We start from the raw sequence: 72089 nt of genomic DNA on the forward strand, positions 1-72089 counted from the left end.
GATTTAAACTAAGTTCCAATGAAACTGTACACTTGCCTTCTTTTTTTCTTAGAATAAAATCCTAACAAGAGACCTTTCTTAGTCAAAGAATGTGAGCTTTTAAAATGCCACTGTGTAAAACAGTATGGAATTTCTTCAGAAAACAAAATGGAACAGCCTTTTGACCCAGCAATTCCACTGTTGAAATTATACCCTAAGAATACTAAAACACCAATCCAAAAGAACCTATGCATCCCAATGTTCATAGCAGCACAATTTACAATAGCCAAGTGCTGGAAGCAACCTAGGTGCCCATCAGTAAATGAGTGGATCAAAAAGCTGTGGTACATTTACACAATGGAATACTACACAGCAGAAAGAAAGAAGGAACTCCTATCCATCACGACAAAATGGATGGAACTGGAGAGCATGATGCTAAGTGAAATAAGCCAGGTGGTGAAAGACAAATACCGTATGATCTCACCTTTAACAGGAACCTAATCACAAAACAAACAAACAAGCAAAACAGAACCAGAAACATTGAAATAGAGAACAAACTCACAGTAACCAGAGGGAAGGGGGAAGGGGATAATGGGGGGAAGAAAGGGAAGGGTCAACTCAAGGAACATGTATAAAGGAACCATGGACAAAGCCAAAGAGAAGTAGGATTGAGGGTGGGAGGTGGGTGGTGGATAGGGCGGGGAAAAGTGGTAGCAGGAAAATGGAGACAACTGTACTAAAATAACAGTAAAAAAATAAATAACAAATTTTAAGAAAAGTGAAAACTTCTGGTTTTCAGACATATAAAATCTCAGGAGTCATCACTCCTGTCCTTTCAACAAGAAAAGGCAGGGCAAATTGCAAATCAACATTTTTTCCTTGACCCGTAAGAGGACTGAGGTCACAGGACAAACTGCCACCCAGATATCAGCAAGGACAGGCAAACCCAGAAAGTAGCAGCAAAGATGATCATCTTTTTTTCTCTTTATAAAAAATTTTAATTGTTGCAGACAATTTTCTATCTTTTACTCCCATCCCAACCCACATAGAGATGATCATCTTATCTGTACAGAAGTGCTGGAGACATAAAGTTTACAAGAATACTTAATAATTTGAACAAACGGCTGGAGGCTGAGCAAAAATAATAATACATTGCAACCAAGTGGGATTCATTTCAGGGATTCAGGGCTATTTCAGTACTTATAAATCAACTGATATAATTCCTCATGTTACCCAAATAAGAAAATACTCAAATAAAAAAATCATATTAATAGATGCAAAAAGAGCACATCACAAAATAGAATACCCATGCATGACATGAAATTCTCAAAAACTAGAACTAATCAGAAACTTCCTTAACTTAGTAAAGATTATAAACAATTTTCCCTGGCTGGTGCGGCTCAGTGGTTTGAATGCCAGCTTGCAAATTGAAAGATGTCAGGTTTGATTCCAAGTCGGGGCACATGCCTGTGTTGTGGGCCAGGTCCCTAGTAGGGGACACTCGAGAAGGAACAACACATTGATGTTTCTCTCCCTCTCTTCCTCCCTCTGTTCCCCTTTCTCTAAAAAAATAAATAAAATCTTTTTTTAAAGGCTATAAACCATGAAGTCATATTTAACATCATATACAATAGTGAGAGATTAAGGGCTTTCTCCTTAACATCAGGAAGAAGGCAAAGGTATCCTCTCTCAGCAGCATAGTACAGGATGTTTTAACCTGTGTGACTAAGCATAAAAAGGAAATAAAAGTCATTCAAATTGGAAAAGAAAAAAAAATTAAACTCTGTATTCACTGTTCACATGATTGTCTATGCAGAAAATGCCAAAGATACAAAATGAAAAACTGTTAGAACTGTGAGTTGAGCTTAGCAAGGTTGCAGGATAGATGAGCAATGTATGAAAGTGAATTGCTTTCCTATATACCAGCAATAAACAACTGGAGTTTGAAATTAAAACTACAATTGCATTAAAATAAAGTACCCTGGCTGGCGTAGCTCAGTGGATTGAGTGCGGGCTGCGAACCAAAGTGTCGCAGGTTCGATTCCCAGTCAGGGTACATGCCTAGATTGCAGGCCATGACCCCCAGCAACCGCACATCACATTGATGTTTCTCTCTCACTCTATCTCCCTCCCTTCCCTCTCTAAAAAATAAATAAAAAAAAACAAAATCTTAAAAAAAATTTTTTTCAAAAAAAAAATACTTAGGTCTAAATCTGTGCAGGATCTGCATACATGCATACAACTGAAAAACACTGATGAATGAAATCAAAGGGGATATAAATGAGAAACTATTCTCTTTTGATGGATTGGAAGACTCAATATTGTAAAGATTTAATTTTCCCCAGTATGATCTCCACATTCAACATAATCCCAATCAAAATCCCAGCCGAACTTTTGTAGATGGAGTTGAATGTACTCTAAAATTTGTATGGAAAGACAAGGGACAGAATAGCCAACGCAACTCCTAAAAACATGAACTAAGAAGATTCACATTATCTCATTTCAATACTTATCACCATCAAAGTTACCCTAATCAAGACAGTGTTACATTAGTGAAAGGATAGACATGTTGATCAGTGGGAAAAGAATAAAGAGCCTAGAAATATACTCAACCCAATAAAATTGACTGAATTTTAACAATGGTGCAAATAGTCTTCAATAAAAAATGCTAATCTATTCAACACATGATGCTAGAAAAATTGGAAATCTATATGCAAAAATTTGAACATAGACCCAGATCCTATACTTTACAGAAAATTTAGCTGAAAATGAATCATGGACCTAAATACAAATATAAAACTATAAAACGTGTAGAAGAAATCATAGTAAAAAATCCTCCACACTGCCTTGAGTTTGGTAATGAGTTTTTAGTTACAACACCCAAAGCACAATCCATGAAATAAAAAAAAAAAGATAAATTGACTTTATTCAAAATAAAAACTTTTGCTCTGTGAAAGAGGGAGAGAATATTCTCAAATCCAAAAACCTTTAAAGAACTCTTAGGACTTAACAAATAAAAAGCAAACAATGTGATTAAAAATGAGGAAAAGAGATAAACAGACACCTTATTAAAGATGATACATAGTTGTCAAGTATTTAACAGTTCTCATTAGGAACATGCAAATTAAAACAACAGTGAGATACCACTATACTCTTAATTATAATGCTATTAATATTTTTAAAAAGGTGGCAAATAACAAGCAATAAAAATTACTGGAGAGAATGTGGGTCAATGACAACACTTTCATTGCTGTTTTTTTAAAATCACTTATTAATATTGTTATTCTATTACAGTTGTCTGAATTTCTCCAATGTTGCCCTCCTATGCCCATCCCACCCCCTGCCCACACAGTCAATTTCCACATTGTAGTCCATGTACATGGGTTATTCATATATGTTCCTTGATTAGCCCCTTCCTCTTCTTTCCACCCTTTTCCCCTTCCTTCCTCCCCTCTGGTCACTTTCAGTCTGCTCCATGTTTCCATGTCTGTGGTTCTGTTTTGTTGATTAGTTTATTTTTTTCATTAGCTTTCTCTTATGGTTGAGATCATATGGCATTTGTCTTTCACTGCCTGGCTTATTTCACTTAGCATAATATTCTCTGGTTCCATCCATGCGGTCGTGAAAGGTAGGAGTCCCTTCTTTCTCTCTGCCTCATAGTATTCCATTGTGTAAATGTATCACAGTTTGTTTTTTTTTAACCACTCATTTACTGTTGGGCATTTAGGCTGTTTCCAGCTCTTGGCTATTGTAAATTGTGCTGCTATGAACATTGGGGTGCATAAGTTCTTTTGAATTGGTGATTTGGGATTCTTAGGGTATATTCCCAGCAGCAGAATCACTGGGTCATAAGGCAGTTCCATTTTTAGTTTTCTGAGGAAACTCCATACTGCTTTCCACAGTGGCTGCACCAGTCTGCATTCCCACCAACAGTGAACTAGGGTTCCCTTTTCTTCACATCCTTACCAGCACTTGTTGTTTGTTGGTTTATTAATGATAACCATTCTGACAGCTGTGAAGTTATATCTCATTGTGGTTTTAATTTGCATTTCTCTGATGGCTAGTAATATTGAGCATCTTTGAGTATATGTGTATGGGCCATCTGTATGTCCTCCTTGGAGAAGTGTCTATTCAGGTCCTTTGCCCATTTTAAAATTGGATTGTTTGTTTTCCTGGTGTTGAGTCATATGAGTTCTTTATATATTTTGCAGGTCAAACCGTTGTCCAATGTGTAATTGGCAAATACATTGTCCCATATGGTCAGTTCCCTTTTCATTTTGATGAAGTTTTCTTTGGCCATGTAGAAGCTTTTTAATTTGATGGAGTCCCATTTGTTTATTCTTTCCTTTATTTCCCTTGACCTAGGAGATGTATTGGCAAAAATATTGCTACATGAGATATCTGAAATGTTGTTGCCTATGTTTTCCTCTAGAACTTTAATGGCATAACGATTTATATTTAAGTATTTTATCCATGTCTAGTTTATTCTCGTATATGGTTCATTGCTGTTGAAAATACAAAATGGTCCAATCATTTTGGAAGCTATTTTGGCAGTTTCTTACAATGCTAAACATAGTCATAACCAAACAATCTAGCAATTCTGTCCCTAGGAATTTTTCCAAACGATTTGAAAACTTATGTTCACACAAAACCTTAACACAAATGTTTATGACAGCTTTATTCATAATTGCCAAAAACTGGAAGCAGCTGAGATGTCCTTCAATCGATGAGTGCATAAGCAAACTGTGGTACATTTACACAATGGAATACTATTCAGTGATAAAAATGAATGAATCACCCAACAACATGAATTCCTTGATGCATCCTTCTAAGTAAAAGAAATCATTCTCAAATCTTACATACTGTATAACTCCATTTATATGACACCCTGGAAAAATAAAAATTGTAGACACAGTAAGCAAGTAAATACCTGCCAGGCATTTAGGAGCATTGACTAGGTGAAACATAATGATTTTTTAGGGTGGTGAAACTACTTTATATGATATTGTAGTGGTGGATACATTACACAATCATTTGTGGAAACTCAGAAGTTTACAGCACAAAGAGAAAACCTTGATATATTCAAATCAAATCCAAATAATTAAGAGATAGGAATAATCTCAAGATAGGATGTTGATTGTGACAAAATATTCCAACGGTATGCAAACATCAAAGAGCCTCACTGAAAAAGATGGGGTAGGGGGTAAGATACTGACCTACGTAACTCTGGAAGTGAATAGACAGAAAGACTCCTGATAATAAAGACTGTACATGAATACTGTACTTTGTTGATACTTGTTTCCCACAGAATATGAGTTAACAATTCTAAAATCATTATACTTGAGTTGAACAATTAAGTAAATGATGGCAGAGAGTGGGAGCCATCCACTCATGGTTGGAGTGGGAAGTTAAAGACAAGTAAGGGAGAAAGGCTAGAATGATCCTTATGGTCATGGATCAGTGTTGGAGACATTACTATAAACTCATGTTTAGTTTAATATATTTATAAATTAATATATACAGAAATAGTATAGATATGAATATATGTGGGTTAGCATACAAATGTCTATTTCCTCATTCTGCCACCTTAAAGGGTCTAGAAATAACAACACTGCAGTAGCAATGAGCACAACTAAGAACCCACATTTGATTGCTGATACCATTCTCCAACAGAAGAAACCTAGGCTCCTTTAAGAGATGAAAGATTAGAAAGCTGAAGCAAGGAATATACAAGATGAGCCTGAAAAATGTTTTAGTCCCTGAAAATAAAAAAGTACTCAAACACATATGCAGATAAAGAGACTGATAGATATTGAGAGAGAGAGAGATACCAAAAGAGAGGAGAGAAGATGTGAAAGGGTAATAGCGGACAAATTAAAGTGTTCCCAATTAACAAAGCTAGAACCATTTGGGCAACAAAATAAGTAAAATGGAATTGCATTATAATCCAGAATATAAAATAAATATCCATGAATGGATACTAATTTAAATAAATAGTTGAATAAGTAAATAAATAAGAAACCACAAAAGTTCCATTCAGAATTATTCCAAATAATTAATGTCGATAGTCCACCTCAAAGAAATATAGTCTCCATTACTGAAGTGTGGACTACATAAAGTACAGTATGAAACAGAGGAAAAACAGTAACTTGACAGTGGGAAAGCCTGACAGATGCTACTTCAGTGATAACTCGTGTTGATGGCATGTATATTTGATATGATGTGATAAGAACTGCCTTTTACCTCTGTGAGGTTCTTCCCCAAAATACATAGTGCCAGTCTGAGCATGAGACTTTCTACAAAATATCCAACCAGTGCTCCTTGAAACTCTCAAAGTCATTAAAAACAAGACTGACAGCTGTCTAAGGGGAGGGGGTACTAGATGAAAGAAGGTGAAGGGATTAGCCAGAGTTCCCATAAGACTGCCAGATGATTTCTGAAAAGAAACTTTGAAGGCTGAGACTGGCAAGAAGTATTCAAAGTCATGAAAAGCAGGGACCTACATCCAACATTGCTCTACCCAGCAAAGCTATCATGTAGAATTGAGGACAGATCAAGTGCTTCCCAGATAAGATCAAGTTAAAGGAGTTCATCATCACCAAGCCGTTATTATATGAAATGTTAAAGGGACTTATCTAAGAAAAGGAATATCAAAACTGTGAAAAATAAAATGGCAATAAATTCACAACTATCAACAATTGAATTTAGAAAACAAACTAAGCAAACAAGCAGAACAGGAACAGAGTCATAGATATGGAGATTGTTTGGAGGGTTATCAGCTGGGAGGGAAAAGGGGAAGATAGGGAAAAGCTACTGGGATTAATAAATATGAATTTGTAGGGGCAAAATAGAAAAGGGGATGTTAAGAACAGTGTAGGAAATGGAGAAGCCAAAGAACTTATATGCATGATACATGGACGTGAACTAAGTGTGTGTGTGGGGATTATTAGAGGGAATGGGGATACTGGGTGGAAGGGGGCAAAAGTGGAAAATTAGGACAACTGTAATAGCATAATCAATAAAATATACTTTAAAATGAAAGAAATAGAATACCTTTAGGATCATCTTTCATGATTCATCTCAATCACTATCCTCTGCCTCTCTGTCCCTCCAATTGTAATATTTTCCCACCTCCTTGTTTTTCTTTAATAACTACAGTATTTTGCCATGTATAATGTGCACCCATATTTTTGGCCCAAACTTTCAGGAAAGAAATATTTCATTTTAATTTTTAAGTCCAATTATTTATTTATTTATATTTAGAAACAAAAACTGATAATCATATTCCAGGGTATTATTTTGCACATGGATATCATTATTGCTTTGTAGAGTTAAACTTTTAATGCATAAGCATGAATAAAATAATTAAAACCATTTACATAGATATGGAATTAGTACTATCCATGTATAATATGCATCCTTATTTTCCCCCAAAATATTTGGGCAAAGAGTACACCTTATATATGGCAAAATATGGGTAAGTATGTGTTCCTAAACAAAAGTATTTAGTTTTGCTTTTTTTTGTACTTGACATAAATGAAATCATTTTATGTAATGATTTTGGATAGCTTCTTTTGTGTTCAACAGTAAGTTTGTGAAATTCATGTTGTATGTGTCTGTAATTTTTTCATTTTTACTGCTCTATACTTTTATATTCTATGTAAATAACCACTTATTTAACAACAACAACAACAACAACAAAACCCTCCACCAAGATGAGTCTGAAAAAATCATCACAACCCATAGGAGCCTCATGAAATGTGATGAATAAATGTATGGTGATATCCTGAATAGGATCTTGGAATAGAAAGAGTATTAGGTACAAACTAAGGAAATGTGAAGAAAATATGGATTTTAGACAATAATAATGTATCAGTATGTGTTCATTTGTTGTGATAAACTATAATAATGTTAGCAATAAGGAAAAATGAGTGTGAGGTATACATAACTGTCTGTAATATTTTTGAATTTTCACTTAAATCTAAATTTTAAGTTTATTAATTATTTTTAATAAAGAAAGTGGGCTAGAGTATAAGATTTCTACTAGTAAATATAACTTAGTGATTACAAGTTTTAGTGGTAGGTCAAGAAGAAGCAAACAAACCAAAGACAGAGAGTAGAACTCAGGAATTACACTAATGGAAAGAGTACAAGCGTAAGGTGGCATTTCACTAAATCTGAAAAAAATGTGGAATACTTAAAAAATAATATTGGAACATTTTTCTAAATTCAAGGTATGTTTAACAAAAGATAGACATTTGAAGTGACTGAGGGGTGAGATATGTGGTGAGGAATAGAGAGAAAAGACAGGACGGGGATATGGGGAAATATCAGAGTTAGTATAATAGTAGTTACAAGCTTTATTCTGAGACAGGTTTACTGAATTTTGAGTGCTAACTCCACCAGTCAGTAAATATGTGACTTTTGGTACCGAAGTTTTTAAATATTGAAGAGCGTAGTTAATCTGTAAAATGAATATAATAGCTTCCTTTCTAATAAGGTCTACTAATTGAGACAATTCATGAAAAAACCTTAAAGACTACTTAGTACAAGGAAAATGCTAAATAAATTTTGTTATTAAAAATGCAGTGCAGTTGTTTTTTTTACAATAATTACAGTGTTTATTTCCCATTGATTTTCCAACACTATAATTATCAATCTTTTTCTTATTTCATAGGTGAAAAATGTCACCTTGTTGCTATGATTTATATTTCTTTGATTATTAGTTTGGAAAGAATATTTTATTATGTCATGGGCCATCTATATTTCTTCTTTGTTGAATTTCTCATCAAAATCCCAAAAAGCATTTTTTTCTGATTGATTTATATTATTTCTTTATATATTAAGGGTAGTCAAACTTTCATATTACATATGTTCCAAATATTTCCCCCAAAGCTAACCTTTTGACTTTTAAATTTATTTGAGGGCAGATAATTTTAGAGGTATTTTAGTAGTCATATTTATAAGAGGATTTTATCTAAAGCAAAACAACCTTCAAATCAGAGTTAGAATATACTCTAGTTCTTATAGCCTTATGACCCATTCATCTCTACCAAACCCAAACATAACACCAGAATTTCATTCTATAACTTTCTTGAGATATGATCATCCATGCTCTGCTTGAATACTTCTGATTATGAGAGTTCTTTACATTATGGCACTGAGTGCATCACTTTGGACAGTTTTAGGTATAAAGTTATTTCTGATATTGAACTCAAATCAGTTTACAATCTCTTTAAGTTAAAGGGAAAACAGTTATTTTTTCTCCATATGACAGCCCTTCAAAATATATTAAGGCAGACCTCATTCTTCTCCTCAGCTTTCTTTTTTTCCAATCTAAATAGTTGTTAGTATAGAATAAACTTTTGACAGTTAAGGCTGTGATTGTGAGGAGTAATTTATTTTTCATTGGAATAAAAATCAGTAGATGCTTCCTGAACCTATGAATCTTTCATTTATTCACAAGATTTTTCAGGTAGGGAAGCAATGGGGGGAAATTAAATTTGCCCCATTGTTTCAAATTTGCCTCACTTTTTCCTTTTATTGAATAGTTATTGTGATATATATATATATATATATATATATATATATATATTATTCAATGTGTCATCTTTTAGGGCAGTTTCAATAAGAAGCACATCACACTGAAAGGGCGCATAAAATAAAACATTTAATAATGTGCAGGAAATCTCCATATCCTCAAGTTTAGCAGCTAGTCATCCCAGTGTGCTGGCTTTTGATGTGCCTTCTATTTATGTATACAGATTTTGAGAGTAAAGTAAAAGTGATTCAATAAAATTTAACCTAACAAATGTTTATGTATGTGCACAAAAATCTTACAGATAGCCTAATAAACCAGAGAATAATAACAAATAACATTTAATTTTAACAGAAACAGAATATTTTCTAGCATCCTAACAATGTTATTTTTTCTTATTATTTTGACTTTATTTTTAACATTTGAATGTTTAAATATATGAGCTATATTTTGTACACTAACAGTCTTATTTTTTAAAGTAATAATGACTAGAGTTTTGTAGCAATGAAAATTATCCTTTTTAACCATTTAAATAATGCATTAAAAAAGAATGCATTTTTAAAATTTATTTATATTGTATTTTTTTCCCATTACCACTTACCCCCTTATATCCTCTTCCACCTCCCTGGCCCCCCAATCACCACACTGTTGTCCATGTCCATGAGCCTTTTTTCCTTTTTGCTCGATCCCTCCACCCCTTCACTACCTGTCCCAGAGCTGCCATCCTACTCTCTATGAGTCTGTCTCTGTTTTGCTTGTTAGTGTAGTTTGTTCATTAGATCCCACATATGAGTGAAATCATATGGTATTTGTCTTTCTCTGACTAGGTTATTTCACTTAGCCTAATGTTCTCCAGGTCCATCCATACTGTTGCAAAGGGTAACATTTTCTTCTTTTTTTATGGCTGAGTAGTATCGCATTGTGTAAATGTCCCATAGTTGTTTTATCCACTCATCTACTGATGGACACTTGGGGTGCTTCCAAATCTTGGAGGTTGTAAATATTGCTACAGTGAACATTGGGGTTCTTACACTCTTTCAAATGACTGGTTTGGGTTTCTTTGGATAAACTCTCAGAAGTGGAATTGCTGTGTTATAAAGCAGTTCCATTTTTAATTTTTTGAAGTATTTCCATACTGCTTTCCACAGTAGCTGCACCAGTCTGTGTTCCCACCAACAGTGCACTAGGGTTCCCTTTTCTCCACATCTTCACCAGCACTTGTTTGTTGCACTTGTTTGTTGCACTTGTTTGATTTATTGATAATAGCCATTCTGATTATCGTAAGGTGATACCTCATTGTGGTTTTATTTGCATTTCTCTGATGATTAATGATGTTGAGAATCTTTTCATATATCTATTGGCCATCTGTATGTCCTATTTAGAAAAGTATCTATTCAGGTCCTTTGCCCCTTTTTTAAATTGCATTGATTGTTTTTTGTGTGTTAAGTTTTATAAGCTCTTTATAAATTTTAGATATTAACCCTTTATCAGATGTATTACAAATATGTTCTTCCATTCAGTGGGTCTTTTCCTTTGTGGATGGTTTCATTTGCTGTGCTAAAACTTTTTAGTTTGATGCAGTCCTATTTGTTTATTTTTAATTTTGTTTCCCTTGCATGAGGAGATATATCTTATAAAATATCACTATGAAAAATGTCCAAGGCTTTACTGCCTATGTTTTCATCTAGGATTTTTATGGTTTTTGGTCTAACACTCAGACTTTAATGCATTTTAAATGTATTCTTGTGTGTGGCATAATAAGATCAGTTAGTTTCACTTTTCTGCACATATCTGTCCAATTTTCCCAACATAATTATTGAGTAAACTATCTTTAGCCCATTGTATGTGCTTGCTTCCTTTGTCAAATGTTAATTGACTATAAAGGCGTGAGTTTATTTCTCAGCTTTCTACTCTGTTCCATTGATCTATGTGTCTGTTTTTATGCCAGTACCAGGCTGTTTTGATTACAGTGGCCTTACAATAGTATAGTTTGATATTAGCTAGTATACTTCCTCCAACTTGGTTCTTCTTTCTCAGGCTTGCAGTTTCTATGTGGGACCTTTTGTGACTCCATATAAAATTTTTAAATACTTGGTCTAGTTCTGAGAAACACATCATTGGTATTTTGACAGGAATTGCATTAAGTCTATAGATTGCTTTAGGTAGTATGGACATTTTAATGATGTTAATTCTTCCAATCCATGAACATGGTATTTTCCCCCACTTATTTGTATCTTCTTCAATTTTTTTCTTTAGCGTCTTGTAATTTTCCCAGTATAGGTCTTTAACATCCTTGGTTAGATGTATTCCTAGGTATTTTTTTCTTTTTGGCACACTTGTGAATGGGATTGTTTTCTTAATTTCCCTTCCTCATAGTTCATTATTGACATATAAAAGTGCAAATGATTTCTTCATATTAATTTTGTGTCTTATTACTTCATTTATCAGTTCTAGTAGCTTCTTGGTGGAATATTTAGGGTTCTATATGAACAATATCATGTGATCTGCAAATAAAGACAATTTTACTTCTTCCTTTCCAATTTGTATGCCTTTCATTTCTTGTCTGATTGCTGTGGCTAAGACTTTCAGTACTGTATTGAATAAGAGAAGTGAAAGTAGGCAGCCCTGTCTTGTTCTAGATCTTAAGGAGAATATTTGTATTTTTCGCTCATTTGGTGTGATACTGACAATGGGTTTGTCATGTATGGCCTTAATTATGTTTAGGTATGTTCCCTGTATTCCCACTTTGATGAGAGTTTTTGTCATCAATGGGTGCTGGATTTTATCAAATGCCTTTTCTGCATCTCTTGATATTATTATGTGGTTTTTATCTTTCATTTGGTGTATGTGGTGTATTACATTTATTGTTTTGCAAATGTTGTACCAACCTTGCATTCCAAGAATAAATCCCATTGATCATGGTGTATGATCTTTTTGATGCATTTCTGTATGAAGTTTGCTAATATTTTGTTGAGGATTTTAACAACTACATTCATCCAGGGGTATTGCCCTATAATTTTCTTTTCTTTTTTGCAATGTTTTTATATGGTTTTGGAACTAAAATAATATTGGCCTTGTAAAATGAGCTTGGGAGTCTTCCCTTTTCTTGAATTTTTTGGAATAATTTCAGAAGGATAGGCATTAGATTTGGAATGTTTGGTAAAATTCACCTGTGAAGCCATCCAGTCCAGGGCTTTTATTTGTTGGGATTTTTTTTTACTACTGCTGCACTTTCACTAGGTATAATCTGTCTATTCAGATTCTCTGATTAATCCTGATTTAGCTTTGGAAAATTGTATGTTTCTAGGAATTGATCCATTTTGTCCAGGTTGTCCAGTTCGTTGGCATATAGTTGTTCATAATATTTTCTTACAATCCTTTCTATTTCTTTGGTGTCAGTTGTTATTTCTCCTGTTTCATTTCTGATTTCATTTATTTGGCACCTCTCTTTTTTTTTCTTGGTGAGTCCTGTTTATCTTTTTTAAATTTTTTTTAAAAAAGTATCGTCATTCAATTATAGTCTTTCAAAGAATGAGCTCTTGAATTCGTTGATGTTTTGTATAATTTTTTTAGACTCTATTTATTTATTTCTCCACTGACCTTTGTTATTTCCTTCCTTCTACTTACTTTAGGCTTTGTTTGTTGTTCTTTTTCAGTTTCTTTAGTTGTAAAGTTAGATTGTTTATTTGACCTTCTTTTTGTTTTTTGAGATGGGCCTGTAAATGGTATGAATTTAGGATGGCTCTTAGGATGGCTTTCCTTGTGCCCCAAAGATTTGGGGTTGTTGTGTTCTCATTTTCATTTGTTTCAAGGTATCTTTTTTTTAGAGGCTTTATTTATTTTTAAAGAGGGGAAGGGAGGGAGAGAGAGAGGGAAACATCAATGTATGGTTGCCTCTCAAGCGCCCCCCACTGGGGACCTGGTCCTCAATCCAGGCGTGTGCCCTAACTGGGAATCAAATCAGCGGCCCTTTGGTTTGAAAGCTGGTGCTCAATCCACTGAGCTACGCCAGCCAGGGCCATTTCAAAGTATCTTTTTCACTTCTCCCATGACTCATTGTTGACCTATTCATTGTTTAATAACATGTTATTTAGCTTCCATGTCTTTGTGTATTTTTCAGTGTTCTTCTTGTGCTTGATTTCTAGTTTCAAAGCATTGTGGTTAGAGGAGATTCCTGATAAAATTTCAATCTTCTTTAATTTATTGAGACTTGTTTTTTGTCCTAACATATGGTCTATCCTAAAAAATGTTCCATGTGCAGTTGAAAAGGATATATATTCTGCTGCCTTGGGATGAAATGCTCTGAAAATATCAATTAAATCCATTTGATGTAGTCATTTAAGGCCACTGTCTTATTGTTGATTTTGTGGCTGGAAGATCTATCCTTTGAAGTCAATGGGGTGTTAAAATCGCTTACTATGACTGTACTTCTGTCGATCTCTACTTTTAAGTCCATCAAGATTTGCATTACATATTTAGGTGCTCCTATGTTGGGTGCATAAATCTTTACCTGGGTTATATCATCTTGTTGGATTGTTAATTTTATCATTATGTAATGTCCTTCTTTGCTTTTTTAAATTGTCTTAGTTTTAAAGTCTATTCTGTTATATATATGTATTGCTACCCCAGCTCCCCCCTTCATTTGCATGAAATATCTTTTTCCATCCTTTACTTTAATCTGTGTGTATCATTTTTTTTTTCTGAAGTATGTTTCTTGGAGACCTCCTGTATGGGTCTTGCTTTCTTACGCAGTCAGCAACCCTATATATTTTGATTGGAATATTTAAACCATTTACATTTAAAGCGATTATTGATAGATACATATTTATTTTCATTTATTTTTTAACTATTTTCCTCTGATTTTTTTCTTTTTCTTCTTAAAGCAAGCCCTTTAACATTAGTTGCAATACTTTTTTGATGGTTGCAAACTCCTTTAGGTTTCTTTTTTGGAAAGCTCTTTATTTCTCCTTCAATTTTAAATGATAGCTGTGCTGCATAATGTAGCCTTAGTTGTAGGTCCGTGCTTTTCATCACCCCAATTATTTCATGCCAATCCCTTCTGGCCTAAAATATTTCTGTTGAGAAATAAGCTGACAGTGTTGTGGAAGCCCGTTGTAGGCCCCTAACTGCCTTTTTCTCGTGGCTTTTAAGGTTCTCTTCTTGTCCTTAAGCTTTGCCATTTTAATTATGTTCTGTCTTGGTGTGGGCCTCTTTGGGTCCATTTTGCTAGGGACTCTGTGCATCCTGGACTTGTGCATCTTTTTCTTTCACCAGGTTAGGGAAAGTTTTGGTCATTATTTCTTCAAATATGTTCTCAATCCCTTACTCACTCTATTCTCCTTCTGTTATTCCCAGGATGCGGGTGGTGTTATACTTCATATTGTACCAAATGTTCCTTAATCTCTCCTCATTTTTTAAAAATTCATCTTTCTTTTTGTTGCTTTGCTTGGGTGTTTTTTTTTTTCTACCTTGCCTTCCAAATTGTTGATTTGATCCTCTGCTTCATCTAAACTACAGTTTATTCTTTCCAGTGTTTTATTTACTTCAGATAATGCATTAATTTATTTCTGACAGGTCATTTTTATGGTTTCTATGTTTTTTTTTTCATGCTGTTGAGCATCCTTATAATCATTACTCTTAAACTCTATATCTTGTAAATTGCTTGAGTCCATTTCACTTACTTCCTCATCTGAAAAATTCTGTCTTTTTTTATTTAGGGCCTGTTTCTTTGTCTTTCCATTTTTTTGTGTGCTTGTTTCTTTGTATTAGGTATGTATGCAAAGATTCTAGTGTAGTCCTTTGTCAGACACTGCTTGTGACAGGCCCTAGGCAATGTGTTTGGAGCTATCAGTGATCCACAGCACGTGGCTTCCTCTGCTGAGCCTGAGTGTTTGAAGAAAGAACAAAGCTGTGCATGAAGGCCAGCTTTTATCAGCGCCAGGCCTGGTGAAGGGTCAGTTAAAGTCTCAGAGCCTCCAGAGATCTGCCTTTGACCACAGGCTTTCTGTTAGGCTTAATCACTGAAATAGCCTCTAGCTGTTCTCCTCAGCTGCAAGGATTAAACATCACAGGGTGGGGCAGAGTAATTCCTACAGGTCGGGCTCTTGCTTCCACTCAGGCTGATGTCACTTGTAGAGGGGTGCTCTGAGAAAGATGGCTAAAGCAGTATGGATAATGACTAAGCACGGGGATCCTGGGACCTGACCCTTCAGCTCTCTCCCCAAAGCCACCAAACCCAGACTCCCCTCATGTGGTTCTAGTCTTCCCTTCCTCTGCTGGAGCCCAGGGTAAGTGGCTGCAATTGACATTTTGTGTTGGCCCACTAAGAAGCTCTCTGCACCTCTAGCCATCTCTCCCTGGTGGATAGAAATCCCACTACTTTTCACAGCTGGATGATATTTGCGTTCCTTCCCTGGTTCTGATGCTGTAAGTTGGCAAGCCCACCTTGTGGTTTAGACCACATAGTTTTCAGGAGGAACCATCCCTGCAGCAGAAATATCCCTCTGGAATTTCAGCTGCTGCCCATGGGAACCCAGCAAGCCCTCTTGTGCCTCCACACTTCCTACCAGTCTCATTGTGGTGAAATGAATTTTTCTGTAAGTCCTTGGTAATAAGACTTCTCTCCAGCTAGTATTCAGTTGGTTACTCAGCATGATTTTTCTATAACTTGGTTGTAATTCCAGTTTGGTCCTGGGAGGAAGTTAGTGTAGCTTTCATCTACTCTGCCACCATCTTGGATCAACCCAAGGAATACATTTTTAAAAATTAATTCATACTACTCAGAAGTAATCATTGTTGACATTAGATAGACATCACTTTAAACATCTCACATGGTGCATATACTGATAAAAGAATGGATGAGAGGATGGCTACAGAAACATTTTATCAGTCAATTTTTTTGTATAACATGGGTAATGACATAACATATTTTTGTATAGCATAATGACAAAATATCAGTGGTATTCAAAAATAAGTATTTATTTCTCATTCACACTTCTGCAAGTTGGTTGGGGAAGTTTTTCTACAGCCTGCAGGTTCATCAGTTGACTTTGCTCCATATTCTCTTTATGCTACAAGGTTATGTTTCTATAATAATGATGGCAAAGTACAAAAGAACCTAGCCAAACTAGGCCAACACATTTCAAACTTCTTCTTTTAGCTTGTCAACTAACATCAGTGACCAAGGCACATCATATGGCTAAATCCAAAATCAAGAATCAGAGAAGGATACTTTATTTACCCTGAGACCAAGGCAAAGGTATATCTATATAACTATTTACAGGGAAATGAATACTTGGGGCCATTAATTCCATCTATCACATGTAGATGGATGGAGGAATGGAGAGACAGTCTGACCATCTGATAGAATTATATAAACATATAATCCAACTATTCAATTCTATTTTTCGTCTTTGTGTTTTTTTCCTTTTTAAATTAAATTTATTGGGGTTACATGAGTTAATAAAATTATATAGGTTTCAAGAGTACACCATTCAATGATGCATCGTCTATGTATTGCACTGTGTGCCCACGACCAAAATTCAAATATCCATCTGTCACCATATATTTGACTGCCTTTATCTTTTACTACTCTAACCCCTTCTTATAATAACAACCATACTGTTGTCTGTGTCTGTTTTTGTTTGTTTGTCTTATCTATGCATTTACTTTCAGATTTATATCCCATATAGGAGTGAAATCATATGTGCCTGACTTGTTCAGTCTGGCTTATATTGCTTAACATGATATCCTCAACATTTATCCATGATAAGCCAGGCAGTAAAAGACAAATACCATATAATATCACATCTAAGTGGAACCTAATCAACAAAACAAACAAGCAAGAAAAATATAACCAGAGACATGGAAATAACAAACTGACAATAGCCAGAGGGGAAGTGGGAAGGGATAATGGTGCTGGGGGAGGAAAGGTCAACAAGGAACGTGTGTATAAAGGACCCCTGGACAAAGCCAAAGGGGGTAAAACTGAGGGTAGAACGTGGGCATGGGTGGGGTAGAGGAAAGTAGAGGGGGAAAATGGAGAAAATTGTACTTGAACAACAATAAAAAAGGAGAGAAAATTTATCCATGATATTTCAAATGGCAGCATTTCATGTTTTCTTATGGCAGAGCAGTATGAATTTAACCCCAAAGGCAAGGGAAATAAAAGCAAAAATCCATAAACAGACTATATGTAACTAAAAAGCTTCTGCACAACAAAAGAAACTGTTAACAAAGCAATAAGGCAACTAACTGAATGAGGAAAGGTATTTGCAAACAATAGCACAGACAAGGGGATAATATCCAAATTTTATAAAGAACTTAGACAATTCAACACCAAACAAACAATCCAATGTAAAAAATGGACAGAGGACCTGAACAGATACTACTCTGAGGAAGACATACAAATGACTATTAGATATATGAAAAGATGTTCAACTTCATTAGCTATTAGAGAAATGCAAATCAAAACTACAATGAGACATTGAAATTAAGAACAAACTGACAGTAACCAAAGGGGAGTTGGGAGGGGATAATGGGGGGGAAAGTGGGAAGGGTTTTCAGGCATATCCATAAAGGACACATGGACAAGCCAAAGGAGGGTAGGGTCAAGGGTAGAAAGGGGGGATGGCTGTGAGGGTAGTGGTGGGGGAAAATGTAGACAACTGTACTTTAGCAACAATAAAAAAATTAAAAATTCAAAAAAAACAAAAGAAAAAGAAAAAACAAAACAAAATTAAAAAGGATATCTGTAGCATTTTCACAGTCTTGGTACAAGCAAGCCATGAATAAATATTTCTTTACCAACAAAAAAACCTACAATGAGATACCACCTTACACCTGTTAGAATGGCTATTATCAAGAAACAGGTAATAACAAATGTTGGAGAACTTGTGGAAGAAAGGAACCCTCATTCACTGATGGTGGGAATGTAAACTGGTACAACCACTGTGAAAAACAGTATGGTGGTTCCTTAAAAAATTAAGAATAGAGTTACCACATGACCAAACATCCTGTTGTCTGGTTACCTATACTAAAAACTCAAAAATATTTATTCACAAAGATATATGTACTGCTATGTTCATTGCAGCATTATTCATGGTGGCCAAGACATGGAAGCAACAAAAGTGTCCTTCTATAGATTGGATAGAGAAGATATGGAACATATGCAGTATGCAGTACTACTCAGCTATAGGAAAGTCATACTACTGCCATTTGCAACAACATGGATGGACCTTGAGAATATTATGCTAGGTGAAATAAGTCAGTTAGAAAAAGCTAAGAACCATATGGTTTTACTCATATGTGGTATGTAAAACTGAAACTCATAGAACCAGACAACATTATGGTGGTTACCAGAGGGAAGGGATTGGAGAGTGGTTGATATTAAAAGGGGAGCAAACATAAGGTGAGAGAAAATGATTTTACTATAGTTGGTGAGCACACAATGCAATATACAGATCATGCATCACAGTAATATACACTTGAAACGTATATGATGATTTAACCTATGTCACCCTGATGTATTTAATAAAAAAGGAAAATATAGGCAGTAAAATCTCAGACATATCTTGTAGGAATATTTTTGCCAATATTTCTCCTTAGTGAAGTTAAAGGAAAAAATAAACTAATTGGGCTACATCAAACTGAGAAGCTTCTTCACAGCAAAAGAAACCATCAACATAATGAAAAAGGAACCCCACTGTATAGGAGAACACATTTGCCAATGACACATCTGACAAGAGGTTGATTTCCAAAATATATAAAGAATTTACAAAACTCAACACCGGTAAGACAAACAATCCAATTAAAAAAATGGGCAAAGGACCTAAGTAGACACTTTTCCAAAGAGGACATACAGAGGGCTAATAGACATATGAAAAGATGCTCCATGTCACTAGCTATCAGAGAGATGCAAATTAAAACCACAATGAGATATTGCCTCACACCTACCAGAATGGCCACCATCAATAAATCAACAAACAACAAGTGTTAGAAAGGATGTGGGGAAAAGGGAACCCTAGTGCACTGTTGGTGGGAATGCAGACTGGTGCAGCCACTGTGGGAAACAGTATGGAACTTCCTCAGAAAACTAAAAATGGAACTGCTTTATGACACAGTGATTCCACTTTTGGGAATTTATCCTAATAATTCTGACACACAAATTTGAAAGAATATATGCACCCCTATGTTTATTGCAGCATCATTTACAATAGCCAAGATTTTGAAATAGCCCAAGTGCCCATCAGTAGATGAGTTGAGGAAAAAAGCTGCAGTACATTTACACAATGGAATACTATTTGGTTGTAAAAAAAAAAAATAAAGAAAAAGAAAATCTTACCTTTTGTGGCAGTATAGAGGGACTTGGAGATTTTTATACTAAGTGAAATAAGTCAGTCAGAGAAAGACAAGTATCATATATGATCTCTGTTATATGTGAAATCCAATGCACAAAATAAACTAATGAGCAAATTAGAAACAGAGGCATGGACACATGCAACAGACTGACAGCTGTCAGAGGGGAGGTGGATTCGGGGACTGGATGAAAGAAGGGGAAGGGGTTAGTCAAAGAACATAGATGCATAACTCATAGACATAGCAGTGTGGTGATGTCCATCGGGAAGGGGGTCCAAGGCTGGGTGCAGATGGGCAAATGGGGGGAGAAATAACTCACTTGTTATGTGCACACTGTAAGAATATCTAGATCAGATAAATAGACTGGTCAATTTATTATGTCATATTGTTTCATTTAATATTGTTATAAGTTAATTTTATTTTAAAGCTATAGTTAAATATCTTATATTATTACTTTTTGTATACTTTCGCTTCTGTGTGTGCTTAATTACGCATACTGTATATATATAAGTATAGATTAATAAACAATTTACTACAAATTGTGACATAAATAATGTAACAAAGAAAAAGCCTTGGAGAAATTTAAAGAAGTTATCATTAATTGTCAGAGATAATGCTGATTAAGAAAAAATAAATGGGAAAAATTAGGATGCTGTTTTTCTGAAGATAATACTTGCACAGTTCCCTATGGTGTCTGTTCTCAGTTGCTGCAATGAATAATAAACTGAAATTTTCAATTATAGGTGTGTTCTGGTGGTCTTTTGTTAATAGGCATTTTGTGTGTATAATTTCACTATAATAAGCCATTGTTGTGTGAATTTGTTTCATTCAACATACTGAATTAATTCCTTGATAATTTCTTCTTAATCTTTCTCTCTTTCTGTTTCTGGAATACCTATTAATTAAGTGTTGGACATCCTAGGGTAATTGTCAAATTTTATTATCTTTTTCCCTATATTTGTCATGTCTTTGATTTATTTTCTATGTTTAGGGACATTCTGTCAACTTCACCTTTTTAACCTTTCCCTTATACTTTGCTGTTTGGACAAAGTTATGAGATCCAGAGTATGGATAGAACACATGAAGAATATGGAATTACCTTGGAAAGACCAAGTGGGACACCTTGGAATTGCAGAGAAAATATTTGAACACCAAACCTAGTCAAGTCTATTGATCTAATTACCACTATAGAAGGAATTAAAGGTAAAGATAAACAAACATTAAAGGCACCTAAGGATCAACCAGCCAAATCTGGAGTGTGGGAAATTCTACATGGCAAGTGACTCAGCTTATTCAGCCGGGAAATTATATGGAAAAAAGTGAGAGTGATCTAAAGATTTAAAGATATTTAAGAGACATATCAACTAAACCCATCAGGCAGTTCTGATTTAAATCCTTATTCAAACAAAACAACTGTGGAAAGAAAACACTCAAGACAATGTGGGAAAATGGGACATAGACTAGTTGTTTGAAGACAGTAAGGTATTACTTTTAAGTTTTGTTGGATGTGATAATGGTATTAAATATGTACTATTATCCATATATTTTTGTATGTTTGAAAATTTCCATAATAAAAATATTTTTAAGATTGTAAGGAAAATGGTGCTGAAGTCAAAACCATGGCAATGGCATTTTCATTTTATGGTTTGCCACTAACTTCTTAGCCAAAGAAGACTTCCAGAGAGGGAGTGCGGTAAAGAAGGGAGAGGAAAAGAGCAATTGCCGTATCATAGCACTGAAAGCCTATATAAAGCCTGTGAATTAAGAGGTTGTGATGTGAGTCCCATCTATCTCCAAAACATAGAAAATCAAAGCTTGACATACTTAAAGAAAACTAAAATAACAGAACTGGTGAAGGGTGCTCCTAAATTAGAACTCTCAAGTTGCAGGTACCCTTGGTTCTCCCCCCCTTTCCTCATCTTATTATTCACCAAAAACACTGTTACCATGTAATATGAAGAATCATTGAAAAAGAACCTGCATTAAACATGCACCTAGATATTACAAAATAAAAGGGGTAAAAGAACATAAGTATACATCAAAAGGAAAACATACAGTTCCAGATATATATCCCAGGGAAATATGTAAGACATCAAAGATAAATAGCTTTCTAGTTCCTCAAATAAACCATAGACAATGTCAATTCTTCTTAAGAGGGACGGATAAAATGTTCAAGAAGGGGAAAGCATGGTTAAAAAGGGAGGGGGAGTTAAAATGGAGATTGACAGACTTCAGAAAACCTATCAGATTGCTTTTGTGGAAATCTGCCCAAGGACTATGGAGTCCAGTTTAAATGTCCAGATATGTCCTTCAGTCTAGTCTTAATTTTATGGGACCTAGAAGTTAGGCTTCCTGGTTAGTGATTTGGGATTGCAACCATTTACTTCTTTTATCAAAGCTACAGTTTATTTTCCTCATTTTCCATTCTTATTGTTGATATTGGTGGGTGTTAAAGTAAAAGATACAATAAAATTCCCTTTATCCTGCCATCTCATACAAATAAAAGAGAATGATTGTTTTAAATAATCTTGTCCTTTAAAAGGTAAGATACTACCTATTCTTTCTTTTATAGTTGAGGCAACTGAGACCCATAGAAGTTAGTGACTTGCTTATATCACTTCGTTATATGAATCATTAAACTTGTGGTCTTTTATTAAAACACAGTGCCATTTTTAATTAGAAAGTCATATAATATACAACATTCCTAGGGAAACTGGACCCAGTATCAGGAAACAAGTGAACTATTGGCATTTGTACATATGACTGAAATCTAATAAAAAGAGAACAATCATCACCAACCAAAAAGATTGGCATCCAAAGTGTGCCATTTATTATTGTGAGAAATTGTAGCCCAGTGAATGAGGTAGAGCATCATGGAAAAACTATAAAATATAATCTAAACTCCAATTCCACATTCTGAAAAGTGAACCTCTTGCTATCCTGATTGATAATGTGAGTAATGCTTTTTCAAGTAAAAAAATAAAACATTTATTGAGTACACTAAAACTGGGACAAAAAAATCTCCAATTCCCCTAGAAACTCTGGCCTTCACAGTTTATTTTTTTCTATTTTCTACTGTTCTGTTGATTTTTTTTTATTTAAAGAAATATTGCTAATGAATGCTACATTGTCTTTTTATTATTTTATTTTTAATTGTGTTTATTGGGGAGATACTGGTTAATAAAACCAAACAAGTTTCAAGTGTAAACTAAAAAAACCCATAATCTGCACACTGCATCATGTGCTCAATACCTGAAGTAAAGTCTCCTTCTGTCCCCATTTATTCCCCCTTTACCCTCTTTCACTTACCCCAGCCCCTTTTCACCTAGCAATCAACATACTGTTGTCATGTCTCTGTGTAATATGTGTGTGTGTGTGTGTGTATTCACATACACTAGAGTAAAGACACTCTCTTCAATAAATACTGTTGACAAAATTGGACAGGTACATGTAAAAAAATGAAACTAGACCACCAATTTACACTATAGAAAATAATAAACTCAAAATGAATAAAAGAAAATGTAAGTTACAAAACCATAAAAGTCCTAGAAGAAAACATAGGCAGAAAAATCTCAGATATCTCCCATGAGAATACTTGGCTGATAAATTTCCTCAGGCAAGGAAAACAAGGGGAAAAAATAAACAAATGGGACTGCATCAAACTAAAAAGTTTGTGCACAGCAAAAGAAACCACCAACAAAATGAAAAGGGAACCCACTGTAAGAGAGAACATATTTGCCAATGATACATCTGATAAGGGTTTAATTTCCAAAATGTATAAAGAACTTATACAACTCAACACCAAGAACACAAACAATCCAATCAAAAAAATGGACAAGGACCTGAACAGACACTTCTCCAAGGAGGACAGACAGAGGGCTCAAAGACATATGAAGGATGCTCAGCATCACTAGCCAGCAGAGAGATGCAAATTAAAATGACAATGACATACCACCTCACAAAGGTCAGAATGGCCACCATAAGCAAATCAACAAACAAGAGCTGGCAAGGTTGTGGAGAAAAGGGAACACTAGTGCACTGTGGGTGGGAATGCAGACTGGTGCAGCCACTGTGGAAAGCAGTGTCGAGTTACCTCAAAAAATTAAAGTGGAGCTGCCTTACGACCCAGTGATACTATTTCTGGGACTATATCCCAAGAATCCTGAAATACTAATTTGAAAGAAAATGTGCGATTTATTCACATTTTGTGCAATTGTTCACCACTATGTTCATAGCATTGTGATTTACAATAGCCAAGTTCTGGAAACAACCCAAGCACCCATAGATGAGTGGATGGAAGAGCTGTGGTACATTTACACAATGGAATAGTATTCAGCCATAAAAAGAAAATCCTATATTTTGAGACTTTATTAATTAACCTGGAGATTATTAAGTTAAATGAAACAAGCCAGTCAGTGAAAGATGAATTCTATATTATCTCATCTCACTTATATGTGGAATCTAATGAAAAAATAATATAACAAACATGTTTATTTACTGGTATTAGATCTGATACCAACATCAAATTTATTAATCACTTTATAGCTTCTTTTGTCCTCTATCCAAAGCATAAATTTTTTTTTCTGGTAGTGAGGGACACCAAATCAGAATCAGGAAGTTGCTTGTTGAGATAGAGTTACTGAGAGAAAAAGAAATCATAAAATGGTTTTCAGGGATATTTCATTTCATTAAAAGTAATAAACTCTTTATTGTATCCTAGAGTACAGTTTTTAGTACTCTAAAACATAGCCAGGACATTATGTCTGGCTAACATAGTAACTATTCAGGAGGACAAGACTGAAAGACACATTGAGCATTATTTCCCCAGGTTTACATTTCTTGGAATGCTAATCTCACCATTCACTTATTTTACTGACTTTGGTTTTTCTCAGATAAATGTCAAGCCTCTTTGTAGTTACTAACTCCTACTTTGTAGTAATCCTGTTTTGGAAGGATGTCCTTATTGGCTTCAAGGAAGGCCTCTAGAAACCTATTTGCTGTATTAGATCATTTGAAACCATTCCGATTTCTTCAATCCAGAGGTGGAAAAGAGAAAACTCCAGAAGGGTCTCAGCACTTAGTAAAATTCCCTACCAGAAAGCAATCACTTATAAACTGACTTGGAAGAAGCAGGAGTACAGGAAAAAAGGGTGTTCTTTCCTTGACCTAGTATTCATCTCATTTTACCACAAAGGTCCATAAAAAGGGGGTACATATAATTGTTATTCTATCGCTTTATCTGTAATACATGGAGGTTAAAGAAACATCAACTTTTTAAAAAATTTATTTTAATTGTTGTTCAAGTAGTTTTCTGTCTTTTACTCCCATCCCAGCCCACCCCCCTGTCCTCCCCCTCCCATTTCCACCCCCCTAGTTTTTGTCTATGTGTCCTTTATATTTGTTCCTGTAAACCCTTCCCATTCTCCCCTGAAATTCCCATGAAATTTCCCTGAAATTCCCTCCCCTCTCCCCTCTGGTTACCATCAGCCTGTTTTCTATTTCAGTGTCTTAGGTTATATTTTGCTTGTTTGTTTGTTTTGTTGTTTAGGTTCCTGTTAAAGGTGAGATCATATTTAAAGAGTTTTTCCCCCCTTAAAAATCATAGGTAGAACCCCCTAGTTTTATGTGCTTGTTCTCTCTCCCTCTATCACTCAGAAAGTGGGGGCACACATGCCAATACTCTTGTCCTTAGATATGATGATATTCCTTTCCCTACATGATATCCATTCCACCCCTAAATCCTATTGCTACTCCTGGTAGCTCAGGAATACCAGAGAGGGAGAAAATAGTCCCTAACTACTGATTCAGGTCTAGCTCAAGCTCTGGATCAACCTTGTTCTCAATGAGGAAGAACTTGTGGAGCCTAAATCAGTAGCACATAAGTTTAATACCAAGTTAGTCTTTCTGCTCCAACTTTCTGTTGTGATAGAAAATGCTGTGGGAATTGGGTTCTTGCTCTAAACTCCTCCTTCCATTAATTTTGCCTTGTTCTTCCCTTGAATCCAGTTCTGCTTTGATATACTGTGGTCAGACACTCCCTACTGGCCCAAAATGATACTGACTGCTTGCATATACAGGTTTCTTTTAAAATAATCACTAATTCCTGAGACTTCTTCAGGTTTTCCTCTTGTTTATGTCTGCACTGCCCTTCTATCAAATGATGTAACTACATGGACTTTTGGTATTATTTCAAGGATGGTTATTTTATAAGACAGTGTCTAAAGATATTTTAGAACAGTTATTTGGCCAGCTCACATTGCTGAGTCCTACTCTCAACTGGGTATTAGGATGTATTAAGGAATCATTGTTAATTTTGTTAGCTGTAATAATAGTATGAGAACAATATGTTAAGAAAGAAAGCAAAGTCTTGCCCTGCCTGGTGTAGTGCAGTGGATGGAGCACTGGCCTGTGAACCAAGGGGTCACCGGTTTGATCCCCAGCGCGGGGCTGGGTCTCCAGTGGGGGGCATGTGGGAGATAGCCACACATTGATGTTTCTCTCCCTCTATTCCCCTCTGTCTAAAAATAAATTAATAAAAATCTTTAAAAAAAGAAAAAGTCTTTATCAGTAAAAGCTGCATACATACATGTTTTGATATAAATGACATATCTTAGATTTGTTTTAGAATACTCATGGGAAAAAAGGTAAATGTGGAAAGGAGTGAAGTGAATATATGAAATAAAATTGGTAAAATGTTAAAAATTGTTGTAAATGGGTAATGGATACATTGGAATTAACTATACTATTATCTCTAGTTTTCTATATATTTGAAACTTTCCATTAGAAATTTTATAAATATGATTCTCTCACCAAAACATTAAACACATGTATATATATAAGTGTGTGTACATATATACATATATATATATTTATAATTTTAAATTGTGGTATGGTTGAGAGAACATGGACTTTGGTATTAGCTACAATACATCTGGTTTCTAATCCAGGCTTTACAACTGATAAATTGTGTGACCTGAGAGTAAACTGTTTAATCTCTTTAAACTTTGGTCTAGTCCATTGTAAAATGATAATGCTAATACCTACCTTGTTAGATTGTTGTGTAGATAAAATAGTATCGAGTACATGTATGTATGTATGTATATATGCATGTATGTATGTATGTATGTATCTATTTATCTATCATCACTAGAAGTCCTACAGAGTTCCCTGGTCATTCAAAAATATATGCACACTTATAAGAAGCACTTATATAAATATGACATGACTAAATCAGCTTTTCTTATGTTCTGTCTCACAAAAATGTCTTCACATTTGAGTTGTTGGATTATGCATTATTTCAGCTTTTTTTGGTTATTCCTATGAAAAAACATCTAGCATTTTGAAAATGGGAATTGAGACCTGGAAAGGTAAAGGTACTTTCTTAAATTCACACAGATAATAAATGGCAGTATTATGAATATTATGTATTCTTAGATATACTATTTATGTCTTCTAGTTTTTTTCTACCTCATCAATTTTCTATGTTTAATTTTTGAGTTACCTTAGTTGTCTTATTCATGCACTAGGTAGGAAAAGGAGCAGAAACATCAAAATACCATCTTTGGCTTTTAAAACTCCAGTGATGAACTGAAAAATCACTTTTTTCTATTTTATTGAATTTATTGGGGTGATGCTGGGTGACAAAAGTATATAGGTTTCAGGTGCACAATTCCATAAAACATTGCCTGTATACCTTATTCTGTATTCACTACCTCAAGTCAAGTCTCTGTCCATCACCATTTACCCCCACCTATACCCTCCTTCACTTCTCCCCAAACCTCTCCTGCTGCCCATAAAAATCTTAAAGATGAAGTGCATTGAAAATAATAGAAAACTACACACAACTTCTCTTGACCAATGAAAATGTCATAATATGAAAAACCTCAGACTTCTTTGTATGGCAAAATGCCAGCCCACTCAGAAGTTAATATTTTGATAAATAGCATTTACAATCCTAATGAAAGCTTAACAAATTCAACAGACTCTTAACCTTCATACAATCACTCTTAATGAATATGTTTTATTTTAAAAGAATGGTTGTTTTGACTTTAAGCTTTGTTCTCAAAAATGCTTTTAATCTATTCCTTCTCTTTGCAAGTAAATGGTTTTTTGATTTTGTAAACATCCCACTGAACTTGGGCTCAGCAAAACAGATTTACCCTGGGGACTGCTTTGCTTGAAATTAACTAAATCACACACTCACACACATGTGCATATATACAGATTATTCTTAAGGTATTAACAGTTCAATACATTTGTCAAACATAAACCTCAACTGTTTATTTCCTAAATTGAAATTAGAGAACACTGACTGGCTTGAGTAGATGTAGACAAAACCTCATCCATCTGGTCACTAAGAATTTCCCCAGCTGGAAACAAGGGTACCATGATGGTTTTCTGTCCACTTATTCTTACCTGCCCATTTGCCTATGGAAAGCAACAGCAGATTGCCAGAAATAGTTGGGACTAAGCATTAAAACTGAAGGAAGGTCATTATGGTAATATGACTAGGTCATTATTACAAGAGGTCATGCAATTATTTTCTGCCCTATTGAAGGAAGAACAAATAGTTGTGTCTTTGAAAATAATAGTGTAGGAAAGAGGCAATATTGTGAATGGCCCACAATAAGAGCAATGATTGAACCCTGATTATTTCTATCAGAAGGGTTCTTAAAATAATACAAATAGAAATAGGACATAGTAGACTATAAGCTCTTCTTGTTTATTTGTTTCTTTATAATGAATTATGCATATGAAAAGGGTAGAATGATATATAGGATCTCATATATAATTTAATTATGAGAAAGCAAAGCCAGTATTTATCTTTGTGAATATGATAATTACTATGCAAATGAAGGACTGCTCTGCAGAAATACCTTTGTGTGTACATGTGTGTGCACATAACCATAAACAGCTAAAGCTAAAAAAGGCATTTGAGAACATTTAACTCAACCTTATTATTTTACATATGAAGAAACTAGAGTACAGTGAGTTGTAATTACTTGACTAAGGAATAGCGAAGCCATGATTAGAATTCAGCTTTCTTCAAACTTGAAACTACTGTCTAAAATTGAGAAATAGTGATGAGGGCTTTTAGTCAGAATACCTAAATCTGCAATCTTAGCTCTCGCCTTCCTTAACTGTTTGACCTTACCCAAGCTACAAATCTCATTGTGCCTTGGTTGACTTTTTACAAAATGGGCGTAACACTGGCTCCTCATTATTAGTGAACAGGTGATTAAAAGGGTCCCTGGTGCATAATAAGCACTCAATAGATGTTAGTTATCATCATTACTAATGAAAGTCTTTTCTACTTACTATGACACCCATGTACACTTTAGAAAAACACAAGATAACTTTTCTGAATCATTGTGGAATCTTTAGAAGGGAATCTGTGTGCAATAAACAAGAATTATAGATGAATGGTGTTGATGTGATCTTCATTAACTAATATGTTCATGCATATCCTCCTTTATATAGTCTTTATTGTATTTTTCCATTACCATTTAGTCCTCTTTTACCCTTTTCCCTCACTGCAGTTACCACACTGTTTTCTGTGTCCATCAGTCCTTTTTCCTTTTTGCTCTATCCCTCCTCTTGCTAACCTTTTCCCCATCTGTCATCCTGCTCTCTATTATCTGTCCACATTTTTCTTGTTAGTTCAGTTTGTTCATTAGATGCCACACATGAGTGAAATCATGTGGTATTTGTCTTTCCCTGACTGGCTTATTTCACTTAGCATAATGTTCTCTAGGTCCATCCATACAGTTGCAGAGGGTAAAATTTTCTTCTTTTTATGGCCCAGTAGTATTCCATTGTATAAATGTCCCATAGTTGTTTTACTCATTCACCTATTGATGGACACTTGTGCTTCCATATTTTGGTGATTGTAAGTAATGCTGCAGTGAACACAGGGGTGCTTATGTGCTTTTGAATTAGTGTTTTGGGTTCCTTCAGATATATTCCTAGAAGTGGGGTTGCTGGTTTGAAAGGTAGATCCATTTTTTTTTATTTTTTGAGGTATCTCCATAATGCTTTCCACAGTGGTTGCACCAATCTGCATTCCTACTAATAGTTCCTTACTCGATGTTCTTGCTTGCAGTTATTGATCCATAATTGGAATGTTGTAAGCTGCCATAAAATCTATAGCTACATGTTCCAGTACTTATAGCTTCCCTCCTCAGAACATCAAAACAGCAGTGGCAACTTCATCAAGAACATTAAGTTGGTCTTTAGTGAGTGCATCCATTAAGTAGTAGCCCGCTGTGTTCCAGGAAGGTGCTGATGGTAGGGTGGGGTATGGGGAATGGAAAAGAAAATTGACATTCAGAATGGGGAACAAATAAAACCTATCACTCTGGCTAGTAGTTGCCTTGGAAACAAGCCAATAATGACCAGTGAACAAAGTATACAAAATACTTTCCTTTAAATGAGTTTAAAGCTCCGTCTAGCAGGTCGGAACATGAGTCTGGGTCAACTTACCCCTTAGTTAAGTGCATATGAAAGTAGCGCTGAAGAGGGACAAGGTACTGTTCTCAGCTGGTTTTAGAGTGCTACTTTCCTATGTTTTTAATGCTCACCCAAGGATATGTCTTTTAATTGATTTTATTGAGAGAGTAAGAGGAGGAAGAGAGAGAGAGTCTAGCCAGGCAATTTTTATTTTTTTGATCAATACAAGGCTAAAGAGTAAAACATTAGCTAAACTTTTCAAGTTGTTGGTGTACTTAAGGCTTACATCTAGATATCTTGATTTTTTTACCCAATGCTCTTTCTACAAATAACTAATATTTACTCAGTTCTTACTTTATGATCTTCAGTTTCTTCATAGCATAAAACAAAGATAATACTTAACTTAGAGGGTTGTAATGAAGATTAAAGAAGAAAATACATATATTGCACTTGGAGTAGTGGCTGGTACTTCACAGGTGCTCAAAAAAGGTTAATTGCTATTCTCATGCTCTAATCTAGAGAAGGTGCTTCTTAAAATCTGGTGTTTAGAATAGCATCCAATGTATGTTTCTGCTCCAGATCTCATTATTATTGTTTCTGGGTCAGGATATGAGCTTGCCTCTAGTACTACAATATAAGCCTCTATGTTTTGTACAGGAGTTTTCACAGAAGCTTATTAAGTAGCTACGTCAAGTTTATCCAGCAATTAAGTGGTGAAATTGGGGTTCAAACTAAGAGTCTTTGCACACAGAGCTTGGTACAATACAAAGTAGGCACTCCATTGATCTCACTAACTGAATCGATGATTGTCATGTTATTTAGTCCTTCATTCACTGTATCATTCATTAAATATTTATGTATCTTCCTTGTTCAGGGTATTATATTTTTATTAACAGTCTAAGTTCACTGGCATTTAGGAGAACACATATTATTGACTTATATTGAACTAACTGCCTTATCAGATTTAATTCACTTGATTGCATTGTTATTTACCCTATATTTCTGCATCTGATTCATATAGATCTCATGAGAGATTCTGTCAAAGATCCGGCTAAACTCCAGATACAGTCTTCTATTATATTTTATTTTAAAATTAGCTCAACATTTACTGTAGTACAATGTTTAAGTATTTGAATTTGGAGTCAGACCTGGGTTTGAATCCAGGCTACTTTCTAGATGTGTGGGCTTTGACATGTTATTTTTAAAGGTTTTTTATTGAAGTTATTGGAGTGACATTGGTTTATAAAATTATATAGGTTTTAGGGGTACAATTCTATAATACATCATCTGTATATTGTATTGTGTTTCTACTACCCCAAGTTCCCTTCTACCACAATTTACCATCCTTTACCACCTCCTAACTCCCCATACCTGACTTTCCCTCTGGCAATCACCATACTGTTGTCTGTCTGAGTTTTTTTTTCTTTGCTTCATCCCTTCACCTTTTTCATCCAGCCTCCCTAGCCCCTCCACTCTGACAGCTGTCAGCCTTTTCTCTGTATCCTTGCCTCTGTTCATATTTTGTTCTTCCATTTATTTTGTTCATTAGATTTCACATATGAGTAAGATCATATGGTATTGGTCTTTGACAGGCTTATTTCACATAGTATAATTATCGCCAGGTCCATTCATGCTGTTGCAAAAGGTAAGATTTTCTTTTTTATGTCCAGGTAGTATTCCACTGTTTAAATGTCCTGCAGCTAATTTATCCATTCATCTACCCATGGGCATTTAGGCTGTTTCTACATCTTGGCTTTTGTAAATAATGCTGCTATGAACATAAGGGTGCTTATGTCCTTTTGAATTGGTGTTTTGGGTTTCTTAAGATATATTCCAAGAAGTGGAATTGCTAGGTCATAAGGCAGTTCCATTTTTAATTTTTTGAGGAAATTTCATACTGCTTTCCACAGTGGCTGCTTCAATGTGCATTCCCACCAACGGTGCAAAAGGGTTCCTTTTTCTCCATATCCTAACAACACTTTTTTGTTGATTTATTGATGATAGCCATTCTGGCAGGTGTGAGGTGATATTACATTGTGGCTTTAATTTGCATCTCTGTGATAATTAGTTACATTGAGCATCTTTGGATATGTCTATTGTCATCTGTATGACATATTACTTTTTATTTGGTTTAATGTCTCTAGCCTTGCATCTTCATCTGTAAAATGGAAATAATTATATCATATAAGATAATGCTGTAGCAATATAAAATAATAGGAGATAATAATGAAATTGATAACACAACTCTAAAACAATTTTAAGGACGAAATGTACTAGAAGTACATTTACTGTGTTGGCACATTAGTAAGTTATATTATCACTATATTCCTTAAATGGATATAGTCAATACATCATATGGTGCATGTAAATTGCCCGGCATATTGCTGGACCTCCTCCACATACTCTCTCCTAACTTCCTTCCCTGCACCTACTTTCCTATTTATCCTTACAGCCCATGTGCTCAAGTGCAGATCTGGGGCAGATCAGCTTAGAAAGCTTGACAATAGCTTATTCTCCACATTTCCTTTTACCTTCTGTCCAGTTCTCAGTTGGTGTCTGTTCTATGACCCCACAAAGCCTCCCAAAAGATATTAGTTTTCCAATGGTGTTTTCACAGATCTCTGCTGAACTAGAGGCCAATTAAAATGTTTATTCTTTGTAGATCTGGGCTCCATCACATGTTGTGAGTTAGTGATGAAAGACAAAACGTCTGAGCTGGTCAGTTGTCTGTGTGGTTTCTCCTCTGTATGAAACAAACATGCCTCAGGACTTGGTATAAATGAGCCTATATAACAGTCTCTCACTGGTCCCTTAAATTTGGGTTTTTACAACACACTTCTTAGCTGCTCACAGTTGTGTTTTGGTGTCCACTGACTTTATAGAGGAGACACAAAACCCATCACAGAATTAGCAGCTTGCTTCATTTCTGTTTGTTTTGGTATTAGATTACTCTAGGTAAGTCACTTCTAATTTCTAGGTCTCAGTTTCTCCAGTTATGAAATGTAGGAGTTCCTGGTATAATTTGTAATTTAATGTTTATGATTCTATGTGGTTTGGGTTTTTTTCCTGTTCAGTTTATCTGACAGTGATAATATGTCACATTTACAGAAGTATTTTATCTTTTTTTATGACAGGGCTTCTACAAAGATAATCTGACATTATCCTCACAATTATCCTGTAATATCCATAGGGCCAAGAAACTTGAACATAGCATATAGAGGTTAAATGACTTGCCTATGGTCATACAGCATATTAGTGTCAAAATCAGGAGAAGACCCCAGTTCTTCTGACTCCTTATGCTGTGTAACTACACAGAAAGATGAATTACTCTAATATGGCTGTGTGCTGAAAGAAACCCCATTTAAAAAATTGTATCACCTGTAACTTTATTATTTTTAAGGTGATTTGTCTTCATTATTTTTAAGAGGATAGAGCTGTCACTTTCTTCAGTTATTTATTCCTGTGTACAAAACCTCCTATACAAAACACACACCAATAAACATTGTCCGGTAACCATTATAACAGACAACAAGTTTTCAAGACCTGAGTAACTTTCTCAGGGACTGTTATTTCATAATACACATGTTGTGAAGTTATTTCCCCCCTCACAAAATTTATGCAAGTTGGCTAAGAAGTAGATGAAGATCTTTAAATGGATGTGTCTCCTAGACATGTGTATCCAGAATTATCTACAATAACCCTACTTAACTGGACTTAGAAATTTGGCAACCTCACCTTTTTAGAGTAACACTGAGAGCCAATAAAGAAATAAAAATATTATCTGGGCAATTAAAATGATTGTTAAAACCAATGCATGCTATTCAAAGGAGAACCCCTTTGAATCTTTATCTCTACACTTCTGAAGAGGCTAGTTATCTGGTTTCTAAATCCTCTGCGTATTAAAGTGAGAAGAGGAGCTACAAAAGGCAGGCACACTGACAGCCAAACTGACAGCTGACAGTCTGACAAAAGATGAGGAAGAGACAGAAAAGCAATAAAGCCCAGAAAATGAACTCACAAAGAACATCAATCTAGATTTATTTAACAAGAGAGGAATCAGACCTTTAGTGCATCATTGCATAATAACAATATATTATTCGGTTTCCAAATTATGTCCTCAATTCATTAAAACACTAGCCAAAAAGAAAAGGTTAAAAAAGTACATAGATTTTTTTCAACTACTCCCCATCCCTCTCTCCTCTGGCAAAAAAATATACTATTGTATGCCCATTATACTTTAATGATTTTTTTCTCTACTTAAAGAAACAGAAAAAAATTCTAAGGAGCAGCAATGTTTTCAAGTGCCAAACTTTAATTTGTTTGAAACACGGAAATAAATGAATACACCTATTAATTAGGTTTTGTTTTCATTTTTATTTCTTTTTACTTTTTATTTCTTTTTACTTTAGTATATATCAGCTTCAATCAAAATGAAGATAAAGATGAGATTGTTTTATTCTGAGGGAGAGTGGTTAAGAAATAAACACTAGCTATCCTGAATACTGTGCTGATTGGAATGACTCATTACAGAAGGTTCTTCATAGTTGGTTTACTGAAGTTTTATAACAAATTAGTCAGCATGAATGATTTTTTCCCTAACTTGGCCATCACAGACAGAAAACTGTCTACACTGGAATATGCTAAGTTGACCCTCAATTAGTTCCTTTCTGGGCATGGTAAAGTCACAGAGCACTTTGGGCAAAGAGATACTAAATCTTGAAGTGGCTGCAAATCCCTTTGAGCAAAAAGAGAATGCTTATAATCACCATAAAGATGCCAAAGACAGTAGACCTATATTCCTAGAATCAATGTTCCCTGCCTTAACTGTATGTGTACCTTGTAGATATAGAAAGGGGGGTTTGTCTTTATAATATGTAGTCTCTTTCCAAAAATTTATGCCCTAATATATTACAAAAACTATTGAAAACCCTATGAAAATGGAGTTGGGAATTGGATGCTTTAATCCACCTTCTTGTTATTTTGAGTGGTTACTCTTATCTACCTGTGGAAAATAATATGAGGATGAGTACAAGAAGGCTATATACTTAGTATTTTTTAAAAATGGTATACTTAATAATTAGCTTTGGGAGCTAAATGAAAACTTCCATGCTGAGCCAATATACAATGAAGAATTTGGGAGGAAGAAGGACATTTATTCAACACTGACAACATTATGATTCTTTATTGTGTTTTATTCTGTTTCCAAATTCTGAAAATAATATTCTAAAATTCAAATTAGGGTCATATATCCTAAGATTCATGTATCTTTTCTGAATTATAAGGTTTAGCTCTGCAACTTTATTGCTGATGTGAAGTAAATGATTATATTTACGTGTTTTTTTAAATTTGAATAGCAGCCTATTTCTAACAAAGATAAGACAATCAGTTGAGCCGTTTTCTCCTATGCTAAAGAGACATTCTTGAATTGACTGAGATGAGAAGGCTTCAGACAATTTTGAGCCTAAAGACCCATAAGCCTGATTTGTTCCAAGGGACCTTTAGTTTTATACTTCTGGGAGTCTAACACATAGATCTTGGTATTGAAGCTCATTGTAAGGGCATATAAACTAGATTAGTTTCTGACTCAATATATTGCTGCTCTAAGTTCATTGAGGATGTTATGCAGCAAACAAAGTATAATAGGTAACCCACATGGCTAATTGTGATTATTATTGGTTTGGTGCAAAAATAATTCACACATACACACACAACCCAGACCATAACTTATTTGGGGTCTACATTGTAAACTGGTGGCACATTCTTTCTCTGCAATGCTCTGAGAGGGAAACATTTCTCCCCTCCCCTCTCTTCCCCTCTCTCTCCTTTTTTCTCTTCTATTTTTCTCTCCTTTTCTGTCCCCTCCTCTCTAATTCTGTAGTAGCAATGGGAAAGTATTATAATCAAAACTGTTAGGCAAGGAAGATACCTCAGCATATCTTGGACAGAAGGTAATGTTTTCTACACATTTGGCATACATGTTCTGCTTCTAATGTAATTTTTTTTTCATCTGGTTTTGAGGTGGGGATGGTGAATCCTGTTGGATTTAGTCACTTGTGAGTTCACTCTGAATGTATTCATATGCTCTGTCATACAGTAGTTTCTCTTAAGCCTGATTAAATGAAGCTGACTGAGCTTCACAATAAGCACGCTGCCGGAATCTGCTTAGCAAGAAGTGCAGTTGAAATAGAATGCTTCACTAGAGAAACACAGGCGAGTCTATATACTTCTTTATGTGCTGCCTGATATATTGGTTTTATATTTGCTTGGCTTTCAATTTCTCGGTTTAGATGCTTTTTTTTCTTTAAAATTACAAGATATTGTGTAGGCAGAAATCATGCACGTATGCAGCACTTGTGGAGAGTTTTCAGGCAGGTTCACGGGAATGCCGATGAGGTCTAGAATAAAAGATTATGCTAATGTCACTGGACCCAGTTAATAGTCCAGCTTCTTCCTTGTTTAGTGTGTATTTGTTTTGAAAATGCTTATGCTGTAGTACGATCACTAGTATAGTAGAAGGTATACTCAGTGTAGAAACTGTGATAGAAAATGACAGAGACTGCCTTTCCTGTGAGTACAAAGTCTCTAGAGAAACTCCTTAGGAATACTTAGGAACCTTTATCTGGCTATATATCTATAGTTAATCATATGTAGGTAGAAAGATAGAAAATCTTTCTTTTTATAAATAAGTGTGCTAGATGCAGAGTTTTTAAGATGGGTAAAAATGATTACAGTCTGCTACTGTACATGAATGAAGCCAGTGTTTAAACATTAGAGTAAAAAAGAGGCATTGGAGAAGGATTTATTTTCTTATGCACGATTTTACACTATTCTAATGTAGTTAAGTGCATATTTATTAGTTACACTGTTGAGAGTCAAATTATTTGCTTTTTGGAACAATACACAAATAGTCTGTTTACCTACCTGTTACACTGGTAATATTTTCAAAGACATTTGTACTCTGTGGAAGAAAATAATTCCTATTTTACTGAAGGATTGTACCTTGTCAGAATTCATGACACCTGACAAAATTAGTCATTTTATGTTAATTTTGTTCTTTGATTAAATATAAGTGCAGACATAGATAGGTTTTACTTATTAACACTTTCCTTTACAAAGCCCAGATATCCCTAATATCAATGGCCAGTTTGTTAAGAGTTTGTTTCCAGAGTACAGTGATTGCCAATTCAGACTAGTGGAAATGTTATTTATCCTAAGTGTTTTATTCGTGCCGATTTCTGGTGTGACTAGATAACTGATAGATACTTGTGTATGTGCACAGAGAGAAAAACAAGCCCTCTGTAAAAAGATGAGATGTGTCAAGTACCAAAAAAGTTGTCAATACAAGTTATTTTCACAACTGTAAAGGTAGATGAGCAAAAAGAGAATTTATGATGACAATATAGAGTAAGACAAAGCTTAGAATGATAAAAACCTCACTGACAAATTACATAACACTTGTTGCTACTTTCAAACCTGCACTGACACCTTTGTAGCAAATTTCATTAAATTTTGGTTAATGTATTTGCTTGTTAATAACAACTTAGAATATATAGGCATTTCTTTTGTGAGTATTTAGTTTGCCATCTCCACATAATAAGTTGTATTTCTTAGTAGCTAATTAGACTTTTCATCTTATTTTTCTTAAGATTTCATTAATTCAAATAATGGGAAAAGCAGTCTAGTTTTCCAATGTTCTAACATGTCCTCTACAAGTCACTTATTAAATAAGACAATTTGAGATCATCTTACTGTAGAACCTTGTAGGTTTGTAGATATGAATGAAAGCATATATAAAGTGACAATATTTTGTTACTCAATTTATATGCCTATTTTTGAGATTTATAACTATCTTGGAGTTACTGGCTCTACATGTAGCCTAGGATATATTTTCAAACTCAGAAAAAAATGTCAGAGAACTGTGCTTTATTTTTTTATTTGTTCATGTATTCACTAGAGATTTATTGAGCATTTAGACAATATACCAGACACTTCAATACAGAGGTTCATAAAATACATATTCCCAGCCTTCACTCCCATCCCACCAATTGAGCACATACAGGAACACAATTCTAGGACACAGTCATTTGAAACGTCTCTTTAGGCAATGCTGATTCAATTTGGAAACCCTAGGCTAAATAGCCCTCCACACGGAGAACTTTGCTTTAAAGTGTTTATATTTCATGCCAGTAAGCCTTTAGTGTGAATTTTCATTGGGTAAAAATGCCGTTTAAAGGCTTAAACAGTACCATGCTGCTTTAGTTTTTCACTTACAAGAAGGACAATTAGTTAAGAAGTAACTTTTCTGTCATTTTTCTGATTATTGCCACTTTACTACCTGCATTTGGCAGATGGCTATTTCATTACTAATCAAGATAAACTTTAGAGTATTACTGGTATTCAAGTCATATCTACTGTTTCTATAGAGTTGCCTCAGACTCATTCACTGGCTGGAACCTACCTTTCAAATATATTGCAATGCCAAAGATTGATCAGAAATCATCTTTCACTTCCTGGTGTATTCTGGCAGTTCTTTTGTGTTAATTATATTTATTTAAGATCTACAATGTGACTGTGAAAAGTGTGCCATTTCCAGAATATCAAAGATATATAACAAGAAATGCAATTATAGATTTAAAGCTGATAAACTATGGCATTTAGTCAGTTATTTGATTATTATAATTAGGTTGTCCTGGCACTGATGGTACTGAGGTTTCTGTTCTTTATTTTCTATGAATAAAATTATAATTTTGATATAGACATATTTAATAATATTTGATAAGAGCCTCAAATACATGTATCTTTGTGTAATGATTATGGAAATATGAGCTAAAGTGGTGAGTGCTTCATCCTTTATTAGAAAAGACTGATCAAAAAGGTGTTAGCAGACTGCACCATGTTCTACTGCTCATTCACAGCAACAACTCAATAAATCACCAAGTATTTATTAAAATTTTTTATGTGTCAGGTACATGTATGAAAGGTAGAATAAAGTTGCATGTGTTATATTCTGTTCAATTTTTAATTAATTGGTTAGGTAAAGGCTGCAGCTAAATGCTGAGCCTATTTAGAAGCTGGTGCACTTAAGCATTGGCTATGTGTGGTCAAGCAATTTTTACACACTGATTATAATGTACCCATTATAAAAGGGAATGCATTTAATAATCAGTTACAGGGTTTAAAAAATGTTAACAAAAATCAACTTGGGGTTTTGAATTGATTTTACAGTTTGTGAATTATACAAATCATTCTCCTGTCTTTTGTTCGTTTTTCCACTCCCTGAAATCTGTACAGGCAACACTTTATACATTTCATTTTGCTATTTATTAGTCTCTGTGGGAAAAGATTTAATGGAAGAAGAAGTTGAAATAAGAGATTCAAGATGATCTGTGAATTGATTTCAATTATCTATGCTCTTTATACATTGGTATCATAGTTAAGTAGGAGTTGACTGTAATATCAAACTATAACTAAGCATACCAGTCACATAAAAGAAGGCATCAATATTTTTATTCTAATTTAAAAGTGACTAGACTTTTCCTCACTGCAGAAGCAAAAAGGAAAAGCAGTAGCGTGGAGAATTTTGCTACCATATAAAGCCCCGACTGAGTTTTACAACTAACAAAAAAATTCAAAATGCAGAGGGCTATTGAAGAATAATTTACATCTGGGAATGTAAGTAGAACACAAATAAAACAGACATTACCATTTAAGAGAGAGTTTCTAGTACATCCAGTAAAGAGGTTATTTGCCTACCCTGATAAACTGTAAAGCAGTTTTGGTTATGTGTAAGATAATGTGGAACTGCCACAAGAAGGTGGGTTTGGATCCCCCTCCCTTTCATTATCCTATATGGAGATATCAAAAGTTAAAAAATCTAATCTCAGATCCTTAAATATTGTCATTACTGAAAAATAAACTTTGCAGAAGGTAAGAAAATGTGAAAATGAGAAACATGAAAGTAAATAGCAGGAATATAGCAGTCATATGATGGGAAACACCATCAATAGGGATAATATATTAGCAGTTCTTGATTATTACATGAAAAAGGTTTACAGTGGTACAGATATTTATAAATTGTGTATAATTAACCAAATTTGTTATATGTTACATAATACATTATAAGACTTTTTGGAGTGGGGAATGTTGATTTTAACTTTCTAATTACATGTTATATTAGGCTTACACAGGTAAGGGAAAGATGATAGAGGACAGGGGAAAGCAAGACTGGGACAAAAAACTGCTATGGGTAATCCATACTTGGTTAGTAGAGACTTTAGCTGTTTATTTTGATGCTATGATTGATATTCTGGCAAATCATCACTGAAAAAGCTCTTTTTCTTTCATATTTGTAGCTTCTGCAGATGTCCACAGAGGGTGTAATTTTAATATAATGAAATAACATAAATGACCTAGCTTTCTAAGTGTATAAGGTTTTTATGCATATATCAATATGCATTACGGTTACAGAATTCAGGGTTAATTTGCCAGATTTCATGTTAGCCATGGAAATTCTATAGTCCTTACGTTGGGAGAAGTGTGGGGGGAGTATGTGTGTGGGAGTGATAGAGGCAGAGCGATGAAATCAGATACAATTTCTCTCATTCCATGAAGGTAGTTAACTATGTGACTTATACTCCAAATACATTTTGGACACCATGGATGAACCTAATTATTGTGACTCCATTTTGAGTAAAACATCTGCTTTATTAGAGTCAGAGATTGTGTCTGGTTAATGCAAGTAAGGATTTCACTGTCTTTGTGTCACCTCTCTTTATGTTTGGCTTTTCTGAAAACTCACTTGCTAACTCTGTCTGGAGCCTTCATTCTATTTCTATCATTCTATTTATTTGTTGTTTTGATTATTTTATGTTTAGATACTTTTACTGTTCAATCTCTGCAACTCCAACAGGAACAGTTGCACCAGTAATTAATGAAAAACTTTCCTAACTAATTAATACACACATAATAAAACAATAATGGCCCGGTTGCTCTCTGCTACAGGAGGAAGACCATTTTGTGACAAATAAAAACATTGAATTCCAAGACTGTAAACTTACTTGGTGACTATATGTTAACTGAAGTGCAGATTTTTTGAATCCACATTCTTGATTTAGATGTAAGTACAACTATTGAGTATCTCAGAGAAATAGTTAAAAGAGAAAAAAGAGAGAAGGAAAATTTACAGATGTTCCTAAAGGATGCACAAGGAGTCTTCTAAAATTGTTTATTAAATATTTTAATAATGTAACAGTTTAGAGTTAATGTTTCATTTTTTTAATGACAAATATGAAGGGAGAAGGTTTATTTTTACTGATGATGTGGAAATGTTGCTTGGTGTGTAACAACAAAATGAAGAATTAACAGAATAATTACATTCTTTAAAAATGACATCCAAATTAAATGCCTCTGTTAATGTTTCATTGCTATATGATGTTAGTAATGGATTTTCAAAGGTCTCTGGTAATATGATTTTATCCCTTTATATTAATAATTACTTTCTGTTATTATGAAGTTTCTGTTTACTCTTGGATGGTTCATAATTGTGAAAAGGAATTCTAAATGCCCTTTATAATTTTGAGGGCAGACATAGAAAATATTTAAAGTGTCCAGCTGCTGTTTAAACAAACAAAAAAAAAACCCTTCCTTGTTATTTTTTAAAATTATAGTTGACATGCAAATTTATATTAGTTTTACGTGTACAGAATATTCATTCAAAATTTGTAAACTTTATAAAGCGACGACCCCCTTAATAGGTCTAGTAGTCGCCTGTCAATGTACATAGTTATTAAGATATTATTGACTAATTTCCCTGTGCTGTACTTATCCTCATGACTTCTTTTAAGTACTGTGGATACAAACAACCTGACCTTTCTTGTTCCCCAGTTGGTTCTAAGACCTGAGCTAATTAGAGAATTTTGCATAATACCATTATTTTTGACATTGTTTAACTAGAAAATATCAGAAGACATATTTTTAAAATGGCAAGAACATACAATGGAGTAAAGATAGTCTCCTCAATAAACAGTGTTGGGAAAAATGGACAGATGCGTGCAAAAAATGAAACTAGACCACCAACTTACACCACACACAAGAATAAAGTCAACAGGGATAAGTTTTAAATGTAAATCACAAAACCATACAAATCCTAGAAGAAAAACATAGGCAGTCAAATTTCAGATGTTTCTCATAGCAATATATTGCTGGATTATATCTCCTCAGGAAAGGAAAACAAAAACATTTAAACAAATGGGAGTACAACAAACTGAAAAGCTTTTGACAGCAAAAGAAACCATCAACAAAACGAAAAGACAATGTAATGAATGAGACAGCGTATTCACCAGTGATACATCTAATAAGGAGCTAATTTCCAAAATATATAAAGAATTTATACATCTCAACACCACAACAACAAACAACTCAATTCAACAATTAAATTTAAAAAATAAATAAACAAAAATTACTAAATTACAAAAAAATAAACATGTAAATACTCTCAAAAAAGAAAAAGAAATGGGCAGACCTGGCTAGTCTGGCTCAGTTGGTTGGAGCATTGTCCTATAAGTGAAAGGTTGAGGGTTGGATTCTGGTCAGGGCACATGCCTAGGTTGTAGGTTCGGTCTCCAGCCCAGGTCCGTATGAACCCCACTCTAGGCACCTATGGGAGGAGACCAATAAATATTTCTCTCTCATATCGATGTTTGTCTCTCACCTTCTTTTCTCCAAAAACAGTGAAAAAATATTCTTGGGTAAGGATAAAAAAAGAAAAAGAGATGGGAAAAGGCCCTGAATAGAACCATCTTCAAAAAGGACATACAGATAGTTCACAGACATGTGAAAAGATGCTCAAGGTCTCTAAACAGCAGAGACATGCAAATTAAAACCACAATGAGATACCACCTCATGCCTTTTGTAATGGCTACTATTAATAAATCAACTAACAGCAAGCACTGGCAAGGAAGTGGAGAAAGTGCCCTTTTGCACTGTTGGTGAAAATGCAGACTGGTGTGGCCACTGTGGAAAAAAGTATGGAGATAACTAAAAAAAAAAAAAAAAAAAAAAAAGGACCTGCCTTTTTACCCAGTGATCTCACTTCTGGGAATATATCAAAAGAAAACTTAAACACTAATTGAAAAGAATATATGCATGTTCATTCCCTATGTTCATTGCAGCATTATTTACAATTGCCAATATCTAGAAACAGCCCACTCACCCATCAGTATCTACTGATGGATAAAAAAGCTGTGATTCATTTACACAATGCAATGCTACCAGGCTGTAATTAAACACACACACACACACACACACACACACAAAACAAAAATCTTACCTTTTGTGACAGCGTGCGTGAACCTGGAGATTATTATGCTAAATGAAAGAACCCACTCAGAAGAAAAATGCCATGTGATCTCACTTATATGTGGGATCTAATGTACAAAATAGAAACAGAAGCACGAACACATGGAACAGACAGACAGTGGTCAGAGGAGAGGGGACTTGGGGGAAGTGGATGAATAAAGGTGAAGGGATTGAGGGAAAAAATGTATATAAACTCTGTCCAAAAGGTATCCAGCCATGAAATATGAAAAATAGACACATTTATTGAAGAAGACACTAGACACAAGAAACATTGTATACATAGGACAATGATGCCTTAGTCCCCTTCAAAGTAGGCACCTTGGAACCTCACACAGTTCTCCCAATTGTTATCAGCTGCCCCGTCATATTTTCCTGAATCTCATCGATGGTCTGAAATCTCTTCCCCTTCAAAGGTGATTCTAGTTTTGGGAAAAGCCAGAAGTCGCAGGGTACCAATTTGGGCTGTAGCGGGGCTGAGTCACCTGGGAGATTTGATGTTTTGCCAAAAAGTCTGCATGAGACATGATGCATGAGTGGTTGGTTGCATTGTTATGATGAAGCTGCCAATTACCAGTTGCCCATAGCTGTGGCCTTCTGAATCATCTGAATAGTTTTTGTGGAGGAATGTTCAAGCTTTACCCATCCCCCAAAAGTGAAGTCTCTTTATTTCCCCTTTTATCTCCCTTTTGACCACCTTCCTCTTTCTCTCTGGCTATCACTACACTGTTGTCTATGGTTTGTCCGGAAAAAGTTCAGCCATTGTTAATATAAGAACAGTTTGTGCATCATCGATGTAACCTGGCAGCCAAGGAGAGTGGACTGGAATGTGCATGTGTGAATAATGACGACTTCACTCTACTAGTCAGTGGGGGTGGGAGACGCTCTTCAGTGAGCGTGTGTACTGTGTGGCTGTCACATTCAAAAGGAGCAAGTGGAGCAACAAATCTACAACAAGTTTGCATTCAGCTAGTATCTTGTATCTTCTTCAATAAATTTCTCTATTTTTCATATTACATGGCTTGATACCTTTTGGACAGATCTTGTCTATCTTTACAAACACATTTTTTCAAAAATTTTGAGTATAATTTCATAAGTCGGCTTGCTGGGTCATATAGTAACTCTATTCTTATTTTTTTGAGAAGCTTCCATATTTTTTTTCTATAGTGGCTGTATCAGTTTACATTCCCACCAGCAGTTCCTTAGGGTTCCCTTTTCTCCACAAGCTCTCCAAAACTCATTCTCACCTGTTTTGTTGATAATAACCATTCTAATAGGTGTGAGGTGGTATCTCATTGTAGGGTTTTGTGGGTTTTTTTTGTTTTTTTGTTTTTTTTGCTAAGATCCTCAACAAAATCTTAGCAAATTGGATCCAGCAATACATTAAAAATATACACCCTGACCAAGTGGAATTTATTCCAGAGATGCAAGTTTGGTACAATAGTTGCAAATCAATAAATGCGATATATCACATAAAGAAAATGAAGGATAAAACTCACAGATCATTTCAATAGACACAGAAAAAGCATTTGGTATAATCCAGCACCTGTTTATGATAAAAGCTCTCAGCAAAATGATAATAGAGGGATCATACCTCAACATAATAAAGGCCATGTATGGAAAACCTACAGCCAACATCATACTCACGAGGCAAAAGTAAAATTGTTTCCCTTAAGATCAGGAACAAGACAGAGATGTTCTCTTTCACCACTTTTATTCAACACAGCACTGAAATTTCTAGCCATAGTGATCAGTGAAAAAGGTGTTATAAATGGCATGCAAATTGAAGTGAGGAAGTAAAACTTTCACTATTTGCAAATGATATAATACTTTATATATAGAACCCTGAAGACTCCACCAAAAAACTACTAGATTTAGTAAGTGAATTTGGTAAAGTAGCAGGATACAAAATTAATATCTCATTGTAGTTTTGATTTGCATTTCTCTAACAGCTAGTGAAGTTGAGCACCATTTCATATATTTGTTGGCCATTTGTATATCTTCTTGGGAGAAGTGTCTGTTCTGTTTTTTCTGCTCACTTTTAAATTGGGGTTTTTGTTTGTTTGGTGTTAAGTTGTATTGTTCTTTTGTATATTTTGAATATTAACCCCTTGTCATAGCTGTTGTTTGGAAATATCTTCTCATTCGGTTGGTTTCCTTTTGTTCTGTTGGTGGTTTCTTTTGCTCTGCAGAAGCTTTTAAATCTGAAACAATAAATTACATGATGAAAATATAGGTAGTAAACCTTGGATCTTGGTCTTAGAGAAAATTTTATGAATTTGACTCTGAAGGCAAGGGAAATAAAGACAAAAATAAATTAATGGGACTATTTATAGCATTTTGATATATAGAAAAGTTTTCAATTTTTTTTCATCACAAACTTTTTCAGTGGTCCTTATGCTTAGAAATCTTAGATCCAACAAATATATAACCTTATTTTTTCATTAAATGTTTTTCTATTGAATTATTTGGTCTATTTTGAATGAATTTTCATATCAGGTGTGAGTAATGATACAGCTTTGTTAGTTTTTTCCAATTAGCTAAAATAATTGTTTGTTAGAATTTATTGAATACTCCTTTTTTCCATTGTGTTGTGACTCCATGATTCTGAAAAAGTTGTTTTCCTCTACAAAGCTAGCACAATAATATTCTTCCCTGAAAATTGTGGACAAACTTGTGCATTCCAAAATTATACCATAGTTCTATGTATACACATTCCATGCTTTTTGATCACAGGGGCCTTAGCTTCTTTAAATATTTATCTTCCCTCCACTCTCCTAGTACCTAGAAGAGTGCTAGGTATAAGAGTAGGTGTTCAACATGACAGAGTGCCTAATTCTTATGACTCTGAAACTGAACTTTCTCAGTTTGAATCCAGGCTCTGCCAAAGATTACATTTTGCAAGTAACTTCTCTAAGTCTCAGTTTCATCATTTGTGAAATAGAGGTGACTATTTAGTCATACCTGTCTTGTAGAGATTTTGTGAGAATTAAATGATATAAAGCATGTGAAATCTTTAAGTCAGTGCCTGACACGGAGTGAGTACTCCAGTGTTGACACAATTTAAGTTATTATTGTTGATAATGTTGTTGTTGTTGTTGTTGTTCTTACAGTAGCAATGGTGAGGGTCAGCACTGACAACAGAAGGGCCTAATGAGAGAAGCTGATCTAGAAGCAGAGGCACTCTCTGAGATAATATTGTAATGATGGGTTTTAGGGTCCTCTCTGTGTCATAGTGTTATATGCCAAAACGAATCAAGGGACAAGGCGAGGAAAAGTACCAGAAGGAGATTTTCTAGATATGTAGGTTCCATACTTATTCTATCATTTTTAAGAAACAATACAAGAATATGACCATTTTCCCCTATTGGTTGTGCTGAGGCACTAATGTATAAATTATTTTAAACGGCTTCTTTGTTGACTTGATTTGGACTTAAAATTAAACAAAAATAGAATATTACACAGGAGAAAGCATCTAATCTAAACCCCTTATTTTACAGAGACTGTCACAGAGAGGTTAAGTGACTTACTCAAGATTACTCAGTGACATGTGAACTTGGATTTTGAACTCAGGATTTCTGAAATATAGCCACACATTCTTTAAATTTGCTCTCTACCCATAAATTAATTGGAAGATAGAGATAGAATACAGGAAAACAATTTCATAATTATTAAAATATTATCTCAACAAATTTCTAAGACTTCTAGCAATGCTGCTTTGTGTTATAAAGTACATTTAATGGGTGATAAGAGGATGTTATGATTGGAGATCAAAATAATTTAATTATGAAATGGATAGTACTAATATATGAAACACAGTTATCAAATTTGAGGTTAAAAAATAAAAAGCACTGTGCTTAAACTGTGCCGTGTCTGATAATAGCTTCATGTAAAGCCAGTTATTCCAAGTTGGTGCTGATTGAGCTCAGAGATTATCTACAGAGCATACGAGTGAAAAGGCACGTTCCAATTTTACTATTTATATATAAACACTTCCTAAATGCAAAATTAAAAATGCAATTTATTTTTCACTGGCATTATACCTTGGTCTCTTTATTACTAACAGGTGATCCAGAGACAGTCAGATAAAATATATTAATTCAGTTGCTAAACTGAATAACTGGGCTGCAATGATCCTTGTTCAGATGAATTAAGTTTGGATAAATTGTTTTTTCTTAAAATGTAATTCCCTGATTTCAAACTGGCTCATAAATGAGAAAGGATTCAAGACAAAACAGAGATATTGGTGATGTTAGTGGATCTTAGCATTCCAATCACACAGGACTCTTGTGACTCCCTTTCAATTTTTTCCTTTTCATTTAATCAGCTATTTGCTTTGGGTTCTTATAGTATGTTGAATTCTTGAGCTTGTATAATATTTTTAAACAGTGATTTAAATTGTGAGCACAATGATAAATAGAGATAATATGATATGTGCATAGCTCAGAAGGCCTCAGTGCTCTTCTTCCAAAACCTCTCTCTGTTTGATCCTCCACAGTAGGTAATAAAATTCTAGAATCCTAAAAACTGGCAAATGGTAGTATATCTGACTGTTTAAAGTTAGGCCAAAAATGTAGATTTGACTCAGTAGCAAAATGAGTCTCAGGAGTAACTTAATATCTATAACAAGATAGAGAAAGAGAAGGAAAGAATCAACAGCACAATTTCAGGCATAGGTACTTTTGTTTAGACCTTCACCATGCTTTTCTTACTATGCAAATAGAGAAACAAAATGAGGTATTTATTGCTCCAGTCCAAAATAGGACTGGAATGCTTGAGAACATATGTTAGAGCCCTATCCTTCATGTCAGCTGTGCCCCTGGCATGATATCAGGCATGATACTTCCGAGGACCTTTTACCAATAGGACAGTCATGATTAAACAGATGAAGTGAATTCTCAGCCACTATGCTCATTTCTAGCTTTTCTACCCCTACCTACACTATATCCTTTTTTCAACAGAAAATTGAAATGGCATTGTAATTTTAGGCAGTCCTATTGCACCACCGTAACCAGTTAAATTGTCAGGCCCTTTAGGAAGGCGAGTATTTTTCTGTCAAGTATTGCTACTGGAAAATGTTAAATTATTATAAAAACCATAGAGCAGGTGGTCAGTATGAAAACCAGACTGTGATGAGCAATCTGCTCTTATCTGTGTGTTTGTCTCTTCACTCTAATAGGCTCATTAGGGGCTTGCACATGAGAGAGAAGATTTAGTGTTGAGTTCTCTTTTCTAAATGTGCCTGTTCTGTTGCCTCATTGTAGAAAGATGGAAAAAATATTAGAGGCCATTCTGCCTTACTCTGTGACATGAAAAACAAAGTTTTCCTTTATCCTTGCTCTAATATTGTTAAGGAAGAACGAACTAGCTTAAAAGAACAAAGAAAATTGTATCATTTACATGAATACTATTTCTATGATATAATGGTTTGCCTTCCATTTACTGTACAAAACACTTTGTCATAAATTATCTCATATGATCCTCAAGCAGCACTTTGTGGTGTGATTGGCCCCATTTTTCAGATGCAGCAATTGAGGCTTATAAATATTAAATAACTTGCTCAAGGCAATTAAGCAAAATAGCATGAATGAGACTGTTGGATTTCTAGGTAAAGGAAAAAAAACTAAGAAACTCAAGACAGAGAAATAATTTAGATCACATGTGGCTTGAGAAGATTCATTTTTCAGCATCAGAGGTGGTGGGTATAAGGCCCCAATATTTTTCCCCAGGCTAATGGAGGAATTTTAGATGTAGTCTAAATCAGCACAGTGAAATCTTCATTTACAACCCACCTAGGAAAAATACTAGGGCAAGTAAGGATTTTAAATCTGTTCCGAATCAGTGCACCATGTCAGTGCCTTGGAAGTGTCTTCTTTGAAAAGACAAATAACTTTTGAATAGGTAAAACAAACAAACAAACAAACAAACAAACAAACAAACAAACAAAAAACAGTGTAAAGACATTCCTAGTAAGGAATAACTTGGCCTTTAGATTAGGTAAAATTACTATTATTAAAATCCTAAAGGGGATACACTGTTCCCATGCACAGACACTTATGGTTTCTGAAGTTATCATAAATATCAAGACACTTCCTTGGTGAAGGAGAAATATTGAGAAAGTATGTGTAACTACTTTTGCTATGGCAACTATACTATTTTCCAATGACATTGAGTCACTAAGAAACCTGAGAACTTTCTTTACAAATAGATGGGGGAATATTTTTTGCAGGACTTAGATTGGCAAAGTACAGTAAGTATGCAATGAAGATATATATATATATATATATATATATATATATATATATATTCATATATATGTGTGTGTGTATAATCACCTTCCAGATATTTTTAATATTTGCTATTTTAAAAATATTTTATTTATTTGTTTTTAGAGAGAGGGGAAGAGAAGGAGAGAAGGACAGAAACATCAGTATGTGGCTGCCTCTCACGTGCCACCTACTGGGGACCTGGCCCACAACCCAGGCATGTGCCCTGACTGGGAGTCAAACCAGTGACTCTTTGGTTTTCAGGCTGGTGCTCAACCCACTGAGGCACACCAGTCAGGGTAGTATTTGCTATTTTGACATTAGCTCATCTCCCTTTAATTTTTTGCAGTGCATTCTTTAAAGAGAAAATATATTTGATTAGTTAGATAGTAGAACAGATTTACTTAGGAAAGAGATCAGAGAAAATACCAAGTTTTTCTTCTGAGGTAATTGTGCTGAGATTTGAGAGAGGAAAAACTGATAAAAGTAAAAGCCAAAGCATAGGAATGGCCCTTTGGCCAAACTGTTAAATAAAGCAAGTTTTTTTACTTAGTTCAACTTCCCACCTTTCTGTCCACGTATCTTTCCCTGATATATTTTCTCTTTATCATATTTAAACTTTAATGTCCTCTGCCTCAGTCTCTTGGCTAGGGAATTTATAAACTGCCAGTAGTTTGTTCATGAACACAAATAAGGTTTAATCTGCCATCCTCTGGACCTTCAGATTTGGGCATTAACCAAAGAAGGGGGTTAAAATGTTACCCACTGTGTCAGGCTACTAGCTAATGAATTTCAGGTATAGTGTGTGCTTTCCATGTCCCTCATATAACTCTATGTACATAGATTCCCACTGCAAATTCTGGCAAAGGATTTAAAAAATAAGAATGTTATTGCAGTAAGAGGGGAAATGGAAGATGTAGTTCAATTTAATACTACTGATTTCAAAATGTGAAATATTCTACACTTAGCCGTATTGAAATGATTTATAAAATTAGTAGCATATAGACTTCCTGGAGAACAGTTCTCACTGAGATAATTTACACATTCCCTATGCTTAGTAGTACATATTTGATAAGGGCTATACTGAGACTGCAATTCAGGTCTCTGAGTCCAAAGCTGTTTTTTCCAACATCAGAAATTCCACACAAGGTGTGATCCTCTCTCCTTGCTCTCTCTCTTCCATGTTTGGATCCCATTGAATTCAATTCTGTTTATTCCTATTCTCCTCCTCCTGCCTCACCTGTCCACCTCTTTGGTAGCTCACCTATTGTGTATTTTGACATTCCCATTCTCTTTGAACAAACTGTCCATATCTGTCCATGTATAAGGAATGTAGAACCAGATAGCTTGGGTTCAAATTCTGAATCCACTACCTATTAACTTATTTATGTGAACTTAAGCTGGGTAATTTACCTGAAGTTATTGTTCTGTAAAATGGGAAGCCATTAGTTTGTATGTTACAAGGTGGTTTATTGGACTACATAAGCCAAAATATATAAATCACTTAAAATATTGCCAGGAATAATTTAAGTGTTTAATAAATGTTGGCTGAATGACATCTTTCTTCCATCATCTTTTTTTTACCGATTTTATTTATTTATTTTTATAGAGGGAAGGGAGGGAGAAAGAGAGAGAGAGAAACATCAATGTGCGGTTGCTGGGGGTCATGGCCTGCAGCCCAGGCATATACCCTGACTGAGAATCAAACCTGTGACACTTTGGTTCGCAGCCCAAGCTCAATCCTCTGAGCTATGCCAGCCAGGGCTTCTTCCATCATCTTAATAAAAGCACAATTTTACCTGAAATAATACTTAAAATTTTATCTTTCTCCTGTGCTTCTCATTCTCAGTGTAGGTCGATTTGCTTGTCTCTACAAGTGCCACTTCACTTTAGTATTATCTCCTATGTTCATCCACTTTTCCCTCTGTTCTAAAAGAATGTGTTCCTGTGTTTCTTGAGTAATCCCTTATCTCCCTTCCTGTTAGCAAGTATTTTTCTTACATTTTTGTTTTTCCCTTCTCCACTAGCTCCTTCTCCCGGCCTGCAACTATCCTCAAGGATCATTTCCTTCCCTCAAATATTCCCTCAGTTCTATCAGTTACTTAAATTTTGGTCCTATTAAGCTTTTTAAAGGCAGGTGTGTGGCATAAATTGTGAAGGTAGAGAAAAAAATATTACAACTTCTCTCTAATATTTACAAGTTGGGTAGTGTTGAATATGTTAACATCTCCAAGCCATTTTTTGGTGTAAAAACAGAAATAAGACAACTACTTCATTTAATTGTTATAAGAACGAAATACTATGTCTTGAGTGCTTTGTGCAGGTGACGTTCTGCTTCTTGATTTTGGTGCAGTTAAATAGAAGTGCTCATTCTGGAAAAATTCATTTAGCTGTACACTTATAACGTGTGCCATTTTAGTATGTATGATTTACATTATATTAAAAAAATTAAATGATAACACAGTTTCTGACATAGAATAAAAACTCAATAATTGTGGCTATTGTTATTTTAATTTCTAGTAATTGCAATTTGGATACGACTTATACCACTGCAATTTCATCAGTGAACTCTAATCAATATATCCAATACATTTTCCTGTTTGAAGAATAAACACTTTCCTTTGAATCTTTTCTTCTGTTGGCTTCCTCAATATGGCTGGACTATCCCTTTCAAATACCAATTAAATCAGGCAGGCTTTTGTTAATAGATTTCATTTTAATCATGGAAAGCTCTGTGAATTCACATATACATATACACAGAGCTTTCTATAAATATAAATATATATATAAGTGTGTGTGTGTGTGTATATATATATATATATATATATAGAGAGAGAGAGAGAGAGAGAGAGAGAGAGAGAGAGTTTATCTATCTTTGTAAGAACTGCAGAGCCATGATCAAAAAGTTCATCAGAGAGGTTAGTTTTGACCTGTTGAGTTGATAACAACAGGTTTGGAGATGGATACACATGCAATGTGGAATTTGGAGATCAGCTACATTAAGCAATAGTTTAATTCCAGAAATAAAGAATATTGTTATGGAGGTATCTAAAAAGTTTATATTTGTCAGAGTAAGAGGAGGAATAGCAGTGAAGGGACAGAAAAGGTATTTTTGAAAAGGTAGGACTGGAACCACAGTTCTGTATTTTCCAGTAGGCAAAATTGTGCTTAAGATATCCAATTCCTTAATCTATGTAGAGAAAATTGAAATCATTGCAACAAAAAGGTGTAAAAGTCACTGATATTCCTATTTGAAATGTGGTAGAGAGAACACTAAGACAGAAATTAGAAAATTTGAGTTCAAGTATCAGCTCTCCTACTTAGTTAGTATGGCTGCTCTGGGTAAATAATTTAAACCCCTGAGCTTCAGTTTTCTCATCTTTTGATGAATATAATAGTCTCTCCTATCAATAATTTTTAAAACTTTGCTGTGTGGCTCAAATAAGATAATATATGTAGAGATGCTTTGCAGCTCACATGGCATCACACAGATGCGGGAGATGATTTGTAAGGTACTTGTTACATCTCCCCTCCCATGCACCTGCCATGTGATTGGATCTAGTACAGTACAGCAAATGATGTCAAGAAGAGCGATGACCAGTAGATGGATGAAGCCTGTAGCTTAGTGGAATAGGTTGTATTTGGGAAGCATTTTCCAGAATACAGACCTGGTGGTGAGCTCTGTTGCTTTTGAGTCAGTGTTGTTTCAATTCCATCCTGAATGTGACAACCTGCTGCTTATTCATAGGTGAGTCACTCTTTCCTACAAATTTACAGTCAAATCCCGGTAATCAATTGTGCCTGATTTGTGTGGGGTTTCAGTGAAGAAATAAGAAAGAAAAACATTAGAGGTGCTTTTGTTGCTACTGCTTTTATTAGCTAATTTTGTAAAGAAGAAGAACATATTTCAAGAGTTAAAGGATCAACTAACGATGTGTTCTATTTAGATTCTCAGAAGGATATTTGTGAGTTTGTGATTTGGAGAATTGCATTTTATTGTGAATGCTAACTTTCAGGCTTAAATATCTGGCAGATGGGACTTTAAAAATGTTATATTTTTAATTTAATGTTTCCTGCTTATCACAAATCAGAGGTATATGTTGTCTGAGATACTTAAGCCTTACAAAAAAGGCAATGGGAACTATAAATCAAATGTGATTGATTACAAGGTTAAATTTAATTCATGATGTCACTTATATCTTAATAAAATAGGGAAATGTGCTCCTAGCAGTTTTACCCCAATCCTGCTATGTGGTAGAATTTTGCAGGTGAAGCAGAAGAGACAGGAAAAAAAAAGCCAGATACTATGTTTATGAGATGCTATATTAGAAATGAAAAATCCATAAGATCTCTGAAAAGCTTGGGAAGCTGTATTTTCTATACTAATGTATGGTATAATTATTATTCTCGAAATTGTGCCAGGGATTGTTTCCAAATACTCCCCAGTAGAAATATGATATCTACCAAATACAAAGTAGTTATAGCATATATCAAAAAAGTTACTGGTTTTTATTAAGTTTTGGTTAATAGTTTTTATCAAGTCATAGATTTAACTGGCTATTAACAAAGTGTAGCAGTGGCTATGTACTCATAAGAATCCGGTTTGGTTTTCTGGCAAATGGTAAATCATTCACTGATTGTAGGAAATAAGAGTGAATGAAAGTCTTTTAAAATCTGTGACATGATATTTATAAATTGTACTACAGTGTTTTTCATTGTGTTTTCTTATTACATATATATTTAAATGTTAATATATAGATTATATTTATGACAAACAGAAAGGGGACTGAGGAGTAATTAAACCTTGGCAGGTTTTCCTGATTATCATTCAGAACAGAAAGCTACTGCTAAATTACAACTTTACAAGGGAGGTTGGCAACAATTATGAACAATTTAGCACAGATTAGTTTATCGGATTAACTTGCATGAAGCTGAAACCCTGGGGAATAACAACAAATGAAGTGTTATGCTCCAGCACCAAAGAGATATATGCCATTAATTAAATAAGAAAAAACAAAATATTCAGTATTTGAATGTGCAAGTTCTAATGTAGTTTATGTAAATACACAGGCTTTTAATGACACAATCAACTATCAAAAAGATAGTTTTGCCTGTGTAAATTCAAAAGTTATATAAATAATAATAATAATTTAAATTTTATAGCTGACATATCTAAGATTCAGAGGTTGAGCAAACAGGAGAGAAACTGCTTTGAGATAACTGATTAAGGTGGCAAACGTCTTTGTAAAAGTGTTTATGGGCCAGAATGTTTTAGTCTGCTTGCTGATTTTAATAATTCATTTGGTTAGATGTAATTCATATATGTTCATATATGAAAACAGTCATTCATTATATTGCTTGTAACTCTTCCCAGTAACCACCATCTCCTGCTTTCTTTTCCCATCATTAGGTTTTGGATGTTTTGGGGTTGTTTTTTCCACAGTAGGTCTTGTGCTCAGATCCTGGGGAAGAGAAACTGTATGTGTGATTTCTTACCAAAAGGTTTTCAATTTGCTTGTCATGTCATTTAATTCTAGTGTACATGGTGTTTGGTGGAAGGACCACTGAAGTAGGGTTCAGATGTGTGGGGTCTGTTTGTAGTAGTTCAACTAAATTGTGTGACTTGGAACAAGTCTATTCTATGTAGGCTTCAGTTTCCTGAGGTGTAGATGAGGGGAGTATGAAAAAAATATTTTTCAGGTTTATTGTGGTTATATTCAGCATTAAATTGTTTTGTCTGGTGGGGCAGATGTCCTTGTTGGATTATATGGTATGTGTAGGGAAATGCTTTGTAGGGATTTTAGTAGGAATTTTGGTTTAGTTTATTACAGATTTTAGACGTTTGCTCTGATAAGGGACCTGAAACATGCATGTGTTCACCTATTATGGTTCCATATGTGGGCACAAGCTTCAGCAGTGCCTGATGTAGGAAACTGCATATTGAGATATCATATTGAGGGGGACTGTGATAGTATGTGAGAATAATTTCAGGTTTGAAACAGGGGTCACAAATTCAGATGGTCAAGGGATTCAGTGATCTGGTGATAATTGGAAGAAAATATTCTTCTAAGTTTCGTTTTGAACACAGATCAGTAGTGCATATCTACTGTAAAAGACAGAAGACTGTACTTGAACAGCAATTAAATAAAAAATAAGAAAAAAAATAAAGGTATTATGTAAATGGACAGCAGTTTAACATCAGAGCAACTTGAACTAATTAGTGGAATGTAAGAGTACTAAAGAACCTAGCTCTAGTATTCCCCTCCCACCCTTCCTCTCTGAAGTGTGGGTTTCAGTTTTATGGTCTATAAAATTAAATTAAGAAAGGGAAGAAGACGTGGATTTCCTATAAACACTAGGGAAGGATGTATTTTCACTTCAGGATCAACACTATAGCAACCTCTCTTTTATTGAGAAATGTGTGATCACCTGTTGCTTCCAGGCTAGTTTTGGTAATTCTCACCAGGGGACATGCTAGCTGAATTTGGAGAGAGGGGAAGGGCAGGAGAGAAATATCCATCGCTTCCCTCCCATACGGTCTGCAACAGGGAATCTAACCCGCAGCAGAACAGGCGACGTAGACAAGAGTCTTGGCAGAGGAATGGAGCCCGTGATGTGTCTGTGTACAGGATGATGACTCAAGTAATTCAGCCACACCGGGCTAGAACGGAGTTATGTTTATGAATTTATTTATTTATTTTTGGTCTTCCTTGGAATTCAGTCTCACTCTCATTTTGTGTGTGTTTGTGCATGTTCAATGTGGTGCGCATTCTTAAAGTGGGGCTGCAAATCTTTGGCAAGCAGCACAAGGAATAGAAACTTTTTCAACAGCCATTAAGTGCGTGTAAATGATGTAGGGCAGCTCCTCCGCTGCACGCCCCGCCCCCACCCTCGGGGTTCGGGCGGGAGCTACGTCACTCTATGAGCAGCTCCTCTGCACGCGCGGGGCTGTGGGGGCATGAGGTGACGCAGTTGAGGGGCGAGAGACAGCCGGGAGTGATGTTTCCCCAAACCACCCACCGCTGCGGTTGTGGGGGGAGGAATTAAGAGTTCTGAGGAGCATTTGTGTGAAATCAGTAACCCGGTCACCCGCGACGCTGTCTGAGCACAAAGCGAGTACTTTGGGAAGGAAGGAGGCGGAGGGGCGGGGCGGGGGGGGAAATGGGAGGCTGAGCCGGTGGTCCTCAGTCGGTTTCTGGTGCGTGGTCGTCTAGTTACTTCAGCCTTATACCTCACCTCTGAGCCCCACATGGTCCATGGGAGTCCCAAAAGACTAGTGGGGGACCTTTGGCTGAAGATAGGACTAGGGAACCGTCCGACAAGGATCCCAGGACACACAAAAAAGGGAGCGCAGTGACCGTTATTTGGCCCAACGGACAAATTGGCGGGAAGAGTCCATAGACTCGGTGACTCTTAGGGGAAAACGCTCCCAGACTCCGAGACACTTTTCGGGGCGATGACTTTAGCTCAACCCAAGGGAGATCTCCCCCCAGAAGTTTAGTAGTTGGCAACCATAAGATTCTTTTCCATCTGCGTCATTTCCATGGCGACCATGGTAACCTTTCATTAGAGAACACTTCTATTTTTTTTTTTTTAGTCGTCTCTGCTAATGGTTTTCCCTTTATGATAACAATATAGTCATCTGTTATCATTATTTATATTATGACCTCACAGGGAAAAAAATTGCCATGCTGAAATCAGCAAATGATATCATTTATAGTTTCTCATTTCTTGTACATTTTAATACACTGTCTAGGATATGGATAATAGGATTCCTATGGTTCGGCGTTTAAAATGGATTAAGCTTAAGTAAAATGCGAACCATTACAGGCCTTTCAGCTTCCAGTTTATCCCCCTACACAGGCTATACACCTACCCCCTTTTAATGTAAACAAATGTACTTAGAAAGAAAACTAATTTCAAAGCTATTCAACATTCATAACAATAGACTGAAGTAGATTGAAGAGGGGAATTTACCATTACCTTTCATCACTCATTTATTTTTTAATTGTTGTATTTTTTTTTTTTTTTTACCATTTACCCTCCTTTCCTTTTTTGGAGGTACAGGTCACTTTTAAAGCTAAAATGAAAAAACTTGGTGGATATTATACATAGATAGCCATATGGATTTACAAAAGGCAAAAACAGGCAATATTCCTCTCATGTGTAAAGTAAGAAAATAATAAAAGCTGGAAACACCAAAACAAACAACACTAACAACAAAGACAGACAAAAAATAACAAAAAACTCAGGTACATTCAAGAGGTAATATAAATATTAAATAGCAAAAAAAAAAAAAAAGAGGAAAACCACGGCACACCAAAGCCCTTATTCTTGAAATTAGAAGATATTGGGTGACGTTATACAATCACAGAAAGGTTAACCATATATTTTTATTAATGAAATTCCCGGTCCTTTGCATATAGTAACCACATATTACCAACTTCTGAAATGTGCTTCAATAAAAATTCTTTTTAAGAACTCTCTGCTAATTGCCAGAACTTTACCAAGTGTTTCTGTGTTACTAATTTTATTTATTTATTTTTTTTCAGAGTAGCAGAAACGTTTTGCAGGTTCAGTCTGCCTCTGGAACCTATCCAGACCTGCACTTGTTTATCCACACACCTAACCCTGTACAATCTCTCCTACCTTCACATATCAAGTAGAAACGAAATCAGAGAAGGACGAGGAACTCGCCGATGGTGACAGATTCTTAACCACTTTCATCATGAATTCTAAGACTTCACATAATATGACAGTAAGCATCAGGATTCTTTCGGATCTTTGTTTCCCTAGCACTATTTGTTTTTAGTCTGAATTTGTCCGTGAAGTATGTAACACTAATATTTGATGAGAGGTTCCAAAAGTGTCTTATTTATTTTGTAACCACTACATACATGTAACTATTATATTTCAATCAATTAAAATTAAACAAAATTAAAAATTTTGTTCCCAGTCAGTAGCCACATTTTATATGCTTAATACTGAATCAAATAGTGGAGATAGAGAGTATTCCAACATTATAGGAACTTCTGCTGGATGGTTCTGGTATACAAACCCTGTTACCTCCTTCCCATTTCTTTAGTGTAAAACATATTCAGAAACAAACCCAGTATTTGTCAGGGGCAAAGTAAAGGTAGGTAAAAGTATGCTGTAGTGATTCAAGAAGTATCTGTGCAGTCAGGCCTTCAGTTGAATGGCTGAGTAAAGAGGAAAACATCACTCATCTAATTTGGTAAAATTTACATTGGGAAAGTCAGGTCTATATTCAAGTTTTTTTCCCCTCAGGAAAGTCTTTGGCTATGATTTTAGACCATTTGTTCAACATGAACATTAGTGATTTATATTTGTAAAACACTTTTGATATATGGTTATAAAATGTACACAGAAGAGGGTAATGGAAAGGGAAAATGCATGATTCCAAAAGCATCTCTGTTATCACAATCTTTTAAAATTGTCATTAACATATATGTTGTATCTTTCCTCCCAGGGGTTTTAGGAGCTTAGTAATACAGGTAGGAACACTGCAAGCTTCAAAAACTACCAGCACTAGGAACAATTCACTTTTCTGTAATGAATGTTTTACACTTTAGAAAGTATTATCTTTCTGATTTTTTTTTTCCACTCCATGGATCTCACAAAACACTCCTGATGTGTGTCAGACAAATATTACTTTTTTTTCACAAGGTTCCTTTGTGTTAGGTCTTCTTTGGCTTGACACAGATGTCACCTGCTGCATGAGGCTGTCTCTTTTCCTTACAGTTAAGCATGAAGAAATTTATATTTCTTTTATTTGCCTTTTTAATTTTATGGAGGTAACATTCACATAACATAAAACTAACCATTTTAAAATATGCAATTCAGAGATTTTTAGTATATTCACTATGTTGTGTAACTATCATTTATATCTACTTCCAGAACATTTTCATCACCCCCAAAGGGAACCTTGGGCCCATTAAACAGTCCCTCCTCCCCACCTTCCCACAGCCCCAGGCAACCACTAACCTTTCTGTGCCTATGGATTTACCTATAGTGGATATTTCAACTAAATGAAATCATACACTGTGTAACATTATGTGTCTGGCTTCTTTCACTTACCATAATGTTTTCAAAGTTTATCTACAGTATAGCATGTATCAGTATTTCATTCATATTTGTAGTTGATTTTTGGTATTCTAATAAAAGATACTCAGTAAATATTAGCTAATTAACAGTAGACTATTTTAACTCAAACTCTCACACCTGACAGCACATGTTAATTTATGCAGTCTCTATTAATAGATAAGATCTGAGCCTGATTAAATTGTTATTTCATTCTTAGACACTCAGAGTATCTAAGCCTTAAATATTAACCACCAAAAGATTTTCTCTATTTATCCATTCTGAGACATGGTGCAATCATTTTGTCTTTTCCAGCGACAACCTACAGTGACATCTTCTCCCACTGAAATTCGTCTGTGGATAGAAGGTAAGATGTTTTGAAACATTTTGGCTCTACACATCACATTTCATCTTTTCAGGCTTAGCCGCCCAGATTTCACACTATATTAATATATACAAACACATTATTTTGCACTTTTTCTATAAAAGATAATACAATATTAAACAGTTGACTGCAATCTATAACTATAATATCATAACATGTTTTATAAACATTCTAGGAATAATTTCCTTGATTTCATTATTTTTTTTTAGATTTTATTTATTTATCTTTAGAGAGGGGAAGGGAGAAGGAAAAGAGGGAGAGAAACATTGATGTGTGGTTGCCCTCTACTGGTGACTTGGCCCACAACACAGGCATGTGCCCCGACTGGGAATCCAACTGACGACCCTTCAGTTCGCAGTCAGGCCCTCAATCTACTGAGCTACACCAGCCAGGGCTGATTAGTGTTTTTATTGTATAAATATTGAAATTAATGTATTGGTTACTTTTTAATTAATATTTTATTGTGTGATTTTTTCCACTAATAAAATTACTATTATTGGAAGCAAATGAACATTCCAAAATAATGACAGTAGATGAACAGTAAACTATACTACTTAACAAATAAGACATATTCTTCTGTTGGAAGGAACCAATGCTGACTGAGGGAATGGATTGTATAGAGAAATGCAGTAAAAAATGACTTAAATGCAATTAATTTAATTAAGTGTATTATTAATTATAATTTATTACATTTAATATATAGTTAACCTTTGAGAGCAAACGATAGGCCTACCTCCATCATTTGCTGTTCAAATTAATAGATACAAAAAACAATGTTTGCTGATTTAAGACTGAGGAAAAGATTCAAAGTCTTCTTTTAACAGGTGTCTTTATTGGCATTATCCCAAAAACCATTTTAGAAAACATTGGCAATGGTTAACATTTTAGAATTATAGATGATGATAATTAAAGATGACTAATTACTATGAAGCCTTGTTTTAATGCAGTGTTTTCTTTAGGTAATGATTAGTAAAGATGGTTTAGCATATTTTGTTGTGCTAAGTAAAATGGATCAGGTAGTACATAGGTGGAAGTAATACATTATAACCAGAAAATTATACTAGCTTCCTTAAGTTTTAATTCCTCATCAATAAAATAGATTCATATTAAGATTTCCCTCATATTAGGTTGAAAGCATAAAGTTATCTAGAACAACATATGTAAACATTTATTATAAAGGTAATTTAAATTATGTTAATAAAATTATTTTTACGTGGAGGCATTTCAATGATGAATAAATTCCAAGTTTTTTCAGTTCCTATTTTAATTCTAAATTTTATAATTTTTAAAAAAAACTTTATTTATTTTTAGAGAAAGGAGAAGAGAGAGAAGGAGGAAGTGAGGGAGAGAAACATCAATATGTTACTGCCTCTTATGCACTCCCTCCACTGGGGACCTGGCCTGCAGCCCAGGCATGTGCCCTGACTGGGAATCAAACAAGTGACCCTTTGGTTCACAGGCTGTTGCTGAGTCCACTCAGCCACATGAGCCAGGACTAACTTTTATAATTTTTAACATCATAAAACTTAAACAGGGTATAGTCACTCTTGTTCAATAGCTTAGAGAAGAAAATCTTAGTTCCCGCTTTTGGAAGGTAATTCCAAGTTTTTTCAACTGCTATTTCTATTTTTTTTCTGAGTAATTCCTTCCAATTTTCAGATCTTGCATATACAAACAGCCAATAATAGTACTCACACAAGAAAAAATGTCTTCCTCCCTTGTGCTCCCACAACATTTCTTTTGCTTCTTGAAACACTTTCTGGCTAACATTTTATTTTTTCGCGTGTGTGTCTGTGTGTGCTTTATGTTTTCCCTATCAAATTGTAAGTAGTTTGAAGGTTAGGGATAATGTTTAATTTATCTTTGTATCACTGATAACACTCAGCACAATACCTTGCAAAGCATAGTTACTTAGAAAATATTTTTTAATTGACAAAATAGTGACTTTAATATTCCCATTCTATAAAATTGTCTTTATCACCAGAAACTTTCAGGTTGCCACTTTTAGTTAACTTTTCTTCGGTGATGTTGGGATATTCTTATAACAATAATTATAAGAGAATTCAAATAAACAGGTCATGAACTATAGGCATCTGACCTCAATGCTTTTAGTTTTCTGATTAAATATAAGATTGAAAACCTTTTTTTTTTTTTTTTTTACTGGTATCCTAGCTTCAATTTAGTCTTTGACTCATGGTAAGTTACAACATTATTAGAAAGATAAAAGGTTTCTGTTATCCCAACAGAAAACCAAAAATTATTGTACCAGTTTAACTTCCTGGCAACTCTTTACTCAGTTAATTTAGAAGAAAGAACTAGAGCAGGCTAGCACTATTGAAACTGAGAATGTCAGTTTTTTAAAAGGTAGCTGTTATTGCCCTGGCTGTTGTGGCTCAGTGGATTGAGTGCCAGACTGCGAACCAAAGGGTCGCTGGTTCCATTCCCAGACAGGGAACATGCCTGCATTGCAGGCCAGGTCCCCAGATAAGGGGTGTGTGAGAGGCAACCACACATTGATGTTTCTCTCTCTCTCTTTAAAAATAAATTTAAAAGTCTTCTTTAAAAGGTAGCTGTTATGTTAGCATATCCAAGATATTATTATACATAAACAGGTTACTCTGGGAGTATTACTCATGTAACACTGTCTATTGAAGTTAGCGTGCAGTTGGAGACTCAAAATGAACTTTAGAGGAATACTATGGTATAGAAAATGCCAGTGTCTAGAAGAAACGTTATCGATCTTTAATTTTAATTTTTTTAAGTAATGTAGAAGGAGGAGACTGTAGGATCCAAGTTGCATCTCTAGCGCAGTACAGATTCCAGGCCTTTCAAATACAGTCAGGTTCTCCCTAGAGTCAGTGAAGATTTTAACCAAAACTCAATTGCTATGGATTTAACTACAGCGTTTTTTTAAAACTTATTTTTTATTGAGATATAATTGAAAAATAACATTATATTATTGGTTGTTATATTTTTTAAATACATGAATTTTCTGTGCTTTAATACAAAATAGAAAGTGTAATTTAAATTTAACAGGTGAAGCATCTTGAATCCATTGAAAGAACATAGAGTGAGAATTTGGAGACCTGACTTTTAGGCTTGATTATACTACCAAACTCCATTGTGATCTTAGACAAGCCACTTGACCTTTAAGATTTTTAAAGTTTTATTTATTTCTTTAAATTGGCTTTCTTTATTTCTCTTTTTTATTTTTCAAATTGGCAATACAGATATGTATGTCTGAGAGGTGAAATGCAATGAAAAATAAAAATCAATAACAACAGAAATATGTTGTCAAGGTTAAAGTATAATATAAATGTGAGATGTATTTTATTCTACTTATTTTTTATCTATCAATTAAGTTATTGTTATTATTATGTTAGTGGCTGCACTGTCAGCAGTACCAACATATTATTACTATTTATGTACTTTCTTGGATCTGACAAGTTTAGAAGACTGTTAGCTCTATCTATATATGGGTTTTAATAACATAAAGTCCAGTGTACCTTACAAAGTTTTTGAACTTTGTGGGGACATAATGAATTAAATTTGGGAGTTTGAAAATTAGGAAAGAACATAATGATGGGCACTTAAGGACCTCTCTTTTCACTGCTGACATGTATTCATATTGTCAAATTCATGGGCTATGCAGGATGTATTTGATAGAGAAATCATTCTGCTATAGCGATTATGTCAATATTGAATTTATCATTGTGCAAGAGACCTGCGCATGAGCAGATCTTCAAATTAAAAATCATTAAAGGATGGTAGGAATCAAAATATCAGGAAAGAGACCAAGTAATCATTACAACCTATTTCCTGAAACAATAAAAATACACACATTTTGGAAGAAATTTGGTATAAAAAATCACCATTCACAAAGTATGATGCATAAGAGCAAAAATATTTGTGTATAAGACTCTTTCAGCCCTGGCTGGTGTAGCTCAGTGGATTGAGCGCAGGCTGCGAACCAAAGTGTCACAGGTTCGATTCCCAGTCAGGTCACATGCCTGGGTTGCAGGCCATGGCCCCCAGCAACCGCACATTGATGTTTCTCTCTCTCTCTCTTTCTCCCTCCCTTCCCTCTCTAAAAATAAATAAATAAAATATTTTTAAAAAAGACTCTTTCAAATGCCTCTTAAACTACATTTCACTGACGACTAGCTGTGGTGTCTTTGTCTCACAACTAAGGCTAACATAGAGTACCAGGATGACACTTCTGAAAAAAAAATATTAGAAAAGATGCCACCTTTCCTAGTCTTTATCCTTATTCAAACTCTGGAGATGAGGATTTGACTGTGATAATTAACACCAGGTTGGGATGACTACAACTGCTATTTGCAGACAGGCTGAGGCAGAATTACCAAAGTAAGTTATTTACTTTCAGATTATAAATTGGGCACTTGGGAAACTGCCTTAGTTTTCAGAGTTCTAGATGTCATCACTGGGTATACCAATGCAATTGTTCATTTAATAGTCTTGTGTTATAGTTGCATAGTATGCATAGAGTGGAAGAAACTTGGAAGCATAAAGACTGGGAACAGATTCCCATCATGAAGAATGGCCATTTCCTCTATTGGTTTTCAGAGTTACTGGGGGTTAAGCACTACCTATACAGTTACTTATCTGCAATATTTTTATAATGGTTTAAAGTAATTTATCGAAGTATTCGTATTGTGTTCATCAATTTAATTTGCCTGTTTCTGGGCTTTTTGCTTTTGCCCTAAAAGGTTGTTGGAAAAGTGGTCATATTTACAGTAAATCCACCTTATCTTTTTTACAGTTTTCTTTCAAAACAGATGTTAGGTCTAGGTCTATCTAAGACTGCAGTTATTTAGCCAAAGCTTGGTATTATGAACCTTCTGTGCTTTCCCCAATCCTCATTATGTCCCCAGCAATCACGAGCTGAGCTTTTATTTTCATTTTATTTTTTAAAGGCCTTTTTTAAAAGATTTTATTTATTTATTTTTAGAGAGGGAAGGTAGGGAGATAGAGAGAGAGAGAGAGAAACATCAATGTGGGGTTGCTGGGGGTTATGGCCTGCCGCCCAGGCATGTGCCCTGACTGGGAATCGAACCTGCGACACTTTGGTTCACAGCCCGCACTCAATCCACTGAGCTACACCAGCCAGGGCCCACGAGCTAAGCTTTTAAACAAAACTAAAAGATCCTCATTTGTTTTTGGTAATGGTCTGTGTAGAAGACAGAAAATATCTTAATATCAGGTATATAAATTGAATAGTGAACCACTAATAAAAGGAATCATGCTTATTTGAAGAACCCAGTTTTCCCCTGAGACAAAAGAAACCAGAGGTTTGAGGGTTTTTTCTAATATACTTTATATTTTAGGGAGTTTTAAGTTCACATTAAAATAAAGCACAGAATGTAGAGTCCCCATGTAACCCCTGCCCCTACACATGTAGTCTCCACCACCTTCAACATTCCAAACCAAAGTGATGCATTTGTTACAATCGATCAGCCTACATTGGCCGATCATTAACACCCAAAGTCCATAGTTTGTATTAGTTTTCACTATTGGTGTTATAGATACTATGAGTTTTGACAAATATATATGATATGTACCTACCATTTTATTGTCATATAAAATAGTTTCACTGCTCTAAAAATCTTCTGTGCTCTGCTTATTCACCCTTCCACCATAGTGCATGGCAACCACTAATCTTTTTATTGTCTCTAAAGATTTTCTTTTTCCAAAATATCGTAGTTGGTATTTTATAATATGTAGCCATTTTCAGATTGGCTTCTTTCACTTAGCTATATGCTTTTAAGGTTGTTCCATGTCTTTTCACACTTTCATAGCTTATTTCTATTTACCACGGACTATTTTACTGTCTGGATGTCCTAGCTTATTTCTCCATGCACCTACTGAATGGAATCTTGGTTGTTTCCAAGCATTAGCAATTGTAAATAAAGCTGCTCTAACATCTGAGTGCAGGTGCTTGTGTGGACATATGTTTTCAGCTCCTTTAGTAAATAAATACCAAGGCGTGTGATTACTGAAGCATATGGTAAGTATGTTTGCTTTTGTAAGAAACTGCCAAGCTGTCTTTTAAAGTAGCTCTACCATTTTTTATTCTAATCAGAGATGATGAGAGTCCTTTTGCTCCATATCATCACAGCATTTCTTGTTATCAGGAGTTTTGATTTGAATCATTTTTTATTAAATCATTTTTATTGTTATTCTATTACAGCTGAACCATTCTTATAGGTGTGTGGTGGTATCTCATTGTTTCTTTTTTCATTTTTTAAAAAGATGTAATTTATTTATTTTTAGACAGAGGAGAAGGGGAGGAGAAAGAGAGGGAGAAACATCAGTGTGTGGTTGCCTCTCATACACCCACTACTGGGGACCTGACCTGCAACCTAAGCATGTGTCCTGGCTGGCAATTGAACTAGCAACACGTTGGTTTGCAGGCTGGTGCTCAATCCACTGAGCCACACCAGCCAGGGCTCTCATTGTTTCAATTTACAATTCCCTAATTTTTTAAAGACTAACCTTTCTACAATGTTTTACTTTTTCTCCTTTGACCAGTAAACTATATTTGTGTGTCTGCTTCTGGGATCACTATTCTATTCCATTGGTCCTGCTTTTTGTTGTTGTTGTTGTTGTTCTTTCACCAATACCCCTTTATCTTGATTACTGTAGATTTATAGTAAGACTTGAAGTCAGGTAGCATCAGTCTTCCATCTTTGTTCTTCTCCTTTGATATTGCTTTGGCTATTCTGGGTCTTCTAGCTCTACATATAAACTTTATAATCAATTTGTTGTTATCCACAAAATAAGTTGCTGGAATTTTTATTATAATTGCATCAAATCTATATATCAATTTGAGAATAATTGACATCTTGACAATACTGAACCTTCCTGTCCCTGAACATGGAATACCTCATCATATATTTAGTACTTCTTTGATTTTGTTCATCAAAGTTTTATAGTTTTCCTCATATAGATCTTGCACCTACATTGTTAGAATTATACCTAAGTATTTTATTTTGGTGGGTACTAATATAAATGGTATTATGTTTTTTTAATTTTAAACTCCACTTGTTCATTGTTGCTGTATGAGAAAGATTTTGACTTTTGTATATCAAACTTGTATCCTTCAACCTTATAATAATCATTTGTTAGTTCCCAGAGTTTTCTTTTACAAATTTTGATCGATTTATGCCTATTTGTTTTTTGGAGTCCTTAATATAAGTGCTCTTTTGTCTTTAATTTCAAATTCAACTTGTTCACTTCTGGTATATAGGAAAGTGATTGACTTGTGTATATTAACCTTGTATCATGATGTCATCTGTGAACAAAGACAGTTTTATTTCTTTTTCCCAACCTTATACTTTTAATTTCCTTTTTCTCTTATTGCATTATCTAGGACTTCCAGTATGATATTGAAAAGCAGTGGTAAGAAGAGACATCCTTGTTATGTTCCTAATCTTAGAGGAAAAGCTTCGAGTTTCTTACCATTAAGTATGTTATTAGCTGTAGGTTTTCTTTTCTGTTGCTATTTTTTATCAAGTTGACAAAGTTCCTCTCTAGAGTTGGCTGAGATTTTTATCATGAATCAGTGTTATATTTTGTCTAATGCTTTTTCTGCATCATTTGTTTGATCATGTGATTTTTCTTCTCTAGCTTGTTGATGTGATGGATAGCATTCATTGATTTTTGAATGTTGTATTAGCCTTGTGTACCTGGGGTGAATCCCTTTGGTGGTTGTGTACAATATTTTTGTGCATTGGTAGATTCAATCTGTTAACATTTTGTTGAAGACTTTTTGTATCTATGTTCATGAGATGTACTGATCTGTAGTTTTCTTGTGATGCTTTGTTAGGCTTTTTTATGAGGTAACACTGATCTTGTAGTATAAGCTTGAAGTATTCACTCTACTTTTACATTCTGGAAAAGATGATAGAGATTTGGTATAATTTTTTTTTAATATTTGGCAGAATTCACCAGTGAACTTATTTTAACCTGCTGCTTTCTGTTTCAGAAGGATATTAATTACTGATTCAATACATTTAATAAATATGGTTCTTTTCAGATTGTTATTTTTGCCATGTGTGTTTCAGTTGATCGTGCCTTTCAAGGATTTGGTCCATTTCATCTAACTTACCAAATATATGGGTATGAAATTTGTTGAAGGCATTGCTTTATTGTCCTTTGAATGACACTGGGATCTGTAATGCTATCTCCTCTTTCATTTTTTTTCAGTTTTTAAAACTTGAATTGTTGTTCAAGTACAGTTTTCTGCTTTTTACTCCCATCCCAGCCCACCCCCAGCCCTCCCCACCTCCCTCCCATTTCCACCCCCCCTAGTTTTTGTCCATGTGTCTTTTATACTTGTTCCTGAAAACTCTTCCCCCTTTCCCCTGAAATTCCCTTCCCTCTCCCCTCTGGTCACTGTCAGCTTGCTCTCTATTTCAGTGTCTTTGGTTGTATTTTGCTTGTTTGTTTGTTTTGTTGATTAGGTTCCTGTTAAAGGTGAGATCATATGGTATTTGTCTTTCACCACCTGGCTTATTTCGCTTAGCATAATGCTTGGCAATTCCCCAAATTTGACATTGTAATTTTAAACAGAGATATATTTGTTTTATATTGAAAATATTTACCCAAACGCACATTTCCTTCTTGTTTTCAGCATTCCTTGTTTCGCTTCAAACCGTCTTTCTGCTATCATTCTATTTTTTTCCTGAAATTCATTCTTTGGAAGTTCATTTAGTGAAGAACTGAGAAGTCTTAACTTACAGTTTCTCCATCTGCTAAATCATTGCCATTCTTTTATATCCAATGTAAAGATTACATGTAGTTCTATAACTAGTTTTCCAACATAACACCTTTGTATTAGTCCTTCTGATAGGGGCCCAGAAATTGCTATTTCTCTGGGTGGAGTCCACAGATACATTTTCAAAGGAGAATGACTACTGTACCATGGTCATTTTCTGTTGCCTGTACAAGTTGATTAGCAAGTCTAAGATTTGTTCTATCCTTCTCTTTTGCATCAGATGCAAATTTCTGGGAGGAGGTCTTGCCTAGATTTTTCACACTGAGAATTAATTCCTGGTCCCAGGACCTCCTTTTGTATCTCACATGAACAGAATTTTTTCTAGAGAGCCAGGACCTATGGACTTGGCAATTTCCTGCATAATACTGGAGCTCTCCCTGTAACACCTATCACCTGTATCTTCAGAGAGAAGGGAAAATTCTAATTTATTTTCAGTTGTTCCATTATATCAAGTCATTATTTGTTATTTATTTATTTATTTATTTATTTATTTATTTTGCTCAGCCATGAGTTCTATTACTTTAATCTGACCTGACATGGAATCACAGCTAAAGACATCCAGGGATATTTGTATTATATGAGGATAGCAGCACCTCTTAAACTCAATAAATACATTCACACTGATGCCATGGGCCTTGAATGTTTGACAGAAGACAAGGAACCACACGATTCAACTCTTGACCAATCCTTTACCAATTTATTTGTCTTGAGAACCTTATGGTGTCATTTAGCTTATCTCAATGGACTCATTGTAGATTTCCAAAGAGAATCCCTGACTATTCATGCCAACTTCTGGTTTTCCCAAGCAAATAAACACCATCTAGATTTAAACCATAAGAAAAACTTTGGAATAAAACAGTTGCTGATGCCTGAAAGATCACCTGATAGGCAGAAAAATAAAAAGCTATAAACCTCTTTTATAAATTTTTATTGTTCTCATTTGATTATTCAGCATGATTCTGTTTATCACTTTTTACATAACATCCACTTAAATTTGTGAATAAGAGATGAATTTGCTTAGACATCCTAACTACTGACAACTGAACATTACAATCCATGTTTTTTTAATTGTTGTTCAATTACAATTGTCCTCATCCCCCCCCATTATTCTCCCCTGCCCTACCTACCCCCCACCTTCCACATTCAATCCCCCTCCATCACCTTTGTCCATGGGTCCTTTATTCATGTTCCTTGACTTGACCCTTCTCCTTCTTTCCCCTGTTATCCCCCTCACCCCTCCCCTCTGGTCACTGTCAGTTTGTTCTTTATTTCAGTGTCTCTGGTTATATTATGCTTGCTTTGTTTTGTTGATTAGGTTCCACTTATAGGTGAGATCATATGATACTTGTCTTTTACTGCCTGGCTTATTTCATTTAGCATAATGCTCTTCAGTTCCATCCATGCTGTTGCAAAGGGTAGGAGCTATAAAACTCTTTTTCATGCAAAACATTTTGTAGCATTTTAAAAATTCAAAAAGTGTTTTCTGTATTTTATGCTCAGTAACATTTTCAAGGAAATAATTAGTTCTTGTGGAAGGGGCTGAAGCTACAGTACATTTTTTATTCTCTTTTTATTTTTTACTTGTCATTCAAATAATATACACAATAGGCAGAGACTAGAAAATTCTGTTACTTGCTGATAAACACAAGAAAATAATGGGTACTTGTTACTGGGCTGTTTAGATTCATATAGACAGAATGCTCCACCTTGGTGAAACAATCTTAATTTTATAGACATACATATTTCTCATACAAAAAAGTAGTCATTGACAGCATATATCAGAGGTGTTAGTGATCTTACAGAATGCTGAGTCTACAGGGTCTGGCAGAAGTAAGGACTGCTTCAGTGATGTTGGTAGGGTAATAATTTATAGTTTTAATTTGAACATTTCACCTAAAATGTCATATGGTATGTTTGAGTGTAATATTGTTATGTTACAGAATCCCATGCTTATGATTTTGTAGTAAAAGAATTTGTAATAAAAAAGGGGAGATATTTGTGCTGGACCCTATATTTTGGCAGTCTCTTTTTATGAAAATGAGGTATATCATATTCTTTTCATGTAATTGAAGATGTTTTCCATTGTATTTACTATCTTTTATAGGTTTTCCCTTGCCTCCTACAACAATTCATTTTTTAAATTATGGTAAGAAAAAGGGAACATAGCTGTGGGTATAAGAGATTGATGTTTATTGCTATGGACAGAATTGTGTCTCACCATAATATGTGTGTTGAAGGCCTAATCCACATTGAGACTGTATTTGGAGATAGAGTCTTTAGGAGGAAATTAAGGTTAAGTGAGGTCATAAGGGTGGGGGAATAATTCAATAAGATTATTGTATTTATATGAAGAGGAAGAGAGACCAGAACACTCACAGAACCTAACCGTGCTGACACCTTATTCTCAGACTTCTAAGTTCCAAATCTGTTAGAAAATAAATTTCTGTTGTTTAAGCCACCCACTCTATGTTTTTTTTAGGGCAACGTGAGCTACAATATTTATTATCATAAAATCTTAATTAACTAGATGCTGTAATTAGTAGCCTTTACTTTGGACTAAGAAATTTTTTATGTGTAATATAAATATCATAAGAATATATATGAACATAAAATAAATATTGAATAAAAGCAACCTCAGGGTTTATCTCAAAGTCAGTAGGTACACAGGTAGTTCAATCTCTAATACCATGGGCGTCTGCAGCCTTATTTGGTGCTTTGATTTTCAGAACAATTCCCTGAAAATACTAGAGTGTTTTTGTTGTCAGATGTTCATTAGAGTAATTACTACATTCTAAGACTGAAAAATAGACTTAGACTTTTTAGAATTACCAAAGAGAGTTCAAACAAAAGTTATTTGATATT

The sequence above is a fragment of the Phyllostomus discolor genome, chromosome X (genome assembly GCF_004126475.2).
Source record: "Phyllostomus discolor isolate MPI-MPIP mPhyDis1 chromosome X, mPhyDis1.pri.v3, whole genome shotgun sequence".
Taxonomy (NCBI): Eukaryota; Metazoa; Chordata; class Mammalia; order Chiroptera; family Phyllostomidae; genus Phyllostomus; species Phyllostomus discolor.